At 42.6% G+C, this 71837-nt stretch overlaps 4 protein-coding genes across 4 annotated transcripts; 3 read left to right on the top strand and 1 right to left on the bottom strand.

The window, feature by feature from the left end:
• Positions 1-13021: 13021 nt before the first annotated feature.
• Positions 13022-17432, bottom strand: LOC134193092 (uncharacterized). The gene is made up of 2 exons (XM_062661881.1): positions 17258-17432; positions 13022-14296 (listed from the first exon to the last, which is right to left on the bottom strand). Exons 1-2 carry the CDS (start codon positions 17410-17412, stop codon positions 13180-13182), a joined length of 1272 nt encoding a protein of 423 aa, XP_062517865.1. The 5' UTR covers positions 17413-17432; the 3' UTR covers positions 13022-13179.
• A 17165-nt stretch (positions 17433-34597) lies between these two features.
• LOC134192872 (cation-dependent mannose-6-phosphate receptor-like) lies at positions 34598-39991 on the top strand. The gene is made up of 9 exons (XM_062661629.1): positions 34598-34652; positions 34807-34928; positions 36199-36273; positions 37571-37620; positions 38422-38524; positions 38584-38678; positions 38740-38866; positions 38931-39004; positions 39792-39991. The coding sequence occupies exons 1-8, from the start codon at positions 34598-34600 to the stop codon at positions 39000-39002; spliced, it is 699 nt and encodes a 232-aa protein (XP_062517613.1). The 3' UTR covers positions 39003-39004; positions 39792-39991.
• A 4599-nt stretch (positions 39992-44590) lies between these two features.
• LOC134192871 (uncharacterized) lies at positions 44591-48754 on the top strand. The gene is made up of 7 exons (XM_062661628.1): positions 44591-44754; positions 44809-44920; positions 45833-45907; positions 47212-47261; positions 48169-48268; positions 48328-48431; positions 48492-48754. The coding sequence occupies exons 1-7, from the start codon at positions 44591-44593 to the stop codon at positions 48538-48540; spliced, it is 654 nt and encodes a 217-aa protein (XP_062517612.1). The 3' UTR covers positions 48541-48754.
• A 3463-nt stretch (positions 48755-52217) lies between these two features.
• Positions 52218-58403, top strand: LOC134193355 (cation-dependent mannose-6-phosphate receptor-like). Its single transcript, XM_062662190.1, has 9 exons — positions 52218-52398; positions 52453-52561; positions 53825-53899; positions 55831-55880; positions 56696-56795; positions 56855-56958; positions 57020-57146; positions 57211-57284; positions 58256-58403. Exons 1-8 carry the CDS (start codon positions 52235-52237, stop codon positions 57280-57282), a joined length of 801 nt encoding a protein of 266 aa, XP_062518174.1. The 5' UTR covers positions 52218-52234; the 3' UTR covers positions 57283-57284; positions 58256-58403.
• Positions 58404-71837: the final 13434 nt, after the last annotated feature.

The following is a 71837-nucleotide window of genomic DNA, read 5'->3' as shown; positions in this document are numbered from 1 at the left end:
CTCCCTCGTCACAATTTCCCACAACACGACAGCAAAACTATACAAAACAATAGGGCATTATAACGTAGTGTACTATAATTGGATAGCTTGATATTTTATTTGCGGTAAAGCACCAATTTAAGGCCCTGCCTGAGTATGGTGCCGTCTATGTCCGAAATTATTTTTGAACGCTTTAATTAGGTGCCTTTGACAGTAACAATTATTATTTTGTAGGGATGTCCAAATAGAGTCTTGAATCATGCACTGAAGTGTGTGTATACTACAGTATCTAATTTCCAATGCTGCTGGAAGTCTACCTCTACACCCCTTATCAAGGCGCCATCCAGAGAGATAATGTTAAGAGCTCTAGCTACTAAGTCACCTTCTGGTCTGATAATTATTTTTAAGGTGCGCCTTGAATAGGCTCCTAGGAGAATAATACCTGTAGACATCTGCAGCAGTTGTCAGATGTTTTTGAGATGATGAGGCCAACTCTGGCGCACGCCATCGCGTTGCTCCATGAGCTTGCGCGGATCCGTCTTGATGCATATACAGCAGAGGTACGGAACTCGATGATCTACGTCTTTGATCCTTCACACGACACCTTGAGCGACCGCCATAACTCCGAATCTGAGTGCCAAGACCAAAATCAGCAATCTTGACGATATTTGTTTCACTGATGAGCAGATTGTCACACTTCAGATCGCAATGGACTCGAGGAGGCGACAAGGTGTGAAGAAAATGCATGCCTGTCGCTACATCCAACGCAAACTTCAATTTCAACCCGGTCGATATACTTTGTGATCTATCACTGAGGAGATCTCGTAGTGACCCTCGAGCCACAAATTCCGAGATAATAAATGGCGTACCGTCTCGAGCTCGACCCGCTCCGAGAAATAGGACGATGTTTGGATGTCGGACGGTTTGCATAAATTTGATTTCGCGCTCGAATTCGAACATGATCTCGTCGTCTGTCGGGAAGAGCAACATTTTCATGGCGACTGTCATGTCTCGATATCTGGCGCGATACACTTGACCGTATCCACCTGCTCCGATCAGTTCCAATTGTGTTAGCTCGTCGTGAGCAATCTGCCAGACCTCGGTTAACTCTTGCACTTGATGTTCTAATGTTTCTTCTCTCCGTTGTTTTCGTCTCCAGGCACGAATTAGTGCGGTCAGACCACAGAGTAGGAGAGTAAGAGCGAGTATAGATCCAAGGGCTACTAATATGTATTTTGGGTCGTCGCAGCGGGACCCCGAGTAGCCAAATGTGCATCGACAAAAGGGCACGGCAACTGCGTCTTTGAGTAAGACTTGACAACTTCCGTATTTGCAGTAGTCGTGTTGGCAGTAAGAGCAGTTGCTTAGTAATGCGGATCCTGGAAATTTGGTTGTGAGACCTGTCGGGCAAGAGACGCATTTGCCTGTGCTTTCTATTCCGTAGGTGCCCTTAGAGCACTTGTGACATGTGTCTTTGTGGATGTCTGTTGAGTTGTAACCTTGTGGACACACAATGTTTCTGTACATCAAATCGCCTTTGCTGTCTCCTAGGAGAAGTAGTCGACCTTTCCAACTGTGCATGAGGAATGTCTGAGACGAAGCCGTTTCGGAGTGCCAAGCCCAATGCTTTGTTGAGAAAAAGTAAAACCAAAGTTCAAACTTTCTTATGTCTGAAAGACGTGCTAGACCCTCGAAGGCTACTAGAAATTGCTCCCCTATTACGACAGTACCTGTAATGCAGTCGTTGTGGTTGTATGATCTATCATCAACGAAGGCGTGATCCCAAGAAGAGTTGAAAAAGAAAAAGTACCACACGTCTCGGAAACAAAAAATTTCTTTCTTATTGTCGTTTTCTTCCATTCCTCCTAAGATGACAAGAGTGTTGTTTACAACTGCTGATTGGTAGTTCGCTCTTGGATGTGGACGACTGCCTTGATCACTGTCTGTGCAATTTTGTTGCATCATCTGTGACCACTGGAGGGGAGAATCGACCGCTGACTTTAGTGTTAAACTCCACATATCACACAGAAAGGTCTCGCCTGCTCTACCGCCGTACAGAATTGTCGTTGAGCTGTTTATTTGGGTTATGGAATAGTCAATACGGTTTGGTGGTGGTAGTCCAAGATATTTGAAATCAATGTAAGGATTGGGATACTTTTGATAGAAACACGATCCGTTGAGAAGATCATACCCTTGCATAGAGATGGAATCGTCTTCTTGACCGCCATAGAGAAGAACAAGAACTCTTTCATGAAGCAAGACCGTGCGTGCAAAGTCAGAATAACGTATGAAACTAATCTTATCCATACATGACCAGCTCATCTCATTCAAATCCAACTTCCATACTTTGAGATTATAATAATTATTAGATTGGAATTTTTTAAATGTTAAAACAAACATATTGTCACCAACAGCAATGCTGGATTTGATCGCAAGCTGTCCTTCGTCTTGTTCTAGAGGTGCGACTAGTGGACTAACAATTTTCTTCCACTCCCACAAGCTCTGGCTTTCATTGCGCAGTTGCCACAAAGACTGAAAGCAGTTCAATTTTAGACCTTCATAGAGAAAGAGTACATTTTCCAAACGATTATTGTAACTAATTGGAATTTGGCCTGAGTTAAATGTGGAGAAAGTTGCAGACTCGAGCATCTGTACTCTAGTCCACCGATTTGTTTTGAGGCTGTAGAGTATCAATTCTCGCGGTTGTGGCAAGACAAATGTCTGATGATTTTCTAGGTAGAAAGCAGGCATCGTGCCATACTCGGACAAGAATTTCGTTTTTGAGATGATATACCACATGTCGAACTGCAAATCAAATTTGAGTAATCGATGTGCTAGCGAGTCGACGACAAATATGAAACCGTTTTCAGTATCTGCAACTGCAGAATAGAAATTGACAAAATACAATGGAACGTCAGAGCCATTCGTGAACCACGAGTAGTATGCTGGTGTCCTCTCCCAGACATAGACGCCACTAGACTCATTCTTGTTAAGTTTCCAAACGAATTGAGCTCCTTCATTGAAACATACGATTGTATACCGGACTTCACAAGTTTCAGAATTGCTGGCTTTGTTACGAAGGCCGAAATACCCGATACTGTACGAACTATCTTGTCCAGTATAAACTGGCGAAACGGGGGGAAATTTGCCCAGAACAGGATTTTCCGTCCAGGAATCTGATTCTCCATCAAACAGCCAGATTGTCGAGTTGACCGTTTTCCTGTTAGCAATATACAATACTTTCGATTGACAAATAGTAAGAAGAAAAGAGTCGATCTCAAAATTATTAGGCAATTTTGGATTCCTAGGCAATGTAGTCCACGAGTTGGTTTCCAGTCTGTACGTCCAAGTGTCGACTGTAGAATTACTAGACGTGAAACTGGATGGTGAAATTGTCAGTAACCTTTCACCGCACATACCTTTTAGCATAAAAGTGGCCAGTAACTTACGTCCACGTGGAAAAACTGGTGGTGCGTTGCACTGCCACTCATTGAAGAGAATCCATCTTTCTGTTGTTGTAGTCTTCAAGAGACAGTCGCCTTTTGTTTTGAAATTTTCTTCAATGGGTTTGCTTTTGTTTCCTCCAAACCGTTTGTTAGCGTCGATGGGCTGGCTCGCTACTGCAATTGAGAGTACAACAAGTAGTGTCGGACTGATGCTTGCTCTACTCATTCCGAACAGCTAAAGATGAATGACCGGTGAGTAATTTGCGTGTAAAAAGAGAAATTTGTAATTGAAACTGTTTGTTCGTTACTTGATACGTGCATGTTTGATGTGCGAGTATCCGTTTATTAACTCATTTTCAATATATATGGGGCCCGTCATTATTGAGTGTCCAAAGGGGAGCCTGGCAAATTCTTGGAAGGCCATAACTTTGAAATTCAGTGATTTGCAAGGGTCACTAAGCATTTGGGTCATCTGTTGGGGTGTGGCTTATTTTCAGGGTGTTTATCCGTGTACTGTAGAATTGTATGCAAGAACAGGGCTTTGCACACTTGCATTGCTGAAAGTGGCAATTCTTGGTTTGCTTGTTTTGTCAGCAGCTTGAATAGAAATGACCAACATAGATATCATACCTAGGCCACACTTGAACCCTGAAACAGATTATATATACACTTTCTATTGCACATACCTTTACGATTATATGTATACTATGACTATAGTGACTAATTAAAGTGACTATAGCTAATATTTGAAAATTATATATACAGTCGAACGGATCCACAAAAGTCAATCTGCCAAGTTGCCGTAAAAAAACTTGGATGTATTTTTGCGTTTGCTTTTTGCCCATGCAGTCAAACCTTGTAGTTCCACGTTGGGACAGGTTCACATTAAAAGATCATTCACATTTGGCGTAAGTTTCTGCGTTTGTGTAGTTAGCGCGTGCATCTCCTTTGATGACGTATCATAAATACTTTATGTGTACGGCTTCCGCTAGTCTCGCGTAGCGAGGCCCTCCCCCTTTGCCGTGCTAGACTATTCAGCGCTTTGCTCCGTTATTGTAAAGAGATGTTGCACATACCGCAGACAATGGTAGCTTCTCGCACGTTCCACGAGTGTTTCGGTTGCTTCGTCCGCCATTGTTACATATCGATTTCAATGCGTGCATAAAAGCAAGACGCAAAATCGGACGCAAGAATTTAGTAAACTTGTTCTATATCTTGCGTCAACGCTGCATCGTATTCCGTCGTAATGCCATCATGCAGTTTAATGTGAACCGCAAGAAAGAACGCAAGTCTTTGACGCAAGAACGCAAAGCGACGCAGGGTTTCCTTGCGTCGCTGCAGACTTTAAACTAGTTCAGCTTATTAAATTTATTCAACTTGGCATGAAGTTTGTTTTTGCGAATCCGTTTTATTCTCTAGGTAGAAATGTGGTAAAAGGAGGTGCGGTTAGACGGTCACGCCCCCAGTCGGATGACTGGGTTCCTGTGCACTATGAAAGAGCTATATGTGCCGTGCTATAAGCAATCTCCTGAAGCCTGACTAGGTTCAGTATTCGTACGTAGGAGCACCGACCAACTGTGGTGTGAAGTCCCACCGCAGCCTCAGTGAGCTGATGGACTTTGTCGCAGTATTGGGAGATGTCTACCCCCAGTCAAAGACCAGTCGAGAGAGGTAATTATGTGTGAGTTTCTTGCCCAAGGAAACTAAGCCCCAGGTTGCAGCTCTGTGGGGTCCCGGATGCGTTTATAGCTTACTTCATACGGCTCTCTAGCTGTAGCACCACACTGTAGCTGTATACCAATCGGTTACTCACTTAATTGGCTGACTTGGTTCGTAGTTATTGAAAATTGTTGATTAAGCGGATGTTCACGCATCAGACTAACAACTATACCATTGAGCAACAGTTTCAGTTGCGAAATTTCTTGCTTTTGCCGAAATGTCGAAATTACTCACCTGTCATTTGGCAAGCTGTCAGGAATGACCAGAGCGAGCTACGGTCCGACGCTCCTTGTTGCGCTGTCAATTGCACTATCAATCCAACCCAATGAAGATGACATACAGTTTAAACCAAACAGAGTTGTTCCATTTGGTGACAAGTCTACCGAAAAGGGCGACTCTCTCTTGGACAATACGACAACAGAAAGGTGGATTCTATTTAACGACTGGCAGTGCAAGGCACCACCAGCTTTCCCGCAAGGACGTACGCTCCTTGTCACGTATATACCAAAAGGTATGTGTGGTAGAAGAATACTAGCAGTTTCACCATCCCGTTTTACCCCCGGAAATTCTACAGTGTTCACTTGGACGTACAGACTAGAAACCAATTCGTGGACGACGTTGCCTAGTCAAAGAAAACGGCCTAATAATTTTGAAATCGACTCCGTTCTTCTCACACTTTGTCAATCGAAGGTTTTGTATATTGCCAACAACCGAGAAAATATCTCGACGATCTGGCTGTTTGATGGCGAATCAGATTTTTGGGATGAGATACCTGTAATTGGGAATGGTCCTCCAGTTGCGTCACCACTAATTGGTACACGGAGCCAACACGGTATTAGGTATTTCGTCCTTTATAACAACAACAATGACACCAAACCTGAGGCTTGTGAAAACAGGTATACCATCGTGTGTTTCAATGAAGGGCCAGCAATCGCATGGAAACTTAGCAAAGTCGAGTCCAATGGCGTGTATGTCTGGGAGAGGACACCAGCTTATTATCCTCGTGTGTCCGGCATGTATATTCCATTCCACACCAATTTCTATTCGGCAGTTGCCGACAGTAAAAATGGTTTTATCTTGGTCATGGAATCGTGGTCTCGGTTATTCAAATATGATTTGAAGTCAAACCAGTGGTACATCATCTCGGAAACGAAACTCTCATTTGACAAAGACATGCCTGCTTTCTATCTAGAAAGTCATCAAACATTTGTCTTGTCTCAGCCTGTAGAATTGATACTCTACAGCCTCATAACAAAACGGTGGACTAGAGTACAGATGCTCGTGTCTACAACTTTCTTCGAATCATTTGACTTAGGCCAAATTCCATTTAGTTATCACGATCGAGTAACTGGTAGAGACCTACTCCTCCTTTATGGAGGTTTGAGCACGAACTGTAGACAGTCGCTGTGGCAACTGCGCAATGAAAGTGAAGTCTTGTGGGAGTGGAGGCAGATTGTTAGTCCATTGGTCGCACCCCTAGCACAGGACGACGGACAGATTGCGACCCACTCCGGTGTTGCCGTTGGCGACAGTATGTTTGTTTTGACACTCAGAAATGTCACATATCGCTATTTCGGTAATCCCGAAATGTGGAAGTTGGATTTAAATGAGATGAGCTGGTCATGTCTGGATAAGATTGATGTCGTGGATTACTCTGACTTTGTACGCACGGTCATGTTTCATGAAAGAGTTCTTGTTGTTCTTTATGCCAGTCAAGAGGACGTTTCCATCTCTCTGCAAGGGTTTGATCTTCTCAACGGATCATGTTTTTATCAAGAGTATCCCAATCCTTACATTGATTTCAAGTACCTTGGCCTATCACCTCCAAACCGTATTGACTATTCCATAACCCAAATAAACAGCTCAACAGCAATTCTGTACGGTGGTAGAGCAGGCGAGACCTTGCTATGTGATATGTGGAGTATAACACTAAAGTCAGCGGTCGATTCTCTCCTCCAGTGGTCACAGATGATGCAGCAATATTGCACAGAAAGTGATCAAGGCAGTCATCCACATCCAAGAGCAAACTACCAATCAGCTGTTGTCAACAACACTCTTGTCATCTTAGGAGGAATAGAGAAAAACGACACCAAGCAAGATCCTTTCTGCTATCGAGACGTGTGGTACTATTTCTTGTTCAACTCTTCTTGGGATCACGCTTTTGTTGATAACAGATCATACAACCCCAGTGCTTGCATTACAGGTACTGTCGTAATAGGAGAGCAAGTACTAGTAGCCTTTCAGAGTGTAGCACGTAGATCAGACATAAGAATTTTTGAACTTTGGTTTTACTTTTACTCAACAAAGCATTGGGCTTGGCACTCCGAAACGGCTTCGTCTCAGACATTCCTCATGCACAGTTGGAGAGGTCGCCTTCTTCTCTTGGGAGACAGCAAAGGCGACCTGATGTACAGAAACATTGTGTGTCCACAAGGTTACAACTCCACAGACATCCACAAAGACACATGTCACAAGTGCTCTAGAGGCACCTACGGAATAGAAAGCACAGGCAAATGCGTCTCTTGCCCGACAGGTCTCACAACCAAATCTCCAGGATCCACATTACTAAGCAACTGCTCTTACTGCCAACACGACTACTGCAAATACGGAAGTTGTCAAGTCTTACTCAAAGACGCAGTTGCCGTGCCCTTTTGTCGATGCACATTTGGCTTCGTCGGTTCTCGCTGCGAGGACCCAAAATACATATTAGTAGCCCTTGGATCTATACTCACTCTCACTCTAATACTCTGTGGTCTGACTGCACTAATTTGTGCCTGGAGACGAAAGCAGCTGAGAGAAGAAACATTGGAACATCAAGTGCAAGAGTTAACCGAGGTCTGGCAGATTGCTCACGACGAGCTAACACAATTGGAACTGATCGGAGCAGGTGGATACGGTCAAGTGTATCGCGCCAGATATCGAGACATGACGGTCGCCATGAAAATGTTGCTCTTCCCGACAGACGACGAGATCATGTTCGAATTCGAGCGCGAAATCAAATTCATGCAAACTGTCCGACATCCAAATATCGTCTTATTTCTCGGAGCGGGTCGAGCTCGAGACGGTACGCCATTCATTATCTCGGAATTTGTGGCTCGAGGGTCACTACGAGACCTTCTCAGTGATAGATCACAAAGTATATCGACCGGGTTGAAATTAAAGTTTGCGTTGGATGTAGCGACAGGCATGCATTTTCTCCACACTTTGTCGCCTCCTCGAGTTCATCGCGATCTGAAGTGCGACAATCTGCTCATCAGTGAAACGAATATTGTCAAGATTGCTGATTTTGGCCTTGGCACTCAGATTCGGAGTTATGGCGGTCGTTCAAGGTGTCGTGTAAAGGATCAAAGACGTAGATCGTCAAGTTCCGTACCTCTGCTGTATATGCATCAAGAGGGATCTGCAGGAGCCCTTGGAGCGGCACGATGGTGTGCCCCAGAGTTAGCTTCATCGTCTCAAAGAAATTTGACTACTGCTGCAGATGTCTACAGGTATATGATCTACTCTACTATAAACCTATCTTTGCAACCTTAATAGCAATAATGACTTTAAGTGTTCATTTTCAAACTTGTTTGAGATTTTGCGAGATCTTCATATTCTGAAAATGTTATGCTAAGTTGTACAAGTGATATTGTGTAGGCAGACACAGAGACTTGCAGACACACAAACAGACAGATATTCATACATACATACATATATACATACATACATACATACGGATTTATGAAAATATACTACCATTGGAAGACAGACAGACAGGCAGGCAGACAGAGAGACAGACAGACAGACAGACAGACAGACAGACAGACAGACAAACAGACAGACAGATGATGTAGCCATGGCTCATCCTTTCAGCCAAGAAACTTTAAAGCAGGCAGCTTTAGAGGAAGATTTTGCTGCAGCAAGAAGGGAGGATGATCAAATACGGAAAAGAACAACTTGCCGGCAATACATCAAGCCTCAATTTCACTCCTTTGGTATTTGAACATTTTGGAACTTGGGGATCAGAAGCTACCAACTATTTGAACAAACTAGCCAGAAGATCAAGAGACATTGAAGGCTATACAAGTAAAGCTGACTTTAGAGGTTTTTGGAGGAAAAAATTCTCAATAATCTTACTACAATGTAACGCTAAAGTTATCCACCACAAGCTGACTCGTGTCTTCCCTGGAGAAGTAGATGAGAACATATACGATAGAGACTATCAGAGTAGCTTGCATTAAACTAAAGCTGAACTCAGTAGCTTGTTTGCATTTAGTGTTAGAAATGTAACGTAGAGTTTGTGTTTCAATAAATAAATGGACAGACAGACAGACAGACAGACAGACAGACAGACAGACAGACAGACAGACAGACAGACAGACAGGTTAAATTATGGCGTCGGCCGTTTGGGCCAGACTAGAATGTAATAGTGTTGTTCTTTGAAAATATATGTATTGACAGACAGACAGACAGACAGACAGACAGACAGACAGACAGACAGACAGACAGACACACAGATAGACAGACAAACCGACAGACAAACACACAGGCAGACAGACAGACAAACAGACGGACAGACAGACACACAAACAGACAGACACACAAACAGACATACACACCGACAGACATACACACCGACAGACACAGACACACAGACACATCTAAAAACTTTACACCTACACTTCACTGTCCTACGTGGGTTGTAATTACTTACGCCGTAGCCATTAATTTCTAGTGTTGTTTTATAGTTTTGCTGTCGTGTTGTGGGAAATTGTGACAAGGGAATTGCCATTTGATCATTATACATTCAATCATCAGGTTCTAGATGCTGTAGAAGCTGGAGAACGACCAATTATACCTGGAGATTGTGATCCCATGTTGAAATCATTGATTGAAGATTGCTGGAAAAGTAACTACGCTCGGAGACCTTCCTTCGACTGCATTAAGGATCGACTCACAGAACTCCTTTCTTCTGTCTTGTAGCATAGGATGCTGACGTTCCTGTTTGTCGCGGGTCGACTGTGTTCTAGATTAGTAGCCAATGCATCTGTTGTAATGTCTATGCATTATTGACTTAATATTGATGGTGTGTTTGGAATCGTGGCAAACTATTAGAATAGAAACATTTTCTTTGACTAGTGCTAGTTAATATCACTAATATATCGTTTATATGTGTACATTTATCTACCGCACCCTCTATGTAGGGATGCGACGATTTTATAATGGCCGCCCATACAAAAGTATCCAACACATGCTATACAGATTTTTTATAGTTTAGTGAAAAATCTCAGAGCCACCTAACGCTTGACTGTAAACGGTGCGAATGGTAGCCAGACCACTAACGCTGACACTAGACATCTCAGTAGCCGTATATCGGCAAATAAAAAAACGCGATTTATTCTTTCACTTTCTGACACGCTTTTGTCAGCCCGGCTAGCGCTTCACTTCTATAATAGTAGTCTGAGCTTCCATATGTGCTTTGCCTTCCAACTTCTATGGGCAAGCCATGCCAGTGCGCTGGAGGTGACGCTAAATTGCGTCCATTCTGATCCATTCTGGACACCATTCCAAGTGATCGCGTTAGAGGAGAGACAAGAGTGGCTGCTACATATCTCAGAGCCGTCTAGAGATGTGGCTCTGTGTTGGCCTCGATATCCAGACAACGTAGATTAGCGAGTCGGACACCGAATTTAGTAAGAGTGTGAGGTATAGAAGAACATTCAAAGAGCTACGTAGTGTGTACATTTTCTTAGCGTCTAAAACAGTACAGGTACAACTCTCTTATCTGAAAGCTTTCGGAAATCCAACCAGTCGCGTGACCGTATTGATTTCTGCTCTCGCTATTGTTGTGTCTTTATAATGAGAAAGTGGTCACGGAAGGCACTAAATATGACAAATTTTTATTGCATGTGTACTGAAGAAAGAGGCGAAATGGCAAGTTGACTCAACACAAACGTATTTTCGCGTCGTCTTTGTTTTTTGGTCATCCGCTCAGTACCCGGGATGCATGGGACACCTCTGGTGTTTTGATACTTTGGTGGGTAGCATATTACCGTACCACAATACCGTGACACTTGTTTACAAAACCAAGTGAAGAAGCACTAAAGTGCTAAACCGTCAGCTGCTAACTTAGGCAACACGGAACAGCTACTCGACACGCAAGAAACAACCCACGCAGGAAGCGACACGACAGACATTGAGTAACACTTTCCTAAGTAGCACCAGTGATAACAATGTGCTGCATCCAATGGTCATTTGTTAGTCTTTTGGTCCAGCCGTCCACAGCGGTATTACTGTAACCCTAGCGTATGCGCGCTCGGGCTAATAAATGGGTAATTAAAGTTATTCAAATGTGTACTATTATTATTAATAGATAAGCACTATACAGAGCTAAACCCTCGGCTGGTGTACATGCGCACCACATGGCGCTAAGACATGTGTACAGTGTAAGATCAAGAGGGACGAACGATCGACACCATTAAAATTCTCCTTACGTGGTGGTTACGCCTACTGTAGCTACACAGCTCTCCGTCTAACCGCAATCGTTTAGGTTGTCGTAATGAGGTTACCCCCAGAGCCAAACTAAAACATTAATTAATGTGGGAAAACATGCACGTGCAAATGTAGATGAGACGTCTCGGTTCGCTCTAACTTTGGATACCGTGACAAAAATGACTAGAGACGCATTAGCGTACTTACAGGTCGGTCGCTTTGTCCGACGAACAGACACTGTCATGAACAATGCACGTTCCCCTTCGCAAATTCTCGTCGAGTGCCAAATTTCTGTTGAACACGACCCTAGTAATTTTTGCAACACCGCGTCTGCTCAGGCACGCACACTGAAAATTCAAGCTGTGAGAACAACTATGCAGAAACACTGGAACAAGCAAAATGTTACAAGTCAGGTACAGCTACTCCTTCGCTCTTTAGCTAGACGCCTGGTTGTGGTGGAAAATCACACGTGCAAATGTAGACTATAGACGTTTTTTATGTGCTAAACCCGTAAAGCACAGGACTAAACACCATGTTCAAGACGGACGCCCGATGGTTGAATTCTCGTAGCACAGCTGCCAAACTATAGAGGTAGAGCCTTATGATGACATCACATTCGTCTATTTGTCGGAATAGCTTCATTTGCGTCTGCGCTAATCGAGTATAAATACGGTCGGTCGCACGTCATCCCACTACTATACCCTTAGTCCGGATATCCGGGCCTCGGGTAACTACAGATAGTTTGCAATGTGTGACGGACAGCGTGCAGTTCCTTCTGTTCCGTAACTTCTGCGGTCTGGTTCATTCCAAAATGTTGACACAGTGATTCACAATTTCTAGAAATGGCGCAATTGCTGGCGCACTCTATCACATACCTTACTTTGCCTTCCTGAAAAAGGCAACTCTGTTGTTTTGCTGCTGTGTCGCGACGAACGAAAGAGTAGAAATTTTGTTGTTGCAGTTTTTAGCAATTATACAGGATTCTCATACTAAGTTGAATATTCGCGTTTGCTGTGAATGGTTATACGTTTTCGCTACAACGGAGACGACTTGCAGTTTTGACGCTGGGCTATAACGTCGTGCATGCCTCACTTGCCTGTCACTGTCAGCACCTTCACGTCTGACGGTCAAGTAGTGTGAAGGCATTCACAAATGTTGCTGTCCTTTAATGTGGGCGCACGCAACGGCACGGAACGGAACGGGCTGCGCCGTCCGTCACATATTGTGAACCCAGATTTACACCACATGCAGTTATAGATTCTAGCCTACCATCCCGTTCTCCGCACGAGTAGATTTTGATAGTAAATAAATTTATAGTTGTATGCACACACATATGCACACATATGCACGCACACACACACACACACACACACACACACACACACACACACACACACACACACACACACACACACACACACACACACACACTACGGCTATCTATGTATCTAGATCTAGATGATGTATCCAGATACGTCATAGCGCTTCAGCATTATACAGAAATCTGCAACCAGCGTAGTTTTACAGTTAGATTTAAACATTAATCACGTTATTTAAAAAGTTATTCCTTTGATTCGCTTATAAAATTTTCGTCGAAAACAAGCCCGAGAACATCGTCGCTGTCATCTTCTACGTTGATTTTGCTTTCTTTCACAACTTGTAATCGAATCTTTCCAAAGTGTTCTTCTAGGGTTAGTTTCTTACAAACTTCATCTCTTCTCGCTACAGCGGGATCATGATGAGCTAACTCCTCACTTTCAAAATGGCTGTTAACAAAAAAGCGAAAGGTAATATCTCCGTTGTCGTCGTTCCACTTGATGTAGAAAGAGCACGGTAGAATTTCCACATTATTTAGTAGAAATTCCACAATTTTCTTTTCTTCGTAATAGTCTTCTCCCGACTGTAACTTCCAGTGCTCTTGCGTGCCGAACCATCGTAGGCTTATATACTCATGATGAGGAAGAAATTTTGTGACTTGAAAGTAGTACCGATCCATAATGTGCACTGAAATACGTTCTAGATTAGAGATAGCTGATGCTAAACTCCAAGACCAGCTGCATGCGTGCACACTACAGTTTTTTTCAAGCAGGCCTTCGTAAAGAGGAATCATGTCCCCGTCGCCAGAGAATATGTACACTTCGGAATTTATAGGAATTTCAAATCCTTTTTTGCAAAGCGCCACGTCAACTGCCTTTTCTTTGCCTTCACGAGGTCTAATGTCAAGATTTATGCCTTTCTTGGTTTGTTTTCCATTTTCATCATAACAATCGAATTTACAATGATAATCCAACCCTTCCCAAATATGCTTGACAATGTCCTCTTCTTCTAACCGCCCCAGGGATATTATTTTCCCCTTCTGTACACTCTTCATTTTGCCCGTCTGCGTCAGCTTGTCTATTGGCAAAGACAAAAAAGCCCAAACTTCAGCATTTTTAGGTAAAATTCCAGTAAAAAAACGAATTATCTTTGGCCACACTACTCGTACACGAAGAGGGTTATCTTTCGTATGAGACCAACTGAAAGTGGCAAACAACTGGTCGCGAATAGTATCACTTGACTCCAAGTCGGACACTCCGTCGTCTCTACCTACAGACTTCAATGGAATGCGTTGTTCCAATAATGACTGAGCTGCGTGCCAAATGTTTGATGAATCAATTAAAACATACGTTTTCCGTTTGCTAAAAACACGTAAAGACAATTCAATTAATAAGGTGCAGCATTACCACAATTTCATACAACCTGATTTCTGTCTGAATATCTTTGCTACATATTTATTAAGTAATAGTTTGTTTCGTCATTTAATGCTTGTGTTTTGTCTTTCTGTTTATCAGTCTGTCTGCCTGTTTGTCTTACTGTCTGTCCGTTCGTCTGTGCGTTCAAACGTACGTCCGTGCGTGGGTCTTTTTGTCGGCCTGTTTGTCTAGTCTACATATTTTGAACAAGAACAATACGTATTCAACTGGGAGCAAAACTAGAGCACTAGTCTACTTAAATCCTACCCACAAATGACCTTGCGAAGGCCATACAATAACTTTACAATAGTTTTGTATGACTTATGCTAGAAATGTCTTTTAGAACAATCAGAGATGGAACAGATGTTAATGAACTTGTAAAGCAGAAAATATTTTCGAAAGTCTATATATATCCAATTCTCCACACACACACACACACACACACACACACACACACACACACACACACACACACACACACACACACACACACACACACACACGCACGCACACACACGCACACGCACACACACACACACACTCCGGCTTTATAATGTGTATAGATAGATATAGCTATAGATAGATTTCACAAACCTGCAGTTGTAACAGAACAAGCTAAACAGGTAGAGAACGACCGACAGAAGAAGCTATAGAGTGATAAAAATTTTAAAATAATAAATTAACCAACTATAAAGTAATCAATCAGCTATTACAGATTCTATAAGCAGATATTGCTGCCCCTGTTTAATTAACACAAAACTAGATTACTTTTGTACGTTTTAGAATGGACTGGTGATGATGATGATGATAATGGTATGTCCACCAAACCAAACTCAATGATGACTTCTCTTAAAGGTGCTCGCTCACGATTCACCGCGCACGCACAGATACATCCACGCAAACTTGAAAACGTGCCACGATTTCAAATTGTGTCATAACGAAGCAGAACAAGGCAACTTCTTAGGGTGCTATGCATATTAGTATAACGCGAATCGTGTTCTTGTCCGTCACGTCAGTTTGTACTTGACATTTCAAGAAAGCTAACGACAGTTGTGTTATTGTTATTAATTGATTAGGTTCCTTATCCACACATTTAGCATTTACCATGCCATCTTGCTGCTGAACGTCAAAGCGCGTTCTCGAGCTTGCTCTTGTTGTACGTGACCCGGAGCACAGAACATGCGATGGATCCGACTCGGAACGTGAAAAGAAGCAATGGAGGTGTAGTTCCGGCACAATTTTAAGTTTGCGTGGGTGTGTCTGCGCGCGTGCGTGTATTCGCGAACGCGCACTTTTAATGCTTTTGTGTCTTTGGTGAGTAAACAGACCTGCATGCTTTTGATTTGCATTGCTTGATGCATTGCAAGATGAACAAACAAACGTATAGCTACTGAATTTAAGCTCGCCCTTCGTCGCTGGCGCTTTTGCTCTAATGTTTGTTTCTGTCCTCCTCAGGCCGCTAAAGTGCAGAGTGACATAGAGAACGCTATTTCGTACGATTATCCAATAGGCATTCGAAACTATTTGGGTTGATATGACATGACTTCAAATCATTTTTGAGAACGAAAGAACTTAGGATATACGTCAGAAAAAAACAGTAATGATGTGTTACAGAGCTAACATATCTCCAATTGAATTCTATTCTAAAGTAGGTGTACCAACAAAGATAACAAACATATTCGGTTGGTGCTGCCACATATAGAACTACCGTATTCCTTCGATTAAACACAGCATCGTTTATTTTTAGCTCGGTGGCGAGCGGGGGGGGGGGGGCTGTACTGTAGATGTCATCAAGAGTAAGCAAACTACCTCGCTTGCCAGACCGTAAACAGATTTGCAAAGTTAGAAAATTTAAATTCCTACACTGAGCGAGGAGGCTTCAGCTCCCCATTCCCCGTTTCCTACGCCGGTGTAGCTAGGGTTTTAATTGCGGCGTTTATTCTAGGGCGGCGTTTATTTGTTACGCGCTTCCTGTCTGTGCTCTAGAAGTGTGTATGCACGCGTACCACTGTAGGTTTGACATCTTTTCAAGAGAACAACACACAATACTGGTATGCATTTCACACTTTGAGACATCATGCAATGAAACAGGTAAAGCAGGTGTCTATTTATAATTAGAAACACCTTAAATAATAAATTATAACAGAGACCGAAGCCGATGGACTCATACGCAATTAGATAACTAAAGTCCGTTCAAAGAATGAAGAGCCCATGGGAAAATTCCCGTATCTCGGCAAGTACGCCCCCCAACGCCGTTGATAAACATATCATTCGATAGCACGTGACTAGGTGGAGTCAGATCTATTGATCCTGGGTTAGTAGATACAGCATGCTTCCGGAAAGAGACTCCTCCCATCCATTACCGACAAAGAATACTGCCAGTAAATGACACCCACGAGACTAATTGTATTCATCATTGTTCTCATTCTCGTCGTCTCTTAGGAGGATCTCTTCACTGTCTGAAGAGTCCTCGGCACCTACTAATCTTTCTACCGCTTGTTTTACCACGCTGTCTGACGTTCTGTAATGGTTTTCCACTTTTTAGATGACGTGGTCGACACACTTCTTCCATTTAGCCGCCGTCACATTTTCAACGCCTTCTCTGGCCAGTTCAAATGGCAGAAAACTGTTGAACAGGACTGACCCTGACGTACTAAAGTAGATAGATAGTAGGCAGTGAGGGCTGGGTAGCAAATATTGCTCTAATTGCTCATTTATCGATTGTTAGTATTACAATCCAGGATGATAGCAATATTGTTGTTTCCACCCTTTATGTCTTATCTGGTAACCACATTTCCCACGTGCTCTTCATTCTTTGAACGGACTTTAATTTCTCTTGGTGTTTTGAGTATACAGAAGACAAATACGAAAATCAAACTCCTTGTATACAGTAGTTATAACACTGACCTTTCACTGGAAGCAACCATTCTGTCTTCAGAATGTATCGTTCTTCCACTGTCTCTTCTTTGCCTTGGATGTGATGAAAAACGACGCTCTTCACGTCGCTGGTGCGTAGTTTGTGTTTGCTGTACAAGATGCTGCTGCTGCTGCGATTGCGGCATCGATCTGTCGAGCACAAACTGTTCCTGCGGTTGCTGCTGCTGCTGCTGCTGCTGCTGCATGTACATGTACTGCTGCTGCTTCTGTGGCATGTACTGCTGCTGCGGCTGCTGCTGCATGTACTGCTGCGGCTGTATGTACCGCTGCTGCTGCTGCTGCGGCGGCGGCGGCGGCGACATGTACTTTAGCTGCTGCGTGTACTGATGCTGTTGCCGTGGCCCGAATGGATCACACCAACGACTCAGCAATTGCGACCCCTGATATGGTTGCCGATAATAATTAGGATATCGATGTTCCTGTTCTAGGGCAGCCTGATGTTGTGGCAGGAAAGTTGGCGCTGGTGCTCTTGTTCTCGTGACTGCCGTACAAACAACCGTCAATGTTATTGTAATTGTTTAATTAATTAAAGAATCATGCATGCATTCCTATATATATAATATATTTATCTGTTTTATTCACCTTATAACATGATTGTTACTCGTATCAAGCAAATCAAAATCATGCAGACAATTTCTTACACTCATAGACGAACCTTTATAATATATATGTATAGAGGACACGCGCATGCAGGCGCCGCCCCGGCACCAAGGTGGGGTACTTCCCGAGACAGCATGTAGTACAGTTGAAAGTCTGTGTTGGTGTATGTCCACGGGAAATTTTGGAGCGACTCGCGAGTTGGGGGATGGAACATGAAAGGACAGCACAGTATAAGGGTACATGTTTGCATGCATACAAAAATAAAAGTTGTGCTTAAAGTTGGGTGAATCCTCTCTCTCTCTGCATGTCCCTCTATAGCTCTGCAGCCGCCACTGATAGTTGTGCCTCTCAATCAAACATTTTGACGAACTGTGCAATAATTTCCTAATAAATTAGGGAGCCTTGACAACTATATATAGCAGCAGTAAGAGAACATAAAGATATATTGGAAAACAATTGAAAATATATTCAAGTACTAAACTATTAACACGACTAGTACTACCCGCCCTATGGGCAGTGGCAATCTGGGCGGTGGCAATCTATCGTTGTTCGCCACTTCTGCAAAGAAAACGCACCTTCCGAGAGACCGGCGTCATGTCGATCGGCGCGTTACAGACAGACAGACATGTGGACAGACGGAAATGGGCGTTCCCGAGCATGTCAAAAACACGTCACATCTGCATACTTGGTACTTCCGCGAAGACACATCCGCGCATCTCATTTCAGGCCGCCAAAGTCTCGTCTCAGGCTGTCGGAGGCGCTCGAGGCGAAATCCAACGCGACCGTTCGTCTCGGACTCGCGATCTCGACCGGCCCACCGCGTTTCGCGACGATCCGAGACCGGCGTCGTGTCGATCGGCGCGTTACAGACATGTGGATAGACGGAAGTGAGCGTTCCCGAGCGTTAGTGTATTATGGTATAGGATAGGAGGAAGGTCTCTAACTATAGGCGCATGTATGCAGGAGAGATTCCTCGTGGGCTCCGCGAAACGTCCTTTGAGCTTTCCACAACACCTCGACTCGTTATTTATGTACGCAAGATATTCGAAATAGTGTACAGTACGGCTTTCCATCTAGACGTGCATATTGGTAGTCTGACCTTCGGCGTACGCGGCAAGAAGCATAGATGGGGAGCCACCTACTATTTCCGTCACACTGGCCGCTATGTACATGCAGAATTGTTCTACTTATAGCATGTACCTAAATTGTGTAATTTGTCAATAACAGTTAATTGTTAGCGGAACCCCTTTAGCAAAATTTTGATTGCAAGGAAAGTAAAATGCCGTACTGAAAAGCTGTCCTTACTAAGTTAATTAGCAGCCTGTTCAAAACATCTAATCTCCCTCATCACTATTCTTTACAAACACCTGCAACATACTACATGGATGTTTGGGATAATTATCCGGGGGGAACTGTAGCGCGCTGCTGATAACCTCGAAAAGGCAGACTCTTGACTGCCTGGCGGAGGTGCATGCTATCCGGGCATAGTTACTAAGTAGTGGGAAGCATGCCAGGGCCACGTCTGGCAATTCGCCAGATCATCTGATTGTTTGCAGAATCGCTTTCGAAACAGCTAACATTGCAGAAATAAATCTATTAATTAAGTTTGCGAGAGCGACCTAAATCTAGGTTAATCTCAACTATATTTTAGGTTACCTGACGATGCAGTCGTCGGAGCTGGACGATCTTGATAGCTCATATTGTTATTTGTACGCCTAAAATACAAAACAGACAAAGTTATCGACTTATGTGTTAGTAAACTATCTGCCATTGTTTGTTTTGATCAACTAGCAAACGTACAGTTGAGTCATACATCAATTATCGGACACTCCCCAATATCGGACACTGGCGTACTGAAACCAGACGAAGATTTCTTGTATCTAAGGCATGAATCTAGAGAGTACTCATACGGTAACACGACGTGCTAGATTCAGCTTGATCACTTGGCGCATTGCTGTTCACGGTGACAAAATAGAATGTCCGCTGCTTTTCCCGTATATCGGACACGCCCATCAAATATCGGACAGCCGCAGGTTTTTGCTTTCGACGGTACCACAGTTCACTGTCTGCACCTTAAAATAATAGGTACATGTCTCTTCTACTAGCAGTGCTAACAACAGATCGCCAGCTTTGTACGTTGCTCTTCAGGAAGCTAAAGAAGAGGGGCAGATCTTGTTCTCTAATATCGTACACCCGAGTTTGCTTGACGCGGGTGCAAATAGGCAAGAACCACGATGAATTGTGTTAATACTGACTGCAGACGTTTTGTAAATGCCCGACGAGTATGAAGAGCCTTTGACCCGTCTCTGTATCGAAAGAATTAGCTAGATATGGCCGTCCGCAAACAAATGAATGAATCTACATGTGTTAAACTGAGAACATTGTAGTGTCATTAGACTGACTGTACTTTACACGCCAGTACATACGGGCACGGTGATTATATAAGACCCGGATCTTGTATGGCGCACACAGCCTACCGCGTGGTCTCTTTCTAATCTCAGTACATGGTGACAAGAGTGGAATGGCTTCTTCTTTCTTCTTCTTCTTCTTCTTCTTCTTCTTCTTCTTCTTCTTCTTCTTCTTCTTCTCCTCCTCCTCTAAAACCTCCCAAACCAGTCGACTTCCCCACACCAGAAGTGTGGCCGCAATGGATTAATTAAACGCTTCGAGCATTATTATGTTGCGTCTGGCCGAGACAAGAAAGACGATCAAATTCAGGTCAGTACACATATTTATGCTATGGGACAGGACGCAGAAGATGTTTTGGGAAGTTTCACGTTGTCAGAAGAAGGGAAGGGGAAGTAGGAAAAAGTCAAGCGGAACTTTCAAAACCATTTCGTGCAACAGAAGAATCCTATTTACGCGCGAGCCCGGTTTAATATGAGGAAACAACAAGCAGGAGAAAGTGTGGATGCGTTCGTGACTGCTCTTCACACCCTACCTAAACACTGTGAATATGGGACATTCAAAGAACAGCTAATACGGGATCGTGTGGTGGTCGGCCTTCTGGATGCAGATCTTTCCGAACGCTTACAACTTCTACCAGATCTGGACTTTACTACCGCAGTAACAAAAGCACGTAACAGCGAAGCAGTGAATGCACGGCAGTCCATAATCCGAGGCTCACGAGACACGTCGACTCTCTTTGCAGTTTCTGCTGACGCTGCGCACAGCTATGCCCAACAGGATAAGCCACAACGCCAACGTCCTTCCGGAAAAGAAGAGAAACGACCAACATCAAATAGCATGCTTTCATCGCGGAATTGTCAATGGTGTGGATACGACAACCACCCCCGTGGCAAATGCCCCGCCAGAACCTCAAAATGCTTACAATGCAGCAAGATAGGCCATTTTCCATCTGTGTGTCGCTCCGCAGCAGCAAATTTTGTATCCGCGGCTTCTACAACAAATCAAGACGATGCTTTTCTTAACTAGCATCCTAGATTCTGGTAATGCGTGGTCCAAACAGGTAGATGTCGGAGACACACAAATGTTTATTAAAATAGACACAGGGGCCGACGTTACCACCTCCCAGGACAACTCTATCAACAACGCCTGGGTCAAAGATATGCACTTCAAATATCTGATCGCATACTGCGCGGACATGACGGCAACCAACTTTCCGTCTCTGGGGACATCACAGTCCCACTTTCGTGTACCGTTCCAGATGCTCTTTTGCCGAAGCACACGGTCTACGTTGTACGTGGATTACAGACACCTTATCTGTGAAGACCAGCTATACAAGGTTTTGCGTATATTAGGACACGTCCATCACATCAGCGAATGCCGCATCGACATCAGGGACGCCCAGACGTCTTTTCCTTCACTCTTTTCAGGAATCGGTAAATTCGAAGGACTCCATGACGTCATAATATTTCGCTACGGGAAGACGCAGTCCCTTACTCTTAGATACTCCTCATCGAGTTCCTCTCCCGCTAATGCCGCGCGTAGAAGCAGCTCTACAGCGCATGGAGTCAGGCGGGATTATCAAACGCACTGACGAATGAACCGACTATTACTCTGGAATGGTGGTTGTGCCCAAACCTGATGGCAACATTCGCATCTGCACAGACTTCACGCGCCTCAACGAAAATGTGCGCAGGGAGCGTCATATCCTCCCATCCATGGAACACATCTTAGCAACAATTCAAGGGGCAACCATATTTTCTAAACTCGATGCCACAGTGGATTCTATCAAATTCTCTTGGCTGAAGCCTCGCAACCGCTTACCACATTCATTACACCCTTCGATCGTTTATGCTGTCGTCGTCTACCATTCTGGATGTCATCAGCCCCAGACACTTCCAAAGACGAATGTCGGCTCTGTTGGAGAAACTTGATAGCACCATTTGTGTGATGGATGATATACTCGTATTCGGAGCGACGCCAGAAGAACACAACAAACGTCTTGCCGCCGTCTTAGAACGCCTTGCTGATACAGGGGTCACTCTTAACAACGAAGTGTCAATTCAGCAAAAAGGTAATTCGCTTCTGTGGTTACCTGATCGGAAAAGGTAGAATACAGCCTGGCCCAGAGAGAATCAAGGCTCTGACCAAAATGCTCATTTGCCAAAGCGTAGGAGACCTTCTCCGATTTCTCGAAATGGCCAATCAACTAGGCCGCTTTTCTCCTCGGCTCACTACACTGTCGCAACCTCTTCGACAGCTTCTCAGCAAAGACCGTGCCTGGCTATGGGACCACAACAACAACAAGCCTTTGAAAACATCAAATCAGAATTAACCAGTCACACCGTTCTCACACCGTTCAACGTCAACTTTGAGACACAGATTTCCGCCGACGCATCTTCGTTTTGCCCGGGAGCCCTCATATGCCAGAAACAGCCCTCAGGAGAGTGGCACCCTGTCGCTTACCAATCTCGAGCTATGACGCTCAAAACCGAACAAGGATACAGCCAAATTGAAAAAGAAGGCCTAGCAGTAACGTGGGCGTGTGAACGGTTTAATCACTACTTTATCGGCTTACCATTCTCCATTGTAACCGACCACAAGCCTTTGGTACCGCTTTTGTGCACGAAAAGCCTGGATAATCTACCGCCGCGAATACGACGATTTCGACTGAAGCTAATGAGGTACGATTTTACCATCAGGCACATCCCTGGAAAAGAGCTAGTCACAGCCGATACACTCTCTCGCGCGTCAACTAATACAGCGACAAGGCGTGACCACGAGTTTCAATCAGAAGTTGCTGCCTGCCTGGCCGCTGTTACCGACGCTCTATCGGTTACAGATAAACGATTAAAGGAATTTCTGTCTCTCCAAGAGGAAGACCACGTTGGCAGCTCTTGGCCAAGGACAACTCCGCTCTGACACACGACTTTGTGCCAGTGAATACCACGGTCCCTAGCTGTGTAGGTTTGTGCATTGTACACAACACGCTACCTATACCGTAGATAAACCGGTTGGAGAGGAAATGCTACGAATATCTAGGTACTTCGATAGGCTCTGCACTAGCGGATCGGAAAGTTGGCAAATGTGGTGACGAAGTATACAGACTCGTTTGTTGTCTAGAAAAATCGAGACGAAACTAAAACATCGAAACCGTCAACCTATAGCTATAGACTACAAGTAGTAGACTGCGCGCTTTCACGGGCACACTATATGTACTAGTACACGACGGTACCGTACAAGGGTGGGCGCAGTACTCTATAGCAGGTCAATTTCTTCATTTCTTCGGACACGGAACTACCAATTGTGTTTCTATCTGCCACAACCCAAGGTGCCGGTGCCTCCTCGTCACGCAGCTTGACTGCAGATATCAACGTACGCGTCGACAATGACAGCCCACACATCATCGAGTGACACGCGGCAGAACTCTACAATCATTGTCTAGCACTATTGACTCTAGTAGCTATACCTAACATTGACATAGTAGTCTACTTAGTAACTAACTATATCTGACTAGCTATGACCATGTTCTTTCAGTTGTAGCCGCACACTGTTCTACTTTAGTTGAGTTAACTAATTAATTGAGTTGAGTTGAGCAAATAGAGTTTATTTGAGTTGACTTCAAATAGAGTTCAGAAGGCGTCGAAAACGATGGACGTGCATGTCCGTCTACTTGGTGAGTTGTGCGATGTCATGCAAATGAAGAAATGTGACCTGCTATAGAGTACCACGCCCACCCTTGTACACTACATCTAGCGTGCCCGTGAAAGCGCGCCGTCTACTACTTGTAGTAGGTTGATGGTTTCGATGTTTTAATTGTGTCTCAATTTTCCTAGACAACAAACGAGTCTGTACACTTCGTCACCACAGTTGTAGTGCTGAGCTTAGCTAGATACTAGTTATTTACATATTCGTAGCATTTCCCCTCCAACCGGTTCATCTACGGTAAAGGTAGCGTGTTCTGTACCTACACAGCTAGGCACCGGGGTATTCACTGGCACAACGTTGTGTGTCAGAGCGGAGTTGTCCGCAGCCAAGAGCTGCCAACGTGGTTTGGCACGTGACGGAAAGTAAACTAAGAACAAACACCTCCTTGTGTGTTGGAAATGTGATCTCCTGAGACACGCGTTCGAATGGAAGCCCCGCTGAGACCCCCGCTGTGTCTATTGTCTTCGGTCATTTCTATTTTCTATTCATGTTAGAAATTGAATAAGCGAATTGCGCGTTCAAGTTTCTAGTTTTGAGCACATAGGTGCTTAAAAATCAAAATTTTAAAAATAAATTTAAAGATTACAACAATCAAACATCAAAATATCAAAAACAATTTTGCAAAAACATTCGTATTTAAATTTAATAAATACAAAAATTTTAAATACGAATGCAAGTAAAAATTAAAAATTAAAAATAAAATACAAAATTATAAAAAATAGACTGCCTGCATGCGAATGTTGTGACTTGTGTGCCAGTGCGAACTTGTTGGCGAACCTTTCTCGTGGCATGTGAGAGAAAGTAGAGACAAACATCGGTTTAGTTAGCTACAGACGCGATCCCGTAAAGACACTCGTTGGAGTGAAGCACCGCTGAGGCCGCCCACTGACATCAATGAGCCGACGGAACGACTTTTGACACTTATGGCGCACCATAGTCGTGATTGCGCCTAGCGCCAACAGCAACTCGTAGAACCATTAGTCTCGAGTTCATTTCCCCACTTGCCATGGCAAAAAGTAGCAGCGGACTTTTTCGAATATCAATCACATTTCTTGGCAAGAAAAGTGAAGTGACTCTCGATTTCGCTTCCGCGGTTTACAGTCGACTACCAAAAGGTGAAATTCTAATACAGTCGACCTGTCAAAGCGGACCCTTGATTCGATTTGTAACTAGCGCATGTGTTGCCGAGTCAAAATTGCATTCATCTAGCATCGACGTTAAGTCAATACGTTTCTCCGTTCGGCCCTAGGCCATGCATATGACAATTGTTGACGTAAGTATCTAGCTAGATACTATAATACACCTCAACTTCAATTGACATGACAAGAGAGAAGACAGAAGATGCTCGTTTCGATCGCCAACTAGATACACAGACTTGAGCTGTTCAGTCAAAAGTTCTAGATGACGACTCAGACTCAGAGGAACTTCTAGATAACCTTATTTGTAACAGATGATTTAGCTACAGTCCATTGTCGTATATGAATCCGGTAACGACTGGGTAGATCTACTAGCTAATTATTACTTCAGGCGCATGGTGTAGGCGTGTACACGTGTCGAGTGGCGGAGTGCTAGCTACTCACTTCGCAACCTCTCCATTACAAATTTGGGAAGTTTGCGTTTGCTACAAAAAGTGCAAAGCTTTAAGACTCTATATAACTTATCTTTTTACTGAATTTTAGTAAGCCGTTGCGCAAGCAATGCCTTTCGATAGGCTATCTGTGAAACCACGCCCAACTAAAAGTAACCTCGATGTTGCAACCAGAAGCAAAGGACCGATGCATCTTTCATCAACGTTACTTGACACCAGATTGTACTATATTTTTCTAATTCAATACAATGCCTAGATACTGAAACGCAATACTCATCGCGTAGGAATACGCCCCTTCTGGCTCTGCTCAAGGAATCTGCAACTATTCGAGTCACCAACCATCGCTTTGAGCTCTAGTTTGTGTATATTGCTACTCACTAAACAAGTGACCTTTTCGTTTCTTGCTTTTCGACAAGGTCTCTAGCTTACAGAAAACTTACAATTTAGAAATCGCGGAAAAATTACCGTATCAGCGCTATCACAGTACTACTCGAATTATCTTACCTTTGGCACAAGATCTGAAATCTCTCGACTCTAGACTTGCGAATCAATTCCTGTGAGTTGAGATGCGTGAGAACGCGTTCAGGAAACGACCACGCCCCAAATTATAATTGATATTAAAAAAGCAGACACAGGTTACACAACTTGCAAATATTTTCTTGCACGCGGTTTTGATGTCAATTACTTCGCAACATGTTGCCTCGCGCTGTTTTGCCCCATAGTAAAGAGATTAGCTAACCACGTGATACTGAAATTTCAATTTTGTTGGATGATGTTGCCAGCTAAACTGTTTTTAAGTTGTCCATTTTCGTTCTGCCGTTGCCCTTTTTTTTTTGTTTCAGAGGAAGGTGGAGGCGACAAAGATGGCAATACTTGGCTAGAGTCGACGACGTTGTGCGTACTGCATAGGAACCGTCGCGAGCACGGAGACTGAAACCGGCGCTGTCGCTTACTTTTGACTGCAAATTTGACTTGAAAAAGAGTAAGGACCTGAGCGAGAGAGTACGTACAGACTCATCCAAGTGAAGTCTCTTCTCTCAAATTTTATACAGTATATCAGGGCTGGATCCAGAGGAGTTTAGGGGGTTACAACCCCCTCTTTTCCAATAGGCGTGATTCAATAATTTCATATAATTTCATTAGAAAAGAGAAAATTAGTAATACTATAAATAACTGCTACCAGGTCAACCCACTCTTTCAAAAATTCCTGGATCCGACCCTGGTGTCGCTATGCTCCTCCTTAGTGGGCAAGTGTCACGTGTAGTGTCACGTGTAGACTATAGAGCAAAACAGTGCGAGGCAACATGTTGCGAAGTAATTGATATCAAAACCTTGTGCAAGAAAAAATTGCACAGGTTACAGTGTTCAGCGACATATCCTAGACAGTACCTACTAAGAGTTCTGGTGAAAGGAACGCTCCCTAAATAACAGCACCAGTATGTGGCCATTGCAATTGGTTATAGACAACTCAAAAATCTCGCACTTGCCCATAGAGAATTCGAAAGATCGTAGCTTGAACTTCTTCAATTTGCCACATCTGATCATGACTGATGTAGAAGAATGGCTTTTAGTAATAACAACGTAATTGGACACTTACAGTGTGTTTACGTGCGACTGCTAATTCTAGAAGAAACATTTTGATTTTATTTTATAGGTGCTAATTGACCAGCTTAGTTCATGTACAGTAGCTACTTTTAGCGAATGTGAGCTTCCCTAGTAGCTTGCCCCTCCAACTTCTATCTAGAGGAGCAACTCACTGCAAGGTCACACCATACAGTGACTCACAAGGTGAGATGATAGATAACAATGAGCGCATGCGCTGCATTCCAATTGTCCGTCCGTCTGTCTACTGACACACTACTATAACCCTAACGCATGAGCGCCATGACGAGAGCGGAACGAGACTGGATGCCACTCACTCTGTATCCACGGCTCGGCTCTGCTCTGTGTCTGCTCTGTACGTGTTATGGCCTCGCTATCTGTGGTGTTCGTGTAACACAAGTTATCTATATTTTACTACTATAACATATACGCTCTCTAGGCTAACTCAACATTCACCGGAATGACACAACCGGAATTCAGCCAAAGCAACACAACCCCCGGATGTAGAAAACCCTACACAACAACTTCCCCCCCCCCTTTCCAAAACTGTCAATAATATCTAGGTAGCATATTGATAAACAAAAATCCCGATGGTATGCCGGGCGTGGCGCAGTCTCGTTGATCTTCTGGGAGCCTGTTCTTGTAACTCTTCCAAACGACCTTGTTCATTTCTCTCTCCTTCCCCTGCTATGCCAAATGATGGATCTCCCTCCCCTAGAAGTGATCCTAGCGGCATATGCTCTGAATCTGCTAGCCTGGAAGACAGAGAAAGTGGGGCTTTAGTTCGTACGAGATTATTTGCATGCCATTTTAACCTGTCACTCAACAAGTAGGAGTCATTCGAGATCTTCTTCCGAATTTGTATTGGTGCTGAAAGTTGTGATCGTAACTTGTGACCAACTTGAGGTCGCTTGATCCTCACCCAATCTCCCATTTCAAATGACGACATTCTAGCTAACCTTTTCTTATCTACGTATGATTTTACTTTTTCTTGCTTACGTTGAATGTCTGCCAGCAGACCTTCGTTCTCGTTCGTATCCTGCACCTTGCTACTCTTGGGAACAGTTTGCAGTCGTAGAGTATCCAATGGTTCTCGAAGTTTTCTTCCAAGCATTAATTCAGCAGGTAACCGTCTAGTCAAAGTATGGGTGTCATTCACCTCCGGCCACTTCGTAAATAAGTCATGAACAACGATCACGAATCGCTGGCTGTAGGGAGCTGCGTGCAGTTCTCCAAAAATATCAATCTGAATTCGGTCCCAAGGCTCTGCAAGCCACTGAACAGGTTCAGGACATAATTTACTTTTTCTTTTTTTTGCGTAGCGGTATTGCTACACAAATTGCAAATTGAGTAGCAGTAATGCAAAATTGCGTCGCAAGCATATTTTTGCAAAGCAGAGCAATTAATTAATTCATTAAATACCCAGACAGTTCGTGCTTTTCTAGTCTACAGGTTCAAGTTTATAGTCAGTGCCAAACTGTGAATAGTGATGATACTATTAAATTTGTTATTATAACGCAATTCCCTTTAGCTAAGTAGAAACGAAGTTACTTGAATAGTAGCAAGTGGCACCCTGCCCATGCAAATTTTAGAAGCAAAATATGCTATTCATTACCTTTTGGTTTTTTTAACCATATGGCTGAACGTGTGGCCTCCTTGGAGTGCTGAAGAACCGTTGGACTGCAAGTGTAGGGTCAAACTGTGCTAATGGCAGACCATCAACGCTAATCCTCATCAAGTAATCTAAGGTATCTTCACTAAAACTTGACCGCCAGTCACTTTTTATCCTCCTCATAGCACTGAAACCACGCTCCACTATGGCATTGCTGACTGGAAACACCAGCAGTATGCACACCAAATTGCACAAAGTTTGGAAATATCTCTTTGTACTGAGACAGAAGCAGTGACCATAGAGTATTTTTGGATGGTGTCGCAATTAAGTTATCGATCCAGTACATCTTGAAGAAGGTCCAGTCTGTCATTACCCCATCCAACAATACGTTGTTCTTTAATAGAAGATGACGGAAGTGCTCTACAGCAAGAGACACATCAGCTACACCAAAGGCTGCAAGATCATCTCGGTCAGTCGGCCACAGGTTAATGTCAAGGAGACAAACTGCTTTAAAAATCCCTGTTGTAAATCATCAAAACGATTGTGAATGCATCTCCCAATAGCTTTGGTGAAAAGTGATCTCGACATCATAAATGCACTCTACTTACGTTTGGCTGTACGCCTGACAGCTTTACATTTTGAAAGTGCAGCTGGTCATCTTTCTCTGCGGCTGCAATAAACTGCGACAACTCCGATGGCACTTCAGGGTTGTCAGCCTTCAAATTTTCAAAGATAAGATGAACCGAGTCTAAGTTAGCAATGGCGAAAGGCAAGTCAGCGGAATGACCGTGCAGATGACATGACAATGTGGCTAGAGGGTTCAGCAGAGCGTTGAAAAACAGCATATGCAACACAAACTTAAAGCTTGTCAACTTTTTCAAGTAGGTTGGAAAAGCTGTGCTGTTTGTACTTCCCGTGTTTCTGTGACAGTGCTGTTTGTGTTGACCTTTACATTGGAAAGTCCCATGCAACTACACATTGCATGATTGTTTGTTATTTTAGTTGGTAGTGACATTAGCTACGATGTAAAAGTGCAAGTACATTGACTACACTGTTACTCACTTTTGTTCCTTTTTTATCTTGTACGTAGTTACAATGTAAGTTTCAATAGCTATCTTGTTTCAAGTTTCTGTTTCTGTTGCCATCCCTTCTGCTAATGAAATGATAGTTTCGGCAGGTGTTCTGCTAATGTGCTTTAGTTTCATGTATTGCACAGCATGACCACTCAAGTACAGATGGTTCATAATTGAATAAAGATATAATAGTATATTATATATAGTATCATCTCACCACTTTGCAGTGCAAGGGTGCATCATTATGAGATTTTTAGTTAGACTTCTACTGTACTTGGATGGGACATCCTGATTCCGCATCGCAGTTTGTGCGACACGTATCTGACTTTGTTTCGCCACATACAAAAATTGATTCGCAAACTGCGATGCGATACCGAATAAATTATGCCCTGAGGTTGTAATGGAGCCACCCTAGGATGAACTGATTTCCCGCTCAGGAGACACGCTTCACAATGTCTTACCCAATTCTCAACTTGCTTATCCATTCCTGGCCACCATACCGCCTCCCTACAACGCTGTTTCATTCGTACCATTCCTAAATGTCCTTCATGTGCTATCCCCAACACCTTCTCACGCAACTTCTGTGGTATGATCACTCGCTGACCTCTAGCCAAGCATTTCAGATCTTTGCCCCATAAGGATAACTCGGATCGAACACGATAATATGGTTGAAGACTCTCATCAGTCATTCTCAATGGCCATCCTTTCTGCACAAACTGAAAACCTCTTGTGTGATGTCATCTACAACAGATTCTTGTTCCAATTCCTCAAGAGAAACAACTGTGTCCGAAAAAACCCTCAATGTCTGAATCCACAGACTATCATCCTCAGCAGCAGCATCTTGCTCATCACTGAGACCACCAACAATTTGATGATTGACGCGTGACAGAAAATCAGCAACTTGATTTTGCTTACCAGGTCTATACTGTACTGAGAAATTATACCTATGCAATCTATCTGCCCATCTATGTAATCTAATAAGGCGTTGTCCAGAACCGGTTATTGAAAGAAGAGTTGCCAACGCCTGATGGTCCGTGCGTAAAACAAATCTTCGGCCATACAAATAGATGTGCCAACGCTGCGCTGCCCAAATACAGGCCAATGCCTCGCGTTCCGCCACTGAGTATTTCTTCTTTGTCTCTGTTAACGCTCTCGATGCAAACGCCACAGGTCGCTCCTGTCCGTCCTGATATTGTGAAAGAACAGCGCCTAACGCCGTTTCAGAAGCATCACAGGTTACATACGGAACTGCCATAGTTGAAAAATGTGCTAGAACCGGGGCTGACGTAACTGAGTCTTTTAATTGCCGGAATGCTAGTTGACACTCATTTGTTCACTTCCAAGGAACATCTTGTTTCAACAACCGTCTTAGAGGAGTAGTGATCTCTGCGTAATCTTGCACAAAACGAGGGTAGTAATTGCCCATTCCAAGAAACGAAGCCAACTCCGCAGATGAAGTTGGTGATGGGACCTCCTGTATAGCTTTCACGTTTGATCGTTGTGTCATTATTCCCTGTGCCGAGATGACATACCCCAGAAACTCCACTTGCCGCTTAGAAAATATGCACTTGTTTTCATTTAAGGTCAACTTGTGGTCGGTCAGTTTCTGTAACACCTGCTTTAGTCGATGATCGTGAGACTCTTGTGTAGCACCATGAACAACAATATCATCCATAAATACCGATGCTTCCTTGATTCCAGACACGATGGTTGCCATCATCTGTTGAAAAGCAAATGGTGCAGATGACAAACCAAATGGCGTTCGACGAAACCGATATACTTCATCGTGAGTCACAAAAGCTATAAGATTGCGACTGTTTTCCGTCTAAGGCACCTGTAGATATCCTTGCTTCAAGTCCAATTTAGTAAAGATGGCCAAACCATAGAACTCCGCAGCTATCTCTTCAACAGTAGGTAATGAATATTTCTGTGGAATAACAGCTTTATTTACTTGACGAAGATCACACATAAGCAAATCCCTCCAGATTTCTTTCTTACCACTACTAAATTTGACACCCAGGGAGACGAATCCACTTTCTCAATGATACCCTCTGATTCCAATCGCTTCAACTCTAGCGAAACCTAGTCACGCAACGCCAGAGGAATTTCGGCGTAAAGATTGCACCACTGGTTTAACATCTGTGTTGATCATGGGCTGATGAGAAAATTCCTTGACACATCCTAAGCCTGTAAAAGGACTACGCCATTCACTCTGCCATTTTGATACCACTTGCAGGATAGGCTCTTTTCTTTGAGTCAGATCGTCTTAAACTATTTGAAATTCCAATGCATCAAAAAGATCCACTCCAATAATGTTAGCTCCTAAGGATGTCACGTAGAAAGGAAATCCATCTAGTTTGTGCTTTCCACACTGGACTGGAATATGGATCTCTCCTATCACTTTAATAAGAGATCCTTCATAGCTAACAAGCTTCATTGATGATGGAGACACACAGGAGTCCCCCAGGGATTCACTGCACGTACGTTGGTTTAATACTGACACATTAGCGCTCAAGTCAACAATTAAACTGATAGTACTGTTCCCCAGTACGCAAACTAATTTCTTAAACTTTCCCGGTGACACGTCTTCAATCATGTTCAGTATCGTAAATTGTTGAGACTCTTGACTGCTAGTGTCATTCAACTTGTTTACCACACTTTGCCTGTCCAGGCTTCGAGATGTAAGAACTCTACAGCAACGAGCAAAGTGGTTAGCTTTACCGCATTTGCGACATTCCTTCCCAAACGCTGGACAGCTAGAAGCTCTTGACTGTTGATGTTGAAGACCACAGTTCCCACACGTTAATATTGAACTACTTCGTGTGCTACCCTTCCCTTGTGATTGAACTCTACAAACATGGCCTACGACGTTACCCTTTAGTGTGTCCTTAACATCAGTTTACCTGTCTAAACCATCGATCTTCTCCTCAAACTCCCTTCTAACTTTCATCTTCTTAGATTCGTGCAGCGTCTGCTCAATTTGAGAGGCCAGGTTCAAAGCCTTATCACACGACATGTCGTCCGACTCCATCAGCAGTCTCTCTCTAATCTTTGGGTGAATCGTCTTCTCAATAAGTTGATCACGGAGTAGTTCATCATGCAACTCACCACACCGGCAGGTTACCGCCAGCTCACGAAGCGCCGAAACGTACTCCCTAGCAGACTCACCTTGCCGCTGGTATCTTTGTCTAAACTTGTATCTCTCTACCATAACATTCTTACTTTTCCAAAGAACTGCGTCAGTCTCTCTCTCGCTTCCTTGTACGTCTCGCTTCCTTGTACGTCTCGCTGGTGCCAAGTGTACCGAAAATGCGCTGTCCTTCCATTCCAATGCAGTGAAGTAGCAACGCCCTTTTTCGCTCATCCCTGACCTCCGCAGCATTCAGTCCCGAAGCAGTCAAATATGTGTCAAATGCGGTCAGCCATGCTCTCCAATCAGTCGATGGCTCACCTGGACAGCTTGTGAAGGGAGGAGGAGGGTAGCCTCGGCCTCCCAGACCCGTGTAGCGCCGATTCAAAATCGTCCTCCACGGGTCTGGGATGGTACCGCCTCTTCTCAATATATTGCGGTTGGTCCTAGGACCAGCATTAGTGTTCAGTTTCATAAATGCATACCTTTCCAATTACGGCCGTAATACAAGAACGACGAAGACATGTCGCGCTAGAACATCGTGTCGCATCCTGCTGCACGGGTACCTTTGTGTTTACAGTAGCTACGGTTTTATCATTTGTGTGTTAATAGGGAACGCGAACGGGACGTTAGGAAGCACTTTCTTTTACTACTGGAGCCGCAGACGCGATCGGCATGTGTCTGATCGCCGTGAATCCGCTGCGAGTAGCTGCTAGTCGCGCGTGGAGCTTCGAATTCGCGATGAAAATTCGCGATGCGCGCATCCGCTGTGACTCGATCGTCCGGATTCGATGCGACTTGCCGCGAAATCGTGACAAAACTTCGCCGTGAATTCTCCGCAAGACTCTGTGTAGTAGACGTGATCATGAAGTCGTTGAGAATGCAGCTGGCTGGCTAGTGTAGATGTCGGAGCATCAGTTCGAACAAACGGCTCTACTAGGTGTCGTTACTGCCGTTGACAGGCGCAGAATACAAACCACGACGTGTAGGGACGTGAGTTTGCGTGAAGAGTGCACTACAAGTCGTCGTTTGTGTACAGTGTAGTCTTTAGCAGACAGCAGATATGCATGAGATGTCTTCGTTGATTACAGCTGTAATTGGAAAGGTATGCAGTATGAAACTGAACACTAATGCTGGTCCTAGGACCAACAGCAATATATTGAGAAGAGGCGGTACCATCCCAGACCCTTGACGATTTTGTATCGGCGCTACACGGGTCTGGGAGGCCGAGGCTAGGAGGTGCACGCCTGAAGTCGTTGCCATCCCGTCCTCGTCTCCAAAATGTGGTGTTCGTGTAACCAAGTTATCTATATTTTACTACTATAACATATACGCTCTTTAGACTAACTTAACATTCACCGGAATGACACATTCGGAATTCAGTCAAACCAACAGAACCCCCGGATGCAGGAAACCATACACAACACTATCCAGACAAAATAGCTACAGTGTTAGACACTGAATTTATCAAGTAGAAAGAAACATTCAGTTAGCGTTACATTTTTAACGTCTAACAGCACAGGAACAACTTCCTCATCTGAAAGCTTCCGGGAATTCGCATGCAACCAGTCACGTGACTTCGAAATTCAGCATGTTTCCGCTTTCTCTTTTGTTGTGCCTCTGTGCTGCAAAAGCGGTAGTGGAAGGTTCAGCATGCACTAAACATGGCGATTCTTCTTGTATCTGCACCGAAGAGGGAACTGGAATTGTCGATTTGACTCTACTAGCAAATACTAACACCAGTGGCGCTCCACGGTAAGTCCATGCTTCAGTGAGTGGTTGTGCAACGAGTTTTGAAAGGCACTATTAGGTTTAAAGATCGTGTATCTTCCTCTACAACGTACTACTACAATCCTTGTTTTTCCTTTACCGAGTTGGCTGAAAAGGGGGACAAAGTTTGTACTCCAAAGTATGACGTTGCCGTAAGTGTCTTTGTAGTTTTTTGTGTTCTGATATAAGCGAAAACTTAATATTCAAGAATGTATTTGTTAATTAAATAGGTAATTTAATTAATTATTTAGTGGGGTAAGTTTCTGAGTTACTGAGTATGATGAAAATTGGGTGGTGATTCAGTGTACATCATTCGAAAGCTTGTGGTCTTCTTTAGCAAACTGCACGTCTAGTTGTTAGCATGTGTTAGGCAGTAAACATTAGGAGGAAGTATTTATAGGAAATATTGAGATAGAGGGTGTATTCAAGTCAATTACAGTTAATACGCCTTTATTTGTTGCATGTCTGTTTTTCATCACTCGCCTGTATCCAAATGACAGGCTGCACTGATTTCATCGTTATGCCATCTTGTAATGCACATGTGCGACACAACGAGAGCAGATGGATTGTACGTTCCGTATCTACTTTTTACAGGATGTCTGCTCTCCTAACTACATGGTATATTATAAATCAAGATTTGTTGCCATGGAGGATTATTTCTGTGGATCCCCAAATCAGACCTCTAGTCTACAGTCTAAAGGTACCACTATAGGCTAATGCTGATCTGTTGTATTCCTTGAATAATGGTGTCTGCTGACATCCGGTGTACATAAATGGATAATGATAATGACCCATCCGCCCGAGTTGGTTTGAGAGAGCCTGGATGATGAGAAACAAACAAGCAACAGATAGGCGGCCTTAGCATTAGCACATCTTTTTGGGTTTTATAGTCAGACTAGCTCAATAATTGTAAAGTTTGTCTTAACTAATAATGCAAAACCGTGTCAGTATTTGATAGGAAAGTAGAATGCATGTCATTGAAATTGTAGATGAGACTCTATAGTGCACCAAATTTTCTCACTATTGCTATTTACCAGTCTGACTGTTGAAGTGAGTCACTTTGAATTGCACCTTGTTTATACTGGCATGTTTGGCTATGTTGGGACCATATCGGCTTGGTGAATATCAATGAGCAGCTGCTAACTATGATCATAGTAAGGGTGTCTGCATGAAAGGTATGTAAAGCATTGAATTGCAATTCCAACTGTGTTTTCAGTCAACGCATTACACATCTGTCATAGTTGTAGAATGTGATCTTGAGTTAATAAGGTAGTAAATTACGAAATTAATTTCTAAAAAAATTTTAGTAAAGAGAAACTAAACAGACAAAATGTGGCGGTGTTGTATGTTAGAGATTTCAGTATAACTGAGATGTTAATCACCTTAAGTAACAAATAAAATAAATATTTTGCATTGCCATAGGTTTGCCAGATACAAGATAACGTCGCATATCTTGCAGGAAAGGAGAGCTCAGCTGTATTTTCTGGTAGCGCAAAGGTAATTGTATACTTGTATGAATTTTGGTCTTTGTTTCTGATTCAGTGTTTAAGTATCTGGTCTAATCACTCACATGCTGAATACTGTGAAATTGGTTTTATTAATAAATATTATGAAGGACTTTTTGTGCAGTCACAACTGTAATAACAATTTGTTTGAAAAGTGTCGGTGCAAATATCATTGAATTTGCGTTAGTTATCAGAACTTTTGAACTCGGAGTAGGGAATGCTGACAGGCGTGTGCTAGTTGAAGAACATTAGCATTCCTACAGGCACAAATCTAGCAGAATACAGGGCTCCACATACGTTGAAAGAGTTTTGTCGCAAGTGACGACCAAGTAGAAATAATTGATCGACAGTCAGTGTACAGCCTTGGAGTCCAGACCAAGGCACATTAAAATGCCTTGAAGTTCCAGACTTAGCTGCGCACAACAGCACCTACTGTTAGAAGTTCTATAATCCTAAGCTTTTGACGTGGTAGTACTAGGCGTAGATGTTAAAGATGCATTCAAGCATCGCATCATCGAGATACCACAGGAAAACTCTTGGCCCTGGGGTTGATGAGCTGACCGGGAAAGAACGAGACGGTAACGAAAAAGCAACACAACAAGGCGGCTGCATTTTAGAGCGTTATGCCTTTTATTGCTTGGGTAATTGGTTAATTGAGAGTTCAAGGTCACACAGTAACTGAGTTGTGTGAGTGTAATCATCTGGATTGACTGCAAATACACCGCAGAAGCTGCAGGATGTGCTTCACCGCAGTAAGAAAAATTAGTACTCGTTGCCTGAACAGCTTTACCACCACATACTCGCATTCAAAGAAGCGGTTGATAGCAGCAACTGAATGCCAAAGCCAAACAGCAACCAAATGAGGTTGCCTTGGGTGATATGAGCAACCACTACTCGCCTGCCACACAAAATAATAGCATTGGCAACCAAATTGGTCGCACTGTGGAGCCCTGGACAGTACTGGAAAGTTGGATCTGGGGGATTACTCGAGCCCTGGGGTAATAATCGAACGAGTATCGTACTTTATTGACCTTGTAAGTTGGTTAGCGACAACTTTGAATAGCATTGCATTAATCTCATTTCAGGCTAGTGTGAGTTTGTCGTGTTAGGTTCGGGTGTGACACTTTGTAGAACTAAGACATTTGCTGTGCTCAAAGCTAAACGTGTAAAATGAAGTTCCTCGTACTCATAGCAAATGGCAATACATGAAAGTGTCATATCGGAATGAGACATGAAATGGTTATGAGATTCTGAAAGAAGGGTACGTTGAACTTATGTTTGTTGTTTAGACTGGAGATCTGAACATTGCCTACTCTGCAACAACAAGCGGCACAACACGGTAATAAACAATTTTTGGTGAATTAAAGCACAGTGTTTGTACTATTAAGAGTCGATTAATTAGTTTATGTTCTCGTTGCATGTGTCTTTGCACAGTTATGTTCCTTCTTTGTGTGCGACGATGAGCATGACTGTCACAACTTGTGTGTTTGGAGGTGACTGTAGGTGATCTTACTACCAAGATCTATGTATGTTAGTGCAATAACAAACAGACTGGCAAATATTTTTACTCAATGTCGATGCACTAGCAGTAAAGTATTGCACAGTATCTGTTTTCAAGCATGCGCATGGTTAGCAATAATGTTGACATTGCTGTATGGTGCATGACAAGTTTTCAGATGGAGTTTTATTGCTGCTTACCATCAAACAAAATAAGGATTGAATGAAAAGATGTGTGTGTGTGTGTGTGTGTGTGTGTGTGTGTGTGTGTGTGTGTGTGTGTGCATGCATGTGTGTGTGTGTGTGTGTGTGTGTGTGTGTGTGTGCGTGTGTGTGTGCATGCGTGTGTGTGTGTGTGTGTATGTGTGTGTGTGTGTGTGTGTGTGTGTGTGTGTGTGTGTGTGTGTGTGTGTGTGTGTGTGTGTGTGTGTGTGTGTGTGTGTGTGTGTGTGAACACAAAGTGCCTGCTTCTATACATTTACAGAATGGATGTATGAAGAAACAAATAAAACAACTGGTTTGTTTACGAAACTACATGTATGATAGACACTTTGTCGTCTTCATGCAAGCTGTATATGATATGTTCACTTATAATGATGTACATTGTCATGTGGTTTGTTTTCAATACTGTATTTTTCAATAGGATATCAGTAGTGCATTTGGTGTGTAACAAAAACCTATCCTTGAGCGAGTCGGCATTGGAATATGTGAATCAAAAACAAGTGTCTGCTACCACCACCACCTACGTACGTGCAATGTGCAATAAGGACAATGTTGTTGTGGCTGTAGAGAAGGTGTCTTGTAGAATTTTGTTCTCACAAGTCGCTGTTGCTGTCCTAATCTCTGTCAACATGCGCCGTCATCGAGTAGATTGAGTGTTGGGTCCATCCTTCTGATCGTGTACGACAACCTGATGAATATTATACATTCACCACATTCATGTCGATTGCTTTTATTTCAGTTTCTTCTCTCTCATATTTGTCTACATTATTGGTGGTCTTCTATACCTTAAGTTTGTTCGTGGAGCATCAGGCATTGAGTTAATACCCAACTACTCATTCTGGAGGTTGCTACCCAGTTTAATCAAAGTGAGTGGCAACTTATTTTATTGTATTCAGCACTCGATGTTATAGATGTATCTTTATGTTGTAGGAAGGAGTCATATTTCTAATTGGCAAGTGTAGAGGTCAAGACACCAGTTCGTCACAATATGACAAGATTTAGAGGTATGAGAAATCGCATTGTGAAGGAAAGTCACTAGCAATTGAGGCCTGAATTTCAGTATGGCCACAAGAAAACATGTGCTGTTTTCCAGGAGTGTGGCATATCGATTGTATTTATCAAGCCCACGTGTGCAATAGGCACGCCAACAGTAACCGTTGTGAAAATGATCACATTGTAGTGACTGACCTCGATGCTACTGGCTGTATCCGTAGTGCTGCCAGAAGTGTGGCTTGGTGACTCGTGTGTCATCATGTCATGGTCCAAATTACGATCCAGAATTTGAATACAAATTTATGTATTGGCCTAGTTTGTTTCGTGGGTGTTCCGAGTGTTCTGAATGTAAATATAGTCTGAAAGATGTTTTCCTGTGATCTACATATCCTCACCCTAGAATGATGAAACTTAGTCAGTGGCAGTTGGGATAATTGGAAGCTTATACAACTTAAAATACTCTTGACTAATACCTCGTTCACACTAGTGTTTGTAACCATGCCAGCACATTACGGCACGGTTTGGTTCAGTTTCACTTCCGTAGTGTGAATGCCGGCCTAACCGAACTGTGCTGAGCTGGCTCACCTCAAGTCCCGTGCCTCAAGAGTACTGTTTGGTTTGTTAGTGTGAATGGGTTATAAGGTGTTCATGGCTATGTAATGAACCTGTTGCTAGTGACTTTCGTGTGGTGTGGTGTGTGTGTGTGTGTGTGTGTGTGTGTGTGTGTGTGTGTGTGTGTGTTTGTGTGTGTGTGTGTGTGCAACTTATTTGCGATTTCTTAATATTTTCATGGTTCAGGGTGATGACATATGACAGTGATATCAAATTGCTACGTACATGCAGTGCTACCTTCACGTTTGCTCTGGTGTTGTTGGTCTATGCAGTTTGAGATTTAGCTGTTCATTTTGAGATAAATCACAGTGCTGTAGTTTATGATTCGATCAATGTGCTTTCTAGTTGTTTAGTGATTTGCAAAATTATTTTCATGAGTCGTATCACTTCTTCCCTCCTATCTACTTCTATCGCATCCAGCATGTCACGCTGACTATGAAATCTCAATAGATGTAATGTGTCTGAAACGTGTGGCACCAAGTCACAAGATGACGATGCACCATCATGTTCATTGATTCGCTTGTGCATATTTTGATGTCCGGTTACTGTTGTGCCCTTTGTGTCAGTCAATTGCTTGCTAGTGTTAATGTCTAATGACCTGAGAGCATCAACACGATGGAGTACATCTTTGTAGAGTCTCTGTAGCTCAGTATTTGTTGAACATCAAGATGCCAGTATTCCACTGCAACCACAAAGTCGACGGCGAGAGTCAATATTATCATGACAGCTGGACATGATGGTCCACACATTAATATTAGTTTCAGTGCCAAATAAATTTTAAATATAGATGGTTAATATCAATGTTAATTATTTAATTAATTAACCTTGCCATTCCTCTCCATTCCAGTGACGGATCCAGGATTTTGAAAAGGGGCGTTCCATCAAGCAGGGACTATCTTCCTACAAACTGGCAACTTTAATTAATTAATTAGTTTATTAAATTAATGTACACGTTTAGAAACGCAATATCGGGTTTTATAGTTATGATGTATACGGACGTCATACAAGAACTGCACAATCTGAGATTATAGATGTATTATACACACACTTCAATCATTGTCTCCTAAAACAAAGGAAGTTTCATTCTTCTTGGATGTAATTTTCCAAATTCTTCAACTAGTTTACTTAGTTAATTGCGATTGAGACTTCTGAATTTTCTCACACTTCGATCCGTTGATTTTCATAAGTGCAAGTCCACTCAGACGATCAGCAGACATTGTGGATCTGCGGTAGGTTTTGAGGAGCTTCAACTGACTAAAGCTTCTCTCACTTTCACAAGAAGTCACAGGTATAGTTAATGCCAGGTGCAATAGAACTTGTATATTTGGAGAAGTCCATTGATCACATGCCTGTGAAGCATCTACAAGCTTTGTAGGCACTGCTGAACTAACGATATCGTTCTTCCATTTTCGGACCCACGTGCGGTATCGAGTCGGGAACATTGCTGAATGCAGTAAGTCATCCTCGTAAATCTACAGCTTTGGCAAGGTCTTCAGGAATCTCGCCGTCAGTACTGGGACACTGGCTTGGAACAAGATGCAACAACCCCGTACGATAAGATGGATTGTCGGTAAACCTGTCTTGCAACTCAGTAATGACATCCGACACAAACGCGTTGTAAAGTGTTTTTCGATAGTAATCCTCTGCAGTTGTCGCAGGAACTTTTCTGCGATGCCGCTGACGTTGATTTATCCTTGGCTTTCTTAGATCAAAGTCTTCTCCGTGAAGGTTTACTCCCAGTTTACTAGTCTCTTCGAATATCCGTCGAAACTCTCTCACAGAATCACTCTTCGTGTCCTTTAGAATTGAAAGCACAGTATCGACTTCCTGTAAGCAAACAGGACATCTACACTCTGCATGTGTAGCTTGACTGTCAGTCCTCTGAGGCATGAAAAAACGTGTAGTAGGATTTTAAAGCAGAGTAGAAAGGAAGAAGACTTCAATTGATATAGAAAGCCATTAGCTTTAGCAACCGTTTCCTTATCCCAGCTCCAATCTGCTGCACCCAGACACTCAAACTGTCTTGGAGAAATAATGGCTTGAAAAACCATGTGCATGATAGGGAGGAGCTCCAGGAAAACCACATGAGTATCAATGCGCTGAATCCAACGGGTTCTGCACGCATCTTTCAATTTTTTGCCTTACATTTGCGGACCGCACACCAATCATGTTCGAACCGCCATCGTAGCACTGACCTCGCAGGTCAGAAGGAGACAGGCCCCAAGATTCCAGACACTGCAGTATGATATTAGCCCATACTTTTCCCGTGATTCTCTGTACTTCCACATAGCTAATGAACGTTTCATTGACATCATTGTTCAGAACATATATAACGTATACATACTGAGCATTGCTCTTTGTTCGAAACGTCTGTTACTTCGTCAGCAAGGATTGAGAAAAACTGTTACCGAGACTGTACCAAAACCGTGCGCGACTACCTAGATGTACTACCCTAACGAGTTGAGAATCAGAAGTTGACGACAGCTGAGGGGGGTTCAATGGAACCCATTGAACCTCCCCTGGATACGCCTAGGCTATACCCTAACAGCGCTATTCAAATGGCATTACTACAATACCTATACTAATAAATAAAATTGCCTTTGACACGAGATCTAGTTTTGAATCTCTCAACTCCAGACTTGCGGATCAACTTTAACAGGGGCGGAGCCCACACGCGCCCTAGTGTATAGCAAACACGTGTCAGAGCATGCATGTTACAGTACGTACGAAGGATTCGGGGGAGCCGAGGGGGGAGAGTAAGGAACCGCTTCGTAGGAGTCCGAGGTCTTTAGCAACACTATACCTTTATCTACAGTACGATGAAGTGCTCTATGCAAAGCAGTGGCGTATGCAGGGTTACTCACAGGGGTGTTGCTGAAGAACTTTGTGGGTCAATTCTTGACGACATCCAGGCGCGGATCTACCATAAGGCCCGAGGTGCCCGGGCACCAAGGTCCCTAGGGGGTGTGTCACCCATTTCCCGGACGTTCTTCCCGGATGTTTGGCGGCGATGTCTAAGCGGCAGTCAAGTTTAGAGCTCTTCGGGTTTAAAGTACCTCGGTTGGAGGTTCAAAACACAAGTAACGACACTTTACCAGATACTGAAGTTGAAGGCCCGACAAGGAGAACTGCAGCACCATCGCATGCTCCTCTGGATGGTCTGGATGCAGTCGATCCGCCATATGATCTTGGGCTTATAGGATATACAAATGGGCGGAAACTCAGTGCTTCTGACAGGTACTTGGGTACGAGTATATACCTGCTAAGAAAGTGTGAAACTTCGCAGCTCTACTAGTAGATATCAGTGGATTGCATGCATCGATATTCGGTAGCCTATACTACCCTAATATCAACGTACTTCTGAAGTTAATGTGCACCATACCTGTCACAACATGCAGTTGTGAGAGAAGTATCAGTGGTCTCCGCCGCCTAAAGACTTACCTACGGTCAACCATTGGCCAACTCCGCCTTAATGGTCTCGCACTCATGCATTTTCATTATGGTTTAGACATTGACTATGAAGCTATCATTAATGACTTTGCTAGGAAGCATCCTCGTAGAATGGAACTTACAAACCTTATTGATGAAGCATTTTCACAGGATGGCTCTTGCTGATAGTATTCGTTGTCATGAAGTCGTATTGTTCTTCTTTAAATTTAATATTAGCAACAATATCAAGTTCAAATTTCTCATTAATATTAAATTGGGGAGGTTCAAATATCTAATTAATATTAACTTGGGCACTAAACGAAATTGAATGCTGGATCCGCGCCTGACATCATCAATTATTTTAATGATATATATTAATTAATAGAGTTATTTAATTAACTTGTAATGATTTAAAACAGTGCATTGTAGCAGATTAATATTGATGGTGTGTTTGGAATTGTGTGTAAACAATTAGCTTCCCTCTTAACGCGCGCAGGCTAGTGGGGCGGAACCCCAATTCGTTTGACCTTTGTTTGAATCAGCAACGGTTACTAGTGGAAACTGCTGAATTTTCTCTGCTGACAAGCTCACTCTGTTGGCATCTATAGCTCTCCGGTACTGTCTAGTCTTCCAAGCGTAAGAATTTGAACTCCTGAGTGTCTTGCAGCACAACTGCACAGGCTTGATGCACCGGATGTAGCAGACGATCACGTCATCCATGTTCGAGCTTTGCGGTGAGCGCATTTTCCCAACTCGCACAGGAACAGTCCGTGCTTCCCTTCAAGGTCCCTAAATTGTTACTTGGCTCTGAATAGGACGTGTGCAGGTGTTTCTATCTCAGTTTGATATCTACGTTTGCCTGACCTTGCACCGTCACGAAGTGCAGCACGTCATCATTGGTACAACCAGCTGTACCGAATGCAGGAACTTTGTTTATTATCAGAGCAGCTAGAACCTTCACCCCTGCTTCTCCTAGGTAAAGTTGAATTAGATAACGTCAAGTCCTTGTCTACGCGCGCTACGCAGCGATCGACTTTCTAGCTGAGAACTCGCGTTCGGAATGTGATGGTGTCCGAGGACCGCGGCCGCGCTCTAGCTACTTTTAGCGAATGTGATTTTCCCTATTAGCTTGCCCCTATAACTTCTATCTAGAGGAGCAACTCACTGCAAGGTCACACTATACAGTGGCTCACGAGTTGAGATGATAGATAACAATGAGCGTATACACTGCATTCCAATTGTCCGTCGTCTGTCTACTGACACATTACTGTAACCCTAGCGCATGAGCGCCATGACGAGAGCGGAACGAGACTGGATGCCACTCACTCTGTATCTACTGTACGGCTCGGCTCTGCTCTGTGTCTGCTCTGTACGCGTTATGGCCTCACTATCCAGACAAAATAGCTACAGTGTCGGACACTGAATTTATCAAGTAGAAGGGAACATTCAGTTAACGTTTACATTTTTAAGTTCTAACAGCACAGGAACAAATTCCTTATCTGGAAGCTTCCGGGAATTCGCATTCAACCAGTCACGTGACTTCAAGTAATTCCAGCATGTTTCCGCTTTCTCTCTTGTTGTGTCTCTGTGCTGCGAAAGCGGTAGTGGAAGGTTCAGCATGCACTAAACGTGGAATTTCTTCTTGTGTCTGCACCGAAGAGGAAACCGGAATTGTCAATTTGACTGTACTCGCAAATATTAATTCCACAGGCGCTCCACGGTAAGTCCATGCTTCAGTGAGTGGTTGTGCAACGAGTTTGAACGGCACCATTAGGTTTAAAGATGTTGTATCTGCCTCCACAACGTACTACTACAATCCTTGTTTTTCCTTTACCGAGTTGGCTACACAAGGGAAAGAAGTTTGTACTCCAAACTATGACGTTGCCGTAAGTGTCTTTGTAGTTTTTTTTGTGTTCTGAAATAAGCGAAAACTTAATATTCGAGAATATATTTGTTAATTAAATAGGTAATGTAATTAATTATTCAATGGGGTAAGTTTGTGAGTTACTGAGCATGATGAAAATTGGGTGGTGAGTCAGTGTACATCATTCGAAAGCTTGTGGTCTTCTTTAGCCCTACAGTTTACAGGTAGTACTATAGGCTAATGCTGATCTGTTGTGTTCCTTGAATAACTGTGTCCGCTGACTTCCGGTGTACATAAATGGATAATGATAATGACCCCTTCAGTTTGAGAGAGCCTGGGTGATGAGAAACAAACAAGCAACAAATAGGGGGCCTTAGCATTAGCATACCTTTTGGGTTTATAGTTAGACTAGCTTAAGAATTATGAAGTTTGTCTTAATTAATAATGCAAAACCGTGTCAGCATTTGATAGGAAAGTAGAATGCATGTCATTGAAATTATAGATGAGACTCTATAGTGCACCAAACTTTCTCACTATTGTTATTTACTGGTCTGACTGTTGAAAGTGAGTCACTTTTAATTGCATCTTGTGTATACTGGCATGTTTGGCCATGTTGGGATCGTCTTGGCTTGGTGAATATCAATGAGCAGCTGCTAACTATGATCATAATAAGGGTGTCTGCATGAAAAAAGTATGTAAAGCATTGAATCGCAATTCCAACTGTGTTTTTAGTCAACGCATTGCACATCTTGTCATAGTTGTAGAATGTCATGAGTTAAGTAGGTAGTATATTACAAAGTAACTTTGTAAAATTTTTAGTAATGAGAAACTAAACAGACGAAATTTGGCGGTGTTGTATGTTAGAGATTTCAGTATAACTTAAGTGTTAATCGCCTTAAGTAACAAATAAAATAAATATTTTGCATTGCCGTAGGTTTGCCAGATACAAGATAAGGTCGCATATCTTGCAGGAACGGAGAGCTCCGCTGTATTTTCTGGTAGTGCAAAGGTAATTGTATATACTTGTATGAATTTGGTTTTTGTTCCTGATTCGGTGTTTACATATCTGGTCTAATCACTCGCATGCTGAATACTGTGAAATTGCTTTTATTAATAAATATTATGAAGGACTTTTTGTGCAGTCACAACTGTAATAACAATTTCTTTGTAAAGTGTCGGTGCAAATATCATTGAATTTGCTCTAGTTATCAGAACTTTTGAACTCGGAGTAGGGAATGCCGACAGGCGTGTGCTAGTTGAAGAACATTAGCATTCCTACAGGCACAAATCTAGCAGAATACAGGGCTTCACATACGTAGAAAGAGTTTTGTCGCAAGTGATGACCAAGTAAAATAATTGATCGACAGTCAGTGTACAGCCTTGGAGTCCAGACCAAGGCACATTAAGTTAAAATGCCTTGAAATTCTAAACTTAGCTGTGCACAACTGCACCTATTGTTAGAAGTTCTATAATCCTACGCTTTTGACGTGGTAGTACTAGGCGTAGATGTTAAAGATGCATTCAAGCACATCATCATCATCAATATACCACAGGAAAACATCTTGGTGCTAGGGTTGACGAGCTGACCAGGAACGAACGAGACGGTAATGAAAAAGCAACACAACAAGGCGGCTGCAATTCAGAGCGTTACGCCTTTTAGTGCTTGGGTAATTGGTTAATTGGGACTTCAAGTTCACACAGTAACTGAGTTGTGTGAGTGTAATCACCTGGATTGACTGCAAATACAACGCAGAAGCTGCAGGATGTGCTCCACTGCAGTAAGAAATTAGTACTCGTTGCCTGAGCAGCTTTACCACCACATACTCGCATTCAAAGAAACAGTTGATAGCAGCAATTGAAAGCCAAAGCCAAACAGCAACCAAAGAAGGTTGCCTTGGCTGATATGAGCATCCAGTACTCGCCTGCCACACAAAATAATAGCATTGGCAACCAAATTGGTCGCATTGTGGAGCCCTGGACAGTACTGCGAAGTTGGATCTGGCGGATTACTCGAGCCCTGGAGTAATAATCGAATGAGTATGGTATTTTATTGAACTTGTAAGTTGCTGAGCGACAACTTTGAATAGCATTGCATTAATCTCATTTCAAGCTAGTGTGAGTTTGTCGTGTTTGGTTCGGGTGTTACACTTTGTAGAACTAAGACATTTGCTGTGCTCAAAGCTAAACGGCTAAAATGAAGTCCCTTGTACTCCTAGCAAATGACGATACATAAAAGTGTCATATCGGAACGAGACATGACATGGTTACAAGATTTTGAAGGAAATGTACGTTTCACTAATGTTTGTTGTTTAGACTGGAGATCTGAACATTACCTACTCTACAAGAACAAGCGGCACAACGCGGTAATAAACAATTTTTGGTGAATTAAAGTACAGTGTATGTACTATTAAGAGTCGATTAATTAGTTTGTGTTCTCGTTGCATGTGTCTTTGCACAGTTATGTTCCTTCTTTGTGTGCGACGATGAGCATGACTGTCACAACTTGTGTGTTCGGAGGTGACTGTAGGCAATCTTGCTACTAAGATCTATGTATGTTAGTGCAATAACAAACAGACTGGCAAATATTTTTACTCAATGTCAACGCACTAGCAGTGAAGTATTGCACAATATCTGATTTCAAGCATGCGCATGGTTAGCAATAATTTTGATATCGCTGTGTGGTGCATGACAAGGTTTCAGGTGGAGTTTTGTTGCTGCTTACCATAAAACAAAACAAGGGTTGAATGAAAAGATGTGCGTGTGTGTGTGTGTGTGTGTGTGTGTGTGTGTGTGTGTGTGTGTGTGTGTGTGTGTCTGTGTGTGTGTCTGTGTGTGTGTGTGTGTGTGTGTGTGTGTGTGTGTGTGTGTGTGTCTGTGTTTGTGTGAGTGGGTGGATGTGTGTGTGTGTGTGTGTGTGTGTGTGTGTGTGTGTGTGTGTGTGTGTGTGTGTGTGTGTGTGTGTGTGTGTGTGTGTGTGTGTGTGTGTGTGTGTGTGTGTGTGTGTGTGTGTGTGTGTGTGTGTGTGTGTGTGTGTGTGTGTGTGTGTGATCTTGTCTTGTCTTGATCAATGAAGCACACTTAACACAAAGTGCCTGCTTCTATACATTTACAGAATAGGTGTATGAAGAAACAAATAAAACAACTGGTTTGTTTACGAAACTACATGTATGATAGACACTTTGTCGTCTTCATGCAAGCTGTATATGATATGTTCACTTATAATGATGTACATTGTCATGTGGTTTGTTTCAATACTGTATTTTTCAATAGGATATCAGTAGTTCATTTGATGTGTGACAAAGACCTATCCTTGAGCCAGTCAACGTTTAGATATGTGAATCAAAATCTAGCGTCTGCTACCACCACCTACGTACGTGCAATGTGCAATAGGGACATTGTTGTTGTGGCTGTAGAGAAGCTGTCTGGTAGTATTTTGTTCTCAAAAGCCGCTGTTGCTGTCCTAATCTCTGTCAATATGCGCCGTCATCGAGTAGTGGTGGTGGACTGAGTATCGGGTCCATCCTTCTGATCGTGTACGACAACCTGTTGAATACTATACATTCACCGCATTCATTTCGATTGCTTTGTTTCAGTTTCTTCTCTCTCATATTCGTCTACATCATCGGTGGGAGTAATGCGTGAACCTCCGTCAAGCTTCGCTTCAAATGAAAGCTACGAAGCAATCAATACTCATTTGGGAGTAGTTTCTCAGTACCTGTAGGAGAGTTGAATTTTCTAGTTACTGTAGAGTTGTACTATTTCTACCCAAAGTCGATTTTCCTCACTCGTAACTTGTTACTGCACTCTAGCTACTCTAGAAGATTTGGTCAGACTTCTAATATGAACATATCATTCGAAAGCACGTGACTAGGTGGAGTCAGATCTCTGGACAAATTAACTCTATTGATCCTGGGTTAGTAGATACAGCATGCTTCCGGAAAGAGACTCCTCCCATCATTACCGACAAAGAATACCGCCAGTAAATGACACCCATGAGACTAATTGTATTAATCATTGTTGTCATTCTCGTCGTCTCCTAGCACAATCTCTTGAATGTCTGAAGAGTTCTCCGCACCTACTAACCTCTCTACCGCTTGTTCTACCACGCCGTCTGACGTTCTGTAATGGTTTTTCACTTACTGGATGACGTGGTCGACACACTTCTTCCATTTTGGCGCCGTCACATTTTCAACGCCTTCTCTGGCCATTTCGAATGACAGAAAACTGTTGAACAGGTCTGACCCTGACGTACTAAAGTAGATAGCTACCTACTAGGCAGTAAGGGCTGGGTAGCAACCATTGCTCTAACTGCTCATTTATCGATTGTTAGTATTACAATCCAGGATGATAGCAATATTGTTGTTTCCGCCCTTTATGTCTTATCTGGTAACCACATTTCCCACGTGCTCTCCATTTTTTGAACGGACTTTAATTTATCTTGGTGTTTTGAGTATACAGAAGACAAATACGAAAATCAAACTCCTTGTATACAGTAGCTAAAACACTGACCTTTCACTGGAAGCAGCCATTCTGTCTTCAGAATGTATCGTTCTTCCACTGTCTCTTCTTTGCTTTGGATGTGATGAAAAACGACTCTCTTCACGTCGTTGGTGCGTAGTTTGTACTTGCTGTACAAGCTGCTGTTGCTGCTATTGCGGCATCGATCTGCAGCGCACAAACTGTTCCTGCGGTTGCGGTTGCGGTTGCTGCTGCTGCTGCTGCTGCTGCTGCTGCTGCATGTACATGTACTGCTGCTGCTTCTGTGGCATCTACTGCTGCTGCTGCTGCGGCGGCGGCATGTATTGCTGTTGCGGCATGTACTGCTGCTGCTGCGTGTACTGCTGCTGTTGCCGTGGCCCGAATTGATCACACGAACGACTCAGCGATCGCGACCCCTGACGATATGGTTGCCGATAATTATTAGGATATCGATGTCGCTGTTCTAGGGCAGACTGATGTTGTGGCAGGAAAGTTGTCGCTGGTGCTCTTGTTCTCGTGACTGCCGTACAAACAACCATCAATGTTATTGTAATTGCTTAATTAATTAAAGAATCATGCATGCATTCCTATATATATAATATAGTTATCTGTTTTATTCACCTTATAATTGCATACAATAAAAATTAATTATATAGTTATTCAATCCGTTCTCTTAACATGATTGTTACTCGTATCAAGCAAATCAAAATCATGCAGACAATTTCTTACACTCATAGACGGACCTTTATAATATATATATGTATAGGGGACAAGCGCATGCAGGCGCGGACCCGGCACCAAGGTGGGGTACTCCCCGAGACAGCCTAGAGTACAGTTGAAAGTCTGTGTTGGTGTATGCTCACGGGAAATTTTGGAGCGGATCGCAAGTTGAGGGACGGGACATGAAAGGACATCGGAGTATGAGGGTACTATCTGCATGCATACAAAAATAAAAGTTGTGTTTAATTAAAGTTGGGTGAAGCCTCTCTCTCTCTCTGCATGTCCCTCTATAGCTCTGCAGCCGCCACCGATAGTTGTGCCTCTCAATCAAACATTTTGACGAACTATGCAATAATTTCCTAATAAATTAGGGAGCCTTGACAACTATATAGAGCAGCAGGTGAGAGAACATAAAAATATATTGGAGAACAATGTGCAAATATATTCAAGTACTAGAATATTAACATGATAGAAGGAAGGCCTCTAACTATAGGCGCATGAATGCAGGAGAGATTCCTCGTGGGCTCCGCGAAACGTCCTTCGAGCTTCCCACAACACCTCGACTCGTTATTTAGGTACGCAAGATAATCGAAATAGTGTACAGTACGGCTTTCCGTATAAACGTGCTTATTGGTGGCCTGACCTTCGGCGTACGCAGCAAGAAAGCATGAATGGGGAGCCACCTACCACTTCCGTCACACTGACCGCTCTATACATCAGAATTGTACTATACTTATAGCATGTACCTACGTTGTGTAATTTATCAATAACAGTGGATTGTTAGCGGAACCCCTTTAGCAAAATCCTGATTGCAAGAGAGGTATAATGCCGTACTGAAAAGCTGTCCTTATTAAGTTATAATTAATTAATAGTCTCTTCAACATCTAGTCTCACTCATCAATATTCTTTACAAACACCTGCAACATTCTATATGGATGTTTGAGATAATTATCCGGGCGTGACTGTACCTGCGCTGCTGATAGCCTCGAGAAGGCAGACTCTTGACTGCCTGGCGGAGGTGCATGCTATCCGGGCATAGTTACTAAGTAGTGGGAAGCATGCCAGGGCCACGTCTGGCAATTCGCCAGATCATCCGATTGTTTGCCGAATCGCTTTCGAAACAGCTAGCATTGCAGAAATAAAATCAATTAATTAAGTTTGCGAGAGCGACCTAAATCTAGGTTACTCTCAACTGTATTTTAGGTTACCTGGCGATGCAGTCGTCGGAGCTTGATAGCGATGATTTTGATAGTTCATATTGTTATTTGTACGCCTAGAATACAAAACAGGCAAAGTTATCGACTTTCGTGATAGTAAACTATCTCCAATTGTTTGTTTTGATCAACTAGCAAGCGTACAGTCTACCTACTAAGAGTTCTGGTGAAAGGAAACGATCCCTAATTACCAGCACCAGTATGTGGCCATTGGTTACAGACAACTCAAAAATCTCGCTCTTGCCAGTAGAGAATTCGAAAGATCATAGCTAACTTGAATTTCTTCAATTTGCCCGGTCCATCTGATCATGATCATGACTGATGTAGAAGAATGGCTTTTCTAGCGATCGCAACGTAATTGGACACTTACAGTGTGTTTACAATTGATTTGTAAGACTGCTAATTCTAATAGAAACATTTTGATTTTATTCTAAGTGCTAATTGACTAGCCTAGTACATCTACAGTAGCTACTTTTAGCGAATGTGAACTTCCCTATTAGCTTGCCCCTATGACTTCTATCTAGAGGAGCAACTCACTGCAAGGTCACACCATACAGTGGCTCACAAGGTGAGATGATAGATAACAATAAGCGCATGCGCTGCATTCCAATTGTCCGTCCGCCTGTCTGCTGACACACTACTGTAACCCTAACGCATGAGCGCCCTAGCGAGAGCGGAACGAGACTGGATGCCACTCACTCTGTATCTGCAGCTCGGCTCTGCTCTGTGTCTGCTCGTTACGTGTTATGGCCTCGCTATCCAGACAAAATAGCTAGGTGTCGGACACTGAATTTATCAGGTGGAAGGGAACATTCAGTTAGCGTTTACATTTTTAACGTCTAACAGCACAGGAACAACTTCCTCATCTGGAAGCTTCCGGGAATTCGCATCCAACCAGTCACGTGACTTCAAGGAATTCCAGCATGTTTCCGCTTTCTCTCTTGTTGTGCCTCTGTGCTGCGAAAGCGGTAGTGGAAGGTTCAACATGCACTAAACATGGCAAATCTTATTGTATCTGCACCGAAAAGGGAATCGGGATTGTCAATTTGACTCTATTAGCAAATAATAACACCGAAGACTCTCCACGGTAAGTCCATGCTTCAATGAGTGGTTGTGCAACGAGTTTGAACGGTACTATTAGGTTTAAAGATCGTGTATCTGCCTCTACAACGTATTACTACAATCCTTGTATTTCCTTTACCGAGTTGGCAGGGGGCAAACAAGTTTGTACTCCAAGCAATGGCGTTGCCGTAAGTGTCTTTGTAGTTTTTTGTGTGTTCTGAAATAAGCGAAAACTTTTAATTGGAGAATGTATTTGGTAATTAAATTTGTAATTTAATTAATTAGTTAGTGGGATAAGTTTCCGAGTTACTGAGTATGATGAAAATTGGGTGGTGATTCGATGTACATCATTCCAAAGCTTGCGGTCTTCTTTAGCAAACTGCACGTCTAGTTGTTAGCATGTGTTAGGCAGTAAACATTAGGAGGAAACGTTTGTAGGAAATATTGAGATAGAGGGTGTATTCAAGTCAATTACAGTTAATAGGCCTTATTTGTTGCATGTCTGTTTTTGTCACCCGCTCGTATCCAAATGACAGGCTGCACTGATTTCACCATTATGCCATCTTGTAATGTGCATGTGCGACACAACAAGAGCATGTGGATCATATGTTCCATATTTGCTTTTTACATGATGTCTGCTCTCCAAACTACATGGTATATTATAAATCAAGATTTATTGCCGTGGAGGATTATCTGTGTGGATCCCCAAATCATACCTCTAGTCTACAGTATATAGGTACCACAAAAGGCTAATGCTGATCTGTTTTGTTCCTTGAAAACCGTGTTTGCTGACTTCCAATGTACATAAAAGGATAATGATAATGACCCATCCACCCGAGTCGGTTGAGAGAGCCTGGGTGATGAGAAATAAACAAGCAACAAATAGGGGCCTTAGCGTTAGCATACCTATTGGGTTTTATAGTTAGACTAGCTCAAAAATTATAAAGTTTGTCTTAATTAATAATGCAAAATGGTGTCAGTATTTGATAGGAAAGTAGACTACATGTCATTGAAATTATAGATGAGACTCTATAGTGCACCAAACTTTCTCACTATTGTTATTTACTGGTCTGACTGTTGAAAGTGAGTCACTTTTAATTGCACCTTGTTTATACTGGCATGTTTGACCGTGTTGGGACCGTACCGGCTTGGTGAATATCAATGAGCAGCTGCTAACTGTGATCATAGTAAGGGTGTCTGCATGAAAGGTATGTAAAGCATTGAATCGCAATTCCAACTGTGTTTTTAGTCAATGCATTACACATCTTGTCATAGTTGTAGAATGTGATCATGAGTTAATTAGGTAAATTACGAAGTAAATTTCTAAAATTTTTAGTAATGAGAAACTAAACAGATGAGATGTGGCAGTGTTGTATGCTAGAAATTTTAGTATGACTTAGGTGGTAATCGCCTTAAGTAACAAATAAAATAAATATTTTGCATTGCCGTAGGTTTGCCAGATACAAGAAAACATCGCATATCTTGCAGGAACGGAGAGCTCAGCTGTATTTTCTGGTAGTGCAGAGGTAATTGTATACTTGTATTAATTTTGGTCTTTGTTCCTGATTCGGTGTTTACATATCTCAGTGTTTTTGCCAGTACCGTCAGTACCGTCAAAATGACGGTTGGGAGAGGGAAGGGACGTTTAGAGTGGGGAAAACAGCATTTATTGACGGTTGGGACAGAATTGGAAAGCCTTAGCATGCATAGTGTGGGATCACGGATCTAAAGACATTCGTGGTCTTGATAGTCCCAAAGTTGCTACAGAACAATACATGCATATTCTCATGTCAGACATCTGGTAATTTTAGAGAGTGCATGGTCTCCTTGTTGGTGTTTGAGGTGAATTCCTGTTGACCTTCCACACAAGAAGTGCTAATGAGTGACTGTGGTTGCAGAAGGTGTTCTACTAATTACTGTTTATCTTCATGCAATCTCATTTTTGTACTGTACACTCTTACTCTTTTAGGTCAGCTCATAATTCCAGTTCTAAGTTAACTTGTCACTGTAATAATCTACTGTGTTATCTGTCTGTCTGTCTTTCTTAAGTTGCATTTGATTCTAATACAACTAGAGAACAGATAAAGTAATTTTATGATGTCATTACCAAATATGTTAACATCAATCATTTGATGACGTCATTAATGACGTCATTAGGTTTAATGACGTCAAATTGATGATTGGCAACTAATCCTGGCTAGAACACTGTATCTGGTCTAATCACTCACATGCTGAATACTGTGAAATTGGTTTTATTAATATATATATTATGAAGGACTTTTTGTGCAGTCACAACTGTAATAACAATTTGTTTGAAAAGTGTCGGTGCAAATATCATTGAATTTGCTTTAGTTGTCAGAACTTTTGAACTCAGAGTAGGGAATGCCGACAGGCGAGTGCTAGTTGAAGAACATTAGCATTCCTGCATGCACAAATCTAGCAGAATACAGGGCTCCACATATGTTGAAAGAGTTTTGTCGCAAGTGATGACCAAGTAAAAATAATTAATTGATCGCCAGTCATTGTACAGCCTTGAAGTCCAGACCAAGGCACATTAAAATGCCTTAAAATTCCAGGCTTAGCTGCACACAACTGCACCTACTGTTAGAAGTTCTGTAATCCTAAGCTTTTGACGTGGTAGTACTAGGCGTAGATGTTAGAGATGCATTTAAGCACAGCATCATCAAGATACCACAGGAAAACAGTGTGGCCCTGGGGTTGACAAGCTGACCAGGAACGAACGAGACGATCACGAAAAAGCAACACAACAAGGCGGCTGCAATTCAGAGGGTTATGCCTTTTAGTGCTTGGGTAATGGTTAATTGAGAGTTCAAGTTCACACAGTAACTGAGTTGTGTGAGCGTAATCACCTGGATTGACTGCAAATACACCGCAGAAGCTGCAGGATGTGCTCCACCGCAGTAAGAAATTAGTACTCATTGCCTGAGCAGCTTTACCACTACGTACTCGCATTCAAAGAAACAGTTGATAGCAGCAACTGAAAGCCAAAGCTAAACAGCAACCAAATAAGGTTGCCTTGAGTGATATGAGCAACCACTACTCGCCTGTCACACAAAATAATAGCATTGACGACCAAATTGGTCGCACTGTGGAGCCCTGGACAGTACTGGAAAGTTGGATCTGGGGGATTACTCGAGCCCTGGAGTAATAATCGAACAAGTATCGTATTTTATTGAACTTGTAAGTTGGTTAGCGACAACTTCGAATAGCATTGCATTAATCTCATTTCAGGCTAGTGTGAGTTTGTCGTGTTTGGTTCCCAGTGTGACACTTTGTAGAACTAAGACATTTGCTGTGCTCAAAGCTAAACGTGTAAAATGAAGTCCCTCGTACTCATAGCAAATGACAATACATGAAAGTGTCATATCGGAACGAGACATGAAATGGTTACAAGATTCTGAAGGAAGGGTACGTTGCACTCATGTTTGTTGTTTAGACTGGAGATCTGAATGTAACCTACTCTGCAACAACAAGCGGCACAACGCGGTAATAAACAATTTTTGGTGAATTAAAGCACAGTGTATGTACTATTAAGAGTCGATTAATTAGTTTGTGTTCTCGTTGCATGTGTCTTTGCACAGTTATGTTCCTTCTTTGTGTGCAACAATGAGCATGACTGTCACAACTTGTGTGTTCGGAGGTGACTGTAGGTGATCTTGCTAGCAAGATCTATGTATTTTAGTGCAATAACAAACAGACTGGCAAATGTTTTTACTCAATGTCGATGCACTAGCAGTAAAATATTGCACAATATCTGATTTCAAGCATGCGCATGGTTAGCAATAATGTTGATATTGCTGTATGGTGCATGACAAGTTTTCAGATGGATTTTTATTGCTGCTTACCATCAAACAAAATAAGGATTGAATGAAAAGATGTGTGTGTGTGTGTGTGTGTTTGTGTGTGTGTGTGTGTGTGTGTGTGTGTGTGTGTGTGTGTGTGTGTGTGTGTGTGTGTGTGTGTGTGTCTGTGTCTGTGTCTGTGTCTGTGTCTGTGTCTGTGTCTGTGTCTGTGTGTGTCTGTGTGTGTGTGTGTGTGTGTGTGTGTGTGTGTGTGTGTGTGTGTGTGTGTGTCTGTGATCTTATCTTGTCTTGATCAATGAAGCGCACTTAACACAAAGTGCCTGCTTCTATACATTTACAGAATGGGTGTATGAAGAAGCAAATAAAACAACTGGTTTGTTTACGAAACTACATGTATCATAGACACTTTGTCGTCTTCATGCAAGCTGTATATGATATGTTCACTTATAATGATGTACGTTGTCATGTGGTTTGTTTCAATACTGTATTTTTCAATAGGACATCAGTAGTTCATTTGATGTGTGACAAAACCCTATCCTTGAGCCAGTCAAAGTTTACATATGTGAATCAAAAACAAGTGTCTGCTACCACCACCTACGTACGTGCAATGTGCAATAAGGACATTGTTGTTGTGGCTGTAGAGAAGCTGTCTGGTAGTATTTTGTTCTCACAAGTCGCTGTTGCTGTCCTAATCTCTGTCAACATGCGCCGTCATCGAGTGGTGGTGGTGGATTGAGTGTTGGGTCCATCCTTCTGATCGTGTACAACAACCTGTTGAATACTATACATTCACCACATTCATGTCGATTGCTTTTATTCCAGTTTCTTCTCTCTCATATTCGTCTACATCATTGGTGGTCTTCTATACCTTAAGTTTGTTCGTGGAGCATCAGGCGTTGAGTTAATACCCAACTACTCATTCTGGATGTTGCTACCCGGTTTAATCAAAGTGAGTGGCAACTTATTTTATTGTATTCAGCACTTGATGTTATAGATATATCTTTATGTTGTAGGAAGGAGTCGTATTTCTAATTGGCAAGTGTAGAGGTCAAGACACCAGTTCGTCACAATATGACAAGATTTAGAGGTATGAGAAATCGCATTGTGAAGGAAAGTCACTAGCAATTGAGGCCTGAATTTCAGTATGGCCACAAGAAAACATGTGCTGTTTGCCAGGAGTGTGGCATACCGATTGTATTTATCAAGCCCACGTGTGCAATAGGCACGCCAACAGTAACCGTTGTGAAAATGATCACATTGTAGTGACTGAACTCGATGCTACTGGCTGTATCTGTAATGCTGCCAGAAGTGTGGCTTGGTGACTCGTATGTCATCATGTCATGGTCCAAATTACGATCCAGAATTTGAAACAAATTTTTGTATTGGCCTAGTTTGTTTCGTGGATGTTCCGAGTGTTCTGAATGTACATATAGTCTGAAAGATGTTTTCCTGTGATCTACATATCCTCACCCTAGAATGATGAAACTTAGTCAGTGGCAGTTGGGATAATTGGAAGCTTATACAACTTAAAATACTCTTGACTAATACCTCGTTCACACTAGTGTTTGTAACCATGCCAGCACAATATGGCACGGTTTGGTTCAGTTTCACTTCCGTAGTGTGAATGCCGGCCTAACCGAACTGTGCTGAGCTGGCTCACCTCAAGTCCCCGTGCCTCAAGTGTACTGTTTGGTTTGTTAGTGTGAATGGGTTATAAGGTGTTCATGGCTATGTAATGAACCTGTTGCTAGTGACTTTTGTGTGGTGTGTGTGTGTGTGTGTGTGTGTGTGTGTGTGTGTGTGTGTGTGTGTGTGTGTGTTGTGTGTGTGTGTGTGTGTGTTTGTGTGTGCGCGCACGTGTGTTTGTGTGGACGTGTGTGTGTGTGTGTGTGTGTGTGTGTGTGTGTGTGTGTGTATGCACGTGTGTGTGTGCACGTGTGTTTGTGTGTGTGTGTGTGTGTGTGTGTGTGTGTGTGTGTGTGTGTGTGTGTGTGTGTGTGCGTGCAACTAATTTGCTAACAGACTCTTTTCTGATTTCTTAATATTTTCACGGTTCAGGGTGATGACATATGACAGTGATATCAAATTGCTACGTACATGCAGTGCTACCTTCACCTTTGCTCTGGTGTTGTTGGTCTATACAGTTTGAGATTTAACAGTTCATTTTGAGATAGATCACAGTGCCGTAGTTTGTGATTTGATCACTGTGCTTTCTAGTTGTTTAGTGATTTGCAAAATTATTTTCATGAGTCATATCACTTCTTCACTCCTGTCTACTTCTATCTCATCCAGCATGTCACGCTGACTATGAAATCTCAATAGATGTAATGTGTCTGAAACGTGTGGTACCAAGTCACAAGATGAGGATGCACCATCATGTTCATTGATTCGCTTGTGCATATTTTGATGTCCGGTTACTGTTGTGCCCTTTGTGTCAGTGGATTGCTCGCTAGTGTTGATGTCTAATGACCTGAGAGCATCAACACCATGGAGTACATCTTTGTAGAGTCTCTGTAGCTCAGTATTTGTTGAACATCAAGATGCCAGTATTCCACTGCAACCACAACGTCGACGGTGAGAGTCAATACTATCATGTCAGCTGGACATGATAGCCCACATATTTAATATTAGTTTCAGTGCCGAATAAAATTTTAAATATAGATGGTTAATATCAATGTTAATTAATTAAATTAATTAACCTTGCCATTCCTCTCCATTCCAGTGGCGGATCCAGGATTTTGAAAAGGGGGCGTTCCATCAAACAGGGACTATCTTTCTACAAACTGGCAACTTTAATTAATTATTTATTTAATTAAATTAATGTACACGTTTAGAAACGCAATATCAGGTTTTATACTTATGATGTATACGGACGTCATACAAGAACTGCACAATCTGAAATTATAGATGTATTATACACACACTTCAATCATTGTCTCCTAAAACAAAGGAAGTTTCATTCTTCTTGGATGTAATTTCCCAAATTCTTCAACTAGTTTACTTAATTAATTGCGATTGAGACTTCTGAATTTTCTCACACTTCGATCTGTTGATTTTCATAAGTGCAAGTCCACTCAGACGATCAGCAGACATCGTGGATCTGCGGTAGGTTTTGAGGAGCTTCAACTGACTAAAGCTTCTCTCACTTTCACAAGAAGTCACAGGTATAGTTAATGCCAGGTGCAATAGAACTTGTATATTCGGAGAAGTCCATTGATCACATGCCTGTAAAGCATCTACAAGCTTTGTAGGCACTGCTGAACTAACGATATCGTTCTTCCATTTTCGGATCCACATGCGGTATCGAGTCGGGAACATTGCTGAATGCGGTAAGTCATCCTCGTAAAAATCTACAGCTTTGGCAAGGTCTTCAGGAATCTCGCCGTCAGTACTGGGACACTGGCTTGGAACAAGATGCAACAACCCCGTACGATAAGATGGATTGTCGGTAAACCTGTCTTGCAACTCAGTAATGACATCCGACAAAAAGTCGTTGTAAAGTGTTTTTCGATAGTAATCCTCTGCAGTTGTCGCAGGAACTTTTCTGCGATGCCGCTGACGTTGATTTATCATTGGCTTTCTTAGATCAAAGTCTTCTCCGTGAAGGTTTACTCCCAGTTTACTAGTCTCTTCGAATATCCGTCGAAACTCTCTCACAGAATCACTCTTCGTGTCCTTTAGAATTGAAAGCACAGTATCGACTTCCTGTAAGCAAACAGGACATCTGCACTCTTCATCTGTAGCTTGACTGTCAGTCCTCTGAGGCATGACAAAACGTGTAGTAGAACTCTAAAGCAGAGTAGAAAGGAAGAAGACTCCAATTGATATAGAAAGCCATTAGCTTTAGCAACCGTTTCCTTATCCCAGCTCCAATCTGCTGCACCCAGACACTCAAACTGTCTTGGAGAAATAATGGCTTGAAAAACCATGCCATGATAGGGAGGAGCTCCAGGAAGACCACATGAGTATCAATGCGCTGAATCCAACGGGTTCTGCACGCATCTTTCAATTTTTTGCCTTACATTTGCGGAAAAGTGACATCCACAGCTTTTTCAAGAAAACGCTGCCGTTTCGCTGAAAGTCTAAAGAATCTGGCTATCTCTTTCATGCACAATTCTGTATTCTGGAACTCTTGTATCTTGCAGGCTGACGCCACTGCAAGTTTGGCCGATGTGCAGCACTGTGAACGTAGATGGCCCTAGGAGCCTGCGCTTGCACAACAGCTCTACACCCTGACCGCACACCAGCCATATTCGAACCGCCATCGTAGCACTGACCTCACAGGTCAGAAGGAGACAGGCCCCAAGATTCCAGACACTGCAGTATGGTATTAGCCAGTACTTTTCCAGTGATTCTCTCTACTTCCACAAAGCTAATGAACGTTTTATTGACATCATTGTTCAGAACATATATAACGTATACATACTAAGCATTGCTCTTTGTTCGAAACGTCTGTTACTTCGTCAGCAATGATTGAGAAAAACTATTACCGAGACTGTACCAAAACCGTGCGCGGCTACATATATGTACTACCCTAACGAGTTGAGAATCAGAAGTTGACGACAGCCTAGAGGGTTCAATGGAACCCATTGAACCTCCCCTGGATCTGCCTATGCTATACCCTAACAGCGCTATTCAAATGGCATTACTTCAATGCCTAGACTAATAAATAAAATTACCTTTGACACAAGATCTAGTTTTAGAATCTCTCAACTCCAGACTTGCGGATCAACTTTAACAGGGGCGGAGCCCGCACGCGCACTAGTGTATAGCCAACACGGGTCAGAGCATGCATGTTACAGTACGTACAAAGGGTTCGGGGGACGAGGAGGCAAAGTAAGGAACCGCTTCCTAGGAGTCGAAGGTCTATAGCAACACTATATCTTTATCTACAGTACGATGAAATTCTCTAAGCAAAGCAGTGGCGTACGCAGGGTTACTCACAGGGATATTGCTGAAGAACTCTGTAGGTCAATTCTTGATGACTTCATCAATTATTTAATGATATATATTAATTAATAAGGTTATTTAATTAACTTGTAATGATTTTGAAACAGTGCATTTTAACAGATTACTATTGATGGTGTGTTTGGAGTTGTTGTGTGTAAACAATTAGCTTTCCTCTTAACGCGCGCAGGCTATTGGGGCGGAACCTGGCGATCCTCTAGCCTGCGCGTGTTAGACTGAAGAGGTTATTACACTAGACTGTGCCATGGTACACTAGAACAGAAGCACACGCTCCGTGTAGTCTCCCGTAGCCAGACCCTCTCATGCAGCAACCAAAACACTCCGTAAACAGTGAATACAGTACCGTCCCACTAGGAACTAGACACCGGCGTAGCGTGGTCCTCAAGTTTGGAGGGCTGTAAAGTAAGCCAGAAACCACGCCCATTCTCACACACAAAGCCACGCCGATTTTCTACTTTTGTAGCTCGCAGTTTGTAGACATCTAAGTAAATTAGTATCAATTTCAGGTTACAAATAGACTGTGGGACTGAGTACCGTCAGTGTGTGTTTAGAGGAGTGGAAGCACGTACAGTTATCGTCCGTACCAAAAAGGTTTTCATGGTTCGCTGCGATCGTCAAAATTAAATTGCATCTCGATAACAATAGAATCTAGAAGACCAATTCAGTGCAAACGACGTTGACCAATTTCAGCATTTTGTAATGTAGCGAGCAATATAATAGGTCTAGCTATAGTTTTTAATTAGCTAATAAATAGATTAAACCTGTGGAGAAAGTACCGTGGAGTGCAAGCAAATGATTAGGTAGCGGAGCCGCAGGAAATTCCAGTGTCCACGACTTCTCGTCACTAGTTGTAATTATCATAGTGAAATAATGGTGTGTATTGTCACAGAGATTTAGTCAGCGTCGTCGTCAATCGTCAACATAAAAATAAAAAAAACATTTTGAGAAAATGATAGGTATGTAGGGATGGGTATGTACTTAATCATGCTCATCTCTTACATCACAATCTTTTTACCTAAATTAATTAAAACGCAGCAGTCGTGTGTGACACTCACAGTACTGGATTGTGATGTAGGAAATGAGCATGATTAAGTACATACCCATCCCTACATACCCATCATTTTCTCAAAATTCTTTTAATTTTTTAGGTAAAAAGATTGTGATATAGGAGATGGGCATAAATGACATAAATACCCATCCCTACATACCCATCATTTTCTCAAAATGTCTTTAGACTTGTTTCATATATTTTTAGTTATGCCAAAAGTATACTACGCAAGCACCGCCACGCGCGCGCGCGCGTGCGCGTGTATGTATGCCCCGAAGATGGAAATGACAGTTTTAGTAAACCGAGTGCTTAGCACTTTGAACATGTGAGAATACTTCCATGTTCAAAACCCCAGGACAGACTACGTGGAGGTTGCACTCTCTGTCCGGCTCCCCCCCTCACGGCCACGAATTCCAGGCTGTAATTAGACGCTGTACATCCCAGTTTAGCTACGGTATCTCTTTTCAAGTGACCTTTTTATTATAACAATCGGGTATGCAGCTTCGCACAACTTCGAAGTGAACCATATCACTATAATTAATGTACATTGACATTTCAGTGGTGCCAATTATGCTGTTGTACGTTGTTTGAAATGGAAATGACAGTCCTAGTAAACGTGTGCAGCTCGGCCGGGATTTCAATCTTTGATTGCATCTCTAAACAACTCCCACGTTACGCTCAGCATACACGGAAGTACGTAGCAGCTGACAGATGTACGTAATAACATTGATTGCATCTTTAAACAACTCCCATTACCTACTAAAAAGTAGGGTTCCAAGAAAGAGATACAAGCTTACATGCACAGAGAATCAGACAAGACGCCACGCCGTTGAACATAGTCGTACATGTTCAACTACACGCAACTGTAAGAAGCATACAGTTAGGCTTCCAAACGGTAGTCACATGTACACACGTGACCGAAACAACATGGCGTTGTGGGAAGCACTACGTGGAATTGCATGGCAGCAGTTGACTGATACAAGGTGACTTTGCACATTTCTAGCTGTTGGGTCAGTGCAATTCTTCGAACAAGAGCAAATCGTTTGGTGTGACTCTCGTCGTTGTAGCTGCTGCGAGTGAGGCGCTAGCCTGGCTGACAAAAGTGAAATGTAAAATGTGAAATGTGAAATGTGAAAGAATAAATCAGGTTTTTTACTTGCCGATAGCTGGCTTCTGAGGCGCTTATTGTCGGCGGTGATAGTCTGGCTACCATTAGGAACGTTTGAAGTTGAGCGCTACGTGGGTCCGAGATCTGTAATGAGTTCTGAGAGATTCGGTTCGGATGCGTTTGGATACTTTTGTATGGGCCGCCATTTTAGATTCTTCGCATCGCCATCCCTACATTACTCTGAGATTAATTAATTAAGAGGACTGTCACTGTTTAGTAACTTATAATGATAGTTTTGCTTGAAGCGAAGTGACACGCCCAAAATGTTTGGAGTGGCAGGCCTGAATCCAGGAATTTTGAAAGAGGGATGACCTGGTAGCAGTTATTTATAGCTTTACTAATTTACTCTTTTCTAATGAAATTATATGAAATTATTGAACCACGCCTATAAAAAAGAGAGTGTAGAACCCCTAAACCCCCTATCTGGATTCGGGCCTGGGTGACTATAGCCTCCCCAGCCCCCCTCCCGACACTACGCCGGTGATTAGTAAATATGATTACGGAGATGGTCTGGCTACGCGAGACCGCACGGAGGTCGCGAACGGGCCCAGATCCGATGCGCCGTCTCAAAGTAATTCGTGCGGGAGCGGAGGCGAGGCAGGGTAGAAGACTGTTGAGTGTTGAATTGAATACAGTCGACCCGACCTCTGAAAGCGGACTCTTGATTTGATTTGTAACTAGCGCATGTGTTGCCGAGTCAAAATTGCATTCATGTAGCATCGACGATAGGTCGATACGTTTCTCCGTTCGGCCCTAGGCCATGCATATAACAATTGTTGACGTAAGTATCTAGCTAGATACTTTACCACACCTCAACTTCAATTGACATGACAAGAGAGAAGATGCTCGTTTCGATCGTCAACTAGATACACAGACTTGAGCTGTTCAGTCAAAAGTTCTCGATGACGACTCAGACTCGGAGGGACTTCTAGATAGCCTTATTTGTAACAGATGATTTAGCTACAGTCCATGTGGCGTCTACGAATCCGGTAAGGGCTGGGTAGATCTACTAGTTAATTATTACCTCAGGCGCATGGTGTAGGCGTGTACACGTGTCGAGTGGCGAGCGCTAGCTACTCACTTCGCAACCTCTCCATTACAAATCTGGAAAGTTTGTGTTTGTTACAAAATGTGCAAAGCTTTAAGACTTTATATAACGTATCTTTTTACTCGATTTTAGTAAGCCGTTGCGCAAGCAATGCCTTTCGATAGGCTATCTGTGAAACCACGCCCAACTAAAAGTAACCTCGACGTTGCAACCAGAAGCAAAGGACCGATGCATCTTTCATCAACGTTACTTGAAACCAGATTGTACTATAATTCTTTAATTCAATACAATGCATTTTTACTGAAATGCAGTACTCGTCGCGTACGAATACGCCCCTTCTGGCTCAGCTCAAGGAATCTGCAACTATTCGAGTCACCAACCGTCGCTTTGAGCCCTAGTTTGTGTATATTGCTACTCACTAAACAAGTGACCTTTTCGTTTCCTGCTTTTCGACAAGGTCTATAGCTTACAGAAAACTTACAATATAGAAATCGCGGAACAATTACCGTATCAGCGCTATTACGTAATTACAGTACTATTCGAATTATCTTACCTTTGGCACAAGATCTGAAATCTCTCGACTCCAGCTAGACTTGCGAATCAATTCCTGTAAGTCAAGACGCGTGAGAACGCGTTCAGGAAACGATCACGCCCAAAAATTATATTAATGAAAAGCAGACACAGGTTGCAATTTTTTTTCACGCGGTTTTGATATCGATTACTTCGCAACATGTTGCCTCGCGTTGTTTTGCGCTAGAGTACAAGCGATTATCCACGTGATACTGAAATTTGTTGGATGATGTTGCAAGCTAAACTGTTAGTAGGTTGTCCATTTTCGTTCTGCTGTTGCCCTTTTTTTGGTTTTAGAGGAAGGTGGAGGCGACGAAGATGGCAAGACTTGGTTAGAGTCGACGACGTTGTGCGTAGGAACCGTCGCGACCACGGAGACTGAAACTGGCGCTGTTGCGTAATTACTTTTGACTGCAAATTTGACTTGAAAAAGAGTAAGGACCTGAGCGAAAGAGTACGTACAGACTCATCCAAGTGAAGTCTCTTCTGTCAAATTTTTATACAGTATATGTGTATCCAGGGCCGGATCCAGAAGGCGGTTCAGGGATTGCAACCCCTCTTTTCCAATAGGCGTGGTTCAATAATTTCATATAATTTCATTAGAAAAGAGAAAATCAGTAATGCTATAGTAAATAACTGCTACCAGGTCAACCCCCTCTTTCAAAAATTCCCAGGTGTCGCTATGCTCCTCCATAATGGCAAGTGTCACGTGATTTATCGCTTAGTGTCACGTGTAGACTATAGCGTAAAACAGTGCGAGGCAACATGTTGCGAAGTAATTGATATCAAAACCGCGTGCAAGAAAAAAATTTGCACACAGATTACGGTGTTCAGCGATATATCCTAGACAGTACTCACTAAGAGTTCTGGTGAAAGGAAACGTTCCCTAATTAACAGCACTAGTATACGTATGTGGCCTTGGTTACAGACAATTAACTCAAAAATCTCGCACTAGCCAATTAGCTCTAGCTCGCACTAGAATTGGAAAGATCCTAGCTTGAACTTTTTCAATTTGGCACATCTGATATCGATCATGACTGATGTAGAAGAATGGCTTTTCTAGTTATCGCAACGTAATTGGACACTTACAGTGTGTTTACAATTGATTTGAGAGACTGCTAGCTAGAGTAGAAACTTTTTATTTTATTCTAAGTGTTAGCTAATTGATTAGCCTAGTACATGTACAGTAGCTACTTTTAGCGAATGTGAGCTTCTCTATTATCTTGCCCCTATAACTTCTATCTAGAGGAGCAACTCACTGCAAGGTCACACCATACTGTGATACAGTGGCTCACGAGGTGAGATGATAGATAACAATGAGCGCATGCACTGCATTCCAATTGTCCGTCGTCTGTCTACTGACACATTACTGTAACCCTAGCGCATGAGCGCCATGACGAGAGCGGAACGAGACTGGATGCCACTCACTCTGTATCTACTGTACGGCTCGGCTCTGCTCTGTGTCTGTTCTGTACGCGTTATGGCCTCACTATCCAGACAAAATAGCTACAGTGTCGGACACTGAATTTATCAGGTAGAAGGGAACATTCAGTTAGCGTTTACATTTTTAACGTCTAACAGCACAGAAACAACTTCCTCATCTGGAAGCTTCCGGGAATTGGCATCCAACCAGTCACGTGACTTCAAGTAATTCCAGCATGTTTCCGCTTTCTCTCTTGTTGTGCCTCTGTGCTGCGAAAGCGGTAGTGGAAGGTTCAACATGCACTAAACGTGGCAATTCTTCTTGTATCTGCACCGAAGAGGGAACCGGAATTGTCGATTTGACTCAACTAGCAAATACTAACACCAAAGGTCCTCCACGGTAAGTCCGTGCTTCAGTGAGTGGTTGTACAACGAGTTTGAACGGCACTATTAGGTTTAAAGATGTGGTTGGTGCATCTTCCTCTGCAACGTACTACTACTACAATCCTTGTTTTTCCTTTACCGAGTTGGCTTCTAAAGCAGAGAGCAAACAAGTTTGTACTCCAAAGTATGACGTTGCCGTAAGTGTCTTTGTAGTTTTTTTGTGTTCTGAAATAAGCGAAAACTTTTAATTCGAGAATGTATTTGGTAATTAAATAAGTAATCTAATTAATTACTAGATGGGGTAAGTTTCTGAGTTACTGAGTATGATGAAAATTGGATGGTGAGTCAGTGTACATCATTCGAAAGCTTGTAGTCTTCTTTAGCAAACTGTGCAGGTCTAGTTGTTAGCATGTGTTAGGCAGTAAACATTAGGAGGAAATATTTATAGGAAATATTGAGATAGAGGGTGTATTCAAGTCAATTACAGTTATTAGGCCTCTATTTGTTGCATGTCTGTTTTTTCTCACCCGCCTGTATCCAAATGACAGGCTGCACTGATTTCATCGTTATGCCATCTTGTAATGCACATGTGCGACACAACGAGAGCAGGTAGATTGTACGTTCCATATCTACTTTTTACAGGATGTCTGCTCTCCTAACTACATGGTATATTATAAATCAAGATTTGTTGCCATGGAGGATTATTTCTGTGGATCCCCAAATCAGACCTCTAGTCTACAGTATATAGGCACCACTATAGGCTAATGCTGATCTGTTGTATTCCTTGAATAACGGTGTCTGCTGACTTCCGGTGTGCATAAATGGATAATGATAATGACCCGTCCGCCCGAGTTGGTTTGAGAGAGCCTGGATGATGAGAAATAAACAAGCAACAGATAGGCGGCCTTAGCATTAGCATACCTTTTAGGTTTTATAGTCAGACTAGCTCAATAATTGTAAAGTTGTCTTAGCTAATAATGCAAAACCATGTCAGTATTTGATAGGAAAGTAGAATGCATGTCATTGAAATTGTAGATGAGACTCTATAGTGCACCAAACTTTTTCACTATTGCTATTTACCGGTCTGACCGTTGAAGTGAGTCACTTTGAATTGCACCTTGTTTATACTGGCATGTTTGGCCATGTTGGGTCCATATCGGCTTGGTGAATATCAATGAGCAGCTGCTAACTATGATCATAGTAAGGGTGTCTGCATGAAAGGTATGTAAAGCATTGAATCGCAATTCCAACTTGTTTTCAGTCAACGTATTACACATCATGTCATAGTTGTAGAATGTGATCATGAGTTAATTAGGTAGTAAATTACGAAGTAAATTTCTAAAATTTTTAGTATTGAGAAACTAAACAGACAAGATGTGGCGGTGTTGTATGTTAGAGATTTCAGTATAACTGAGATGTTAATCACCTTAAGTAACAAATAAAATAAATATTTTGTATTGCCCTAGGTTTGCCAGATACAAGATACGGTCGCATATCTTGCAGGAAAGGAAAGCTCAGCTGTATTTTCTGGTAGCGCAAAGGTAATTGTATACTTGTATGAATTTTGGTCTTTGTTCCTGATTCAGTGTTTAAATATTTGGTCTAATCACTCACATGCTGAATACTGTGAAATTGGTTTTATTAATAAATATAATGAAGGACTTTTTGTGCAGTCACAACTGTAATAACAATTTGTTTGAAAAGTGTCGGTGCAAATATCATTGAATTTGCTTTAGTTATCAGAACTTTTGAACTCGGAGTAGGGAATGCTGACAGGCGTGTGCTAGTTGAAGAACATTAGCATTCCTAGAGGCACATATCTAGCAGAATACAGGGCTCCACATACGTTGAAAGAGTTTTGTTGCAAGTGACGACCAAGTAGAAATAATTGATCGACAGTCATTGTACAGCCTTGGAGTCCAGACCAAGGCACATTAAAATGTCTTGAAGTTCCAGACTTAGCTGCGCACAACCGCACCTACTGTTAGAAGTTCTATAATCCTAAGCTTTTGACGTGGTAGTACTAGGCGTAGATGTTAAAAATGCATTTAAGCACAGCATCATCGAGATACCACTGGAAAACATCTTGGCCCTGGGGTTGATGAGCTGACCGGGAAAGAACGAGACGGTAATGAAAAAGCAACAGAACAAGGCGGCTGCATTTTAGAGCATTATGCCTTTTATTGCTTGGGTAATTGGTTAATTGAGAGTTCAAGGTCACACAGTAACTGAGTTGTGTGAGCGTAATCATCTGGATTGACTGCGAATACACCGCAGAAGCTGGAGGATGTGCTCCACCGCAGTAAGAAAATTAGTACTCGTTGCCTGAGCAGCTTTACCACCACATACTCGTATTCAAAGACACAGTTGATAGCAGCAATTGAAAGCCAAACAGCAACCAAATAAGGTTGCCTTGGGTAACATATGAGCAACCAGTACTCGCCTGCCACACAAAATAATAGCATTGGCAACCAAATTGGTTGCACTGTTGAGCCCTGGACAGTACTGGAAAGTTGGATCTGGGGGATTACTCGAGCCCTGGGGTAATAATCAAGTGAGTATGGTATTTTATTGAACTTGTAAGCTGCTTAGCGACAACATCGAATAGCATTACATTAATCTCATTTCAGGCTAGTGTGATTTTGTCGTGTTTGGTTCCCAGTGTGACACTTTGTAGAACTAAGACATTTGCTGTGCTCAAAGCTAAATGTCTAAAATGAAGTCCCACTTACTCATAGCAAATGACAATACATGAAAGTGTCATATCGGAACGAGACATAAAATGGTTACAAGATTCTGAAGGAAGGGTACGTTTCACTAATGTTTGTTGTTTAGACCGGAGATCTGAAAATTACCTACTCTGCAACAACCGACACTAAGCGGTAATAAACAATTTTTGGTGAATTAAAGCACAGTGTTTGTACTATTAAGAGTCGATTAATTACTTTAGTGTTCTCGTTGCATGTGTCTTTGCACAGTTATGTTCCTTTGTGTACGATGATGAGCATGACTGTCACAACTTGTGTGTTTGGAGGTGACTGTAGGTGATCTTGCTACCAAGATCTATGTATGTTAGTGCAATAACAAACAGTCTGGCAAATGTTTTTACTCAATGTCAATGCGCTAGCAGTAAAGTGTTGCACAGTACCTGTTTTCAAGCATCCGCATGATTAGCAATAATGTCGATATTGCTGTATGGTGCATGACAAGTTTTCAGATGGAGTTTTGTTGCTGCTTACCATAAGGACTGAATGAAAAGGTGTGTGTGTGTGTGCGTGAGTGCGTGTGTGTGTGTGTGTGTGTGTGTGTGTGTGTGTGTGCGTGAGTGAGTGCACGCGCGTGCGTGTGTGTGTGTGTGTGATCTTGTCATGTTGTTAGTTTCAATACTTTATTTTTCAATAGGATATCAGTAGTGCGTTTGGTGTGTAAGGAAAACCTATCCTTGAGCGAGTCAGCATGGACATATGTGAATCAAAAACAAGTGTCTGCTACCACCACCACCTACGTATGTGCAATGTGCAATAGGGACATTGTTGTTGTGGCTGTAGAGAAGCTGTCTGGTAGAATTTTGATCTCACAAGCCGCTGTTGCTGTCCTAATCTCTGTCAACATGCACCAAGTAGTGGTGGACTGAGTGTCGGGTCCATCCTTCTGATCGTGTACGACAACCTGTTGGATACTATACATTCACCACATTCATTTCGATAGCTTTTGTTTCAGTTTCTTCTCTCTCATATTTGTCTACATCATCGGTGGTCTTCTATACCTTAAGTTTGTTCGTGGAGCATCAGGCGTTGAGTTGATACCCAACTACTCATTCTGGAGTGTGCTACCCGGTTTAATCAAAGTGAGTGGCAACTTATTTTATTGTGTTCGGCACTCGATGTTATAGAAATATCTTTATGTTGTAGGAAGGAGTCGTATTTCTAATTGGCAAGTGCAGAGGTCAAGACACCAGTTCGTCACAATATGACAAAATTTAGAGGTATGAGAAATTGCATTGTGAGGGAAAGTCACTAGTAATTGAGGCCTGAATTTTAGTATGGCCACAAGAAAACATGTGCTGTTTTCCAGGAGTGTGGCATACCGATTGTATTTGTTAAGCCCACGTGTGCAATAGGCACGACAACAGTAACCGTTGTGAAAATGATCACATTGTAGTAACTGAACTCGATGCTACTGGCTGTATCCGTAGTGCTGCCAGAAGTGTGGCTTGGTGACTCGTGTGTCATCATGTCATGGTCCAAATTACGATCCAGTATTTGAATACAAATTTTTATGTTGGCCTAGTTTGTTTCGTGGATGTCCCGAGTGTTCTGAATGTACATATAGTCTGAAAGATGTTTTCCTGTGATCTACATATCCTTGCCCTAGAATGATGAAACTTAGTCAGTTGCAGTTGGGATAACTGGAAGCTTATACAACTTAAAATACTCTTGACTAATACCCCGTTCACACTAGTGTTTGTAACCATGCCAGCACAGTACGGCACGGTTTGGTTCGGTTTCATTTCTGTAGTGTGAACGCTGTCCTAATCGAACTGTGCTGAGCTGGCTCACCTCAAGTCCCCATGCCTCAAGTGTACTGTTTGGTTCGTTAGTGTGAATGGGTTATAAGGTGTTCATGGCTATGTAATGAACCTGTTGCTAGTGACTTTCCTGTGGTGTGTGTGTGTGTGTGTGTGTGTGTGTGTGTGTGTGTGTGTGTGTTTGTGTGTGAGTGTGTGTGTGTGTGTGTGTGTGTGTGTGTGTGTGCACGCGTGCATGTGTGTCTGTGCATGCATGCACGTGTGTGTGTGTGTGCACGTGTGTTTGTGTGTGTGTGTGTGTGTGTGTGTGTGTGTGTGTGTGTGTGTGTGTGTGTGTGTTTGTGTGTGTGTGTGTGTGTGTGTGTGTGTGTGTGTGTGTGTTCACGTGTGTGTGCAGGTGTGTGTGTGTGTATGTGTGTGTGTGTGCACGCGTGCGCGTGTGTCTGTGCATGCATGCACGTGTGTGTGTGTGTGTGTGCACGTGTGTGTGTGTGTGTGTGTGTG

The sequence above is a fragment of the Corticium candelabrum genome, chromosome 17 (genome assembly GCF_963422355.1).
Source record: "Corticium candelabrum chromosome 17, ooCorCand1.1, whole genome shotgun sequence".
In the NCBI taxonomy this organism is placed as follows: Eukaryota; Metazoa; Porifera; class Homoscleromorpha; order Homosclerophorida; family Plakinidae; genus Corticium; species Corticium candelabrum.
Note: the sequence above shows the minus strand (reverse complement) of the source record. Positions and strands in the feature narration are given on the sequence as shown.

What these genes read in the sequence shown, in the direction of transcription:
- LOC134192872 (XM_062661629.1), top strand. Translation starts at nt 34,598, where the DNA reads ATGTTTCCGCTTTCTCTTTTGTTGTGCCTCTGTGCTGCAAAAGCGGTA. An exon ending in TGCAAAAGCGGTAGTGGAAG is followed by an intron (nt 34,653 to 34,806) that starts GTTCAGCATGCA and finishes GAGTTTTGAAAG; the next exon opens with GCACTATTAGGTTTAAAGAT. An exon ending in TGCTACCCAGTTTAATCAAA is followed by an intron (nt 38,867 to 38,930) that starts GTGAGTGGCAAC and finishes TTTATGTTGTAG; the next exon opens with GAAGGAGTCATATTTCTAAT.
- LOC134192871 (XM_062661628.1), top strand. Translation starts at nt 44,591, where the DNA reads ATGTTTCCGCTTTCTCTCTTGTTGTGTCTCTGTGCTGCGAAAGCGGTA. An exon ending in CTCCAAACTATGACGTTGCC is followed by an intron (nt 44,921 to 45,832) that starts GTAAGTGTCTTT and finishes GCATTGCCGTAG; the next exon opens with GTTTGCCAGATACAAGATAA. An exon ending in TATTTTCTGGTAGTGCAAAG is followed by an intron (nt 45,908 to 47,211) that starts GTAATTGTATAT and finishes TTTGTTGTTTAG; the next exon opens with ACTGGAGATCTGAACATTAC.
- LOC134193092 (XM_062661881.1), bottom strand. Translation starts at nt 17,412, where the DNA reads ATGCCGCAATCGCAGCAGCAGCAGCATCTTGTACAGCAAACACAAACT. An exon ending in ATGGTTGCTTCCAGTGAAAG is followed by an intron (nt 14,297 to 17,257) that starts GTCAGTGTTATA and finishes ACGTGTTTTTAG; the next exon opens with CAAACGGAAAACGTATGTTT.
- LOC134193355 (XM_062662190.1), top strand. Translation starts at nt 52,235, where the DNA reads ATGTTTCCGCTTTCTCTCTTGTTGTGCCTCTGTGCTGCGAAAGCGGTA. An exon ending in AACACCGAAGACTCTCCACG is followed by an intron (nt 52,399 to 52,452) that starts GTAAGTCCATGC and finishes CGGTACTATTAG; the next exon opens with GTTTAAAGATCGTGTATCTG. An exon ending in GGGTCCATCCTTCTGATCGT is followed by an intron (nt 56,959 to 57,019) that starts GTACAACAACCT and finishes CTTTTATTCCAG; the next exon opens with TTTCTTCTCTCTCATATTCG.